The sequence below is a fragment of the Symphodus melops genome (assembly GCF_947650265.1).
Source record: "Symphodus melops genome assembly, chromosome: 2".
Lineage (NCBI taxonomy): Eukaryota > Metazoa > Chordata > Actinopteri > Labriformes > Labridae > Symphodus > Symphodus melops.
Genome location: NC_136692.1, coordinates 28,457,207 through 28,518,154, shown reverse-complemented (window position 1 = coordinate 28,518,154; position 60,948 = coordinate 28,457,207). Strand labels below are relative to the sequence as shown.

The following is a 60,948-nucleotide window of genomic DNA, read 5'->3' as shown; positions in this document are numbered from 1 at the left end:
ACTTTATGACAATAATCTCTGACATTTCCATAAAACAAAGAGACATTTAATGGGAAGGAGCCCAAACAATATTAGATGAACATAAACAAGTGTAAGTATTCAACGTTAAAAGATGGCGCTGTGAAATGTCTGCTCGTTGCACACTCTTTTGTTTACATAAACGGTTTTGTCAGTAGTTTTAAGGAAGCTGCAGCAATTGGACGCGAATTGGCTCTGTAGAAACACATTACACAGTTACATCACTGAAAACATTCAAGAGCTTCAAGCTGACCATATGTCACCTCTCAAGCAATTCCAGAGTCTCAGACATATTTCCAAATTTGGACGTGGGCAGATTCCTGCTTCGTTAGCTAGATTTAGCAAACACACCAGGGATTCTGAAAACCCTAAATGATTATTTTCTGTTTTTCCTTCTCCTCTGTCTTGCTGCTTATAAAGAAAACAGTGTTAGTGTTTGCTAACTTGTGTGCGAAGAGAGCTAATTGATTACCAAATTTCATTTTGCACAGCCTTTTAGCAAAGGAAGTTTGCATGTTTTTTATAATCTGTGATACTATGTGGGGTAAACGCAATTAACTAACATTGGATGTTATCTTCTGCGTTATGAGAATAAGATCTACTTCTAATACAATCCCGTTAACCGTCAATAGAGGGCGGTAGAAAGTATGGATGACTTGATGCACCTTGTATGGCTGTTGTTTTAGTGGTCAATTTTGGTATTGTATTCTGAGGGCAGGTCCTCCAGTTTTCCTCTAATTTTGCGCTTTAACGGTCTGGACTCACTCACCGGATTTATGTGTTTCCATATGACCGAGTTTTCATTCACAGCGGGGCTCACACACACTGCAGAGAGAGAGAGAGAGAGAGAGAGGGGGAGAGAGAGAGAGAGAGAGAGAGAGAGGAGAGAGAGAGAGAGGGAGAGAGAGAGAGAGAGAGAGAGAGAGAGAGAGAGAGAGGGGAGAGAGAGAGAGAGAGGAGAGAGAGAGAGAGAGAGAGAGAGAGAGAGTCCAGATGAAAGTGTGTGATCTGCAGCAGGAGAAGGAGAGGGGAGCGCGCGCACCGGGGAGGGTTTTTTAAAATTTGATGGTTCTCGGATCATAAACTCTCGCGGACTTTATAAACATGCACCTTCTGGGATTATCTCTCTCACTGGCTTATCTCCTATACTCAAACCTCGCCAGCGACTTCAAGCACAGAGACTATTATGATTACTACGAGCACGAGCAGATGGACGAGCCGGTGAGTGTTTTATGTCGGAACTGAACCTGGCTGCGTGTTCACCTGATTCTGTGAGTGAGAGGCTGCAGGGAGCAGCGCTTGATTTGAATGTTTGCAGGAGAAATGTAGGCCAGCTCTAGTTTATTTTAGTTGTTTTAGGGGGGCGGGGGGTATATCTCGACGGAAACCTTGAGGAATACCTGTTTAATATTTAATAGTTTACAGGTGATGGAGGGGGAATACCACGCGACTCTTGATGTGGTTACTATGATTTTGTCAGTTTGGTTGTTTGATTTCACATTTGTCTATCACTGCAAATTAAAGTGAAAAGATGAGGTAAATCAGGAGTGAATGAAGGACAGATTGTGCATGCGTAAATCCCTTTGAGCAATTGTGAGGAGTAATCTGATTTCACCCTGAGTTTCACAGTGATTCATCTTAAAACCGAGTTTAAAAGAAAAAAAAAACTACAAATCATCAGTATCTGAATAAAGCCAGTCAGAAGTTGAGAGTTGAGCTTTTGCAACTCATGAACTCAGGCTGAGGTTGGAATAAATCCCTTGATGTAAATTCATAGAGGAAAATGACGTCATTCAAAACGCATACGGGTATTTTTAACCTACTACAAAAATAACTTGAAGGACATTTAAAGACCATGACTAATCATTTTCTAATATTGAGGCCTATTTATCAGTATCAGCTCAAATGTTTTACAACAAGTGGGACATAAAGAGTTACTCAAATGTACAGAACATATCATGCAGAAAACAATGCTGAATTTAACTTGACACCATTATGTAGTTTATCCAGCAGAGGGCGCCCTAACTCCAATTTGATACCACACGATTTTTTTAGCGTTACGATCATCGATATTTTAACGAACAATAGCATCGAAAAGTACCGAAGTTTAAAAAAGTTCTTCAGTCATATTTTTCAACCAACAGCTGCTGCAAGCAAAAGAGAGAGAGAGCAATGTCAAAGTTGTTCAAAAACATTGGCAACGCTCCAGTACTGAAACTATGCAAATATTTATGCACTTTAAACAGTCTACAGGAATCTGCCTTCATTTCTGTTGCTTTGGTATCAACTATCGAATTAGGTCTCCATTTGATTTTTACTAAAATAGTTTTGATGTCTGAAATCTTAACAACCCTCACATGTGAGTAAAAACAAATCTGATTTCCTCTTGAGGCTTTTGCATTGTGTTTATTGAGCGTGTAGGTTTTAAAACTCATTATCCAATTTGACCTTTTTCTCTCTGATCACAAACTGGAAGCGTGTGTCAAGTAGGAAGGATGTGGTCATTGAGAGGGCCTTCATGGTCAAGTGGAAGCTTCTTTTTTTTTGGAACTGACTAACGAGGTGAAGAGTTTCACATCAGGACAGTTATAGTCTTTTATAAGGGAGTCACACACCTGCCATTCGTTGTGACCATTTCTCAGTGGCGATTCCACAGACATGAAATCTCACAGACACTTGTGATCAAACGTGACTTCAGAAGTTGCATCACAATGTGGACGTCAACGGTTGTTGCGTTCTGACGCTTCTTGTTGATTTTCCGGCTCGGGCTGGACGTCCACCATTAATTCATTTTTGTGAAGACATTTAGGGCCTGTAACGCTGGTTACCACCTCTGTCTCAGAGCACTTCTCAACGTCTCTTATTGTTGCTAGGTTACGTCAGTTAAACTCCACTTCCCTCAGTCACGACTGTTAGATTAGTTCTTATAACTCTGTGTGATTAATATCTGTTTTGGTTCAATGAAATATCACAAAGAAAACGTGAAAACAATGCAAATGAATCGTGTCCATCAACCACACAGACGAAATGTGCACCAATCATCTGCACAGTTCCCTTACTTGCGTGTGTTTGGTGCATTACAGTCAGAAAAAAGAAGATTTGTCTCTCTGTGTATTTTCCTAACAGATCATAATCATTTGTTTTATATATTCTTGATATCAGATTTTTCTGCTGACTTGGATGTTCGGAGAATACAGAAAAAGATTCACAAACTCGGATTCTGTGTTTCACATCATTAACTTTCCGTTTCACACACTGGAAGTTGCTTTTCTGAGCTGGTAATTATCCTACTGCCAAGTTTTATAACCAGATTTGGATTGATTCACCATTGAAAACACACTTTTCTTTCATGTCATGCCAGCAGAGCAGATTTAAATTGACCTGAACTGCTAAAGAAAGTGGGCGAGAGAGGAAGGAAAGCAGAGAGAGGGGGGGGGGGGGGGGGGGGGGAGAAAGAGAGGACTGACCATTTTCCAGGGGGGAGGATTAGGAGGGAGTGTTTTCAAATTAGCCAGAGAAAGAGCCAATGAAGGCAGGTGTCACCGGGGTCAAGTGTGTGTGTGTGTGTGTGTGTGTGTGTGTGTGTGTGTGTGTGTGTGTGTGTGTGTGAGAGAGAGAGGGAGGGAGGGGGGGATAAGTGCTAAGCAGTAACACGCAGCCATTTGATCTCGGTAAACTCTTAATTGGGATGATGAGTTTTTCTCACAGCTCCCGTCTTCCTCCTTTAAAACTCTCACAGTTTGTTTTTCAGAGGAATTTATCTGATAGTGCCTCATCTCTGCTGGCATGTGTCAAAGGATTAAAACCAAAAAAAAACAGAACGATTTATACCTCTGCATGTCGGAACTGGTGCCTACAGGGAGAGACTTAACACATTTGAATTGTTTAGATTCATTAAAAAAATAATGAAACGTTTTGTTTCATTTTACTAAGCAAACTGCAGAAAACAGAATCAGGAGCATCAATGTCCTGGTTGATCCATAGAAACACGCACACACACACACACACACACACACACACACACACACACACACACACATACAGAAGTGTGATCCACTTTCTCTCTTCAGTTCTCTTCACCTGGCTTTCTTTGTCTGGCTTAATCATCCGCTGCATGTAAACAGCTGATCCGCGTGGAGGTTCATTTCTGAGGAAGTACAACGCAATGATCCAAAACTCAAAGAGCAGCAGAGAAACGTGAACAAAAACCAAATCAATATATGAGACTTGGATGTCCCTCCCCCTCTGTCTGCAGAGCAGGTGTCAAACCAAGTCTCACACATTAGCGAAAAGGAGACGGTACATTAGTGTATCGATTGTTATCGGCAATCTTAGAGATGATTAGAAATGGTAAAATGGGCTCCAAATATTGTTCATGTGTTGGAAGCACGATATTTCCACCGGACATTTTGAATGTTGATATCTTAAAGCCTGACTCAGACCGTAGACAATATTAACGGGTGAAGCCCGAGTGATGTCACCCCGCTGTCACGGATGTACTCCTGTTTAATGTGAAACCAGGGCTTAAATCTGTGCAGAGTAGATATCAATAATGCATGTTGCATCATGTAAACACTTCTGACTCGACAGCGACAAAGTGTGTCAGGCCTCCTCCCTTCTCCACGTCCAGTCATCACTGAGGTGAACGGAGTTTCTGCACTACAGGGTCTCTTTGGATAAACGCAGGGGTGACCTTTGAACTCGGATCTAAGAAAAACAACATTTTAAATATCTGCAGAAATGATTCGTTTAAGTCAACGTAAACCTGAATGTGAGCTGTATTTTGTACCTGAGCGTGACAAGGTGATTCCACAGCTGCTACTGCTGGAGTGCAGGGCATTATAGGGGATGGCTGACTGCAACATATCATATACAGTGCATATTGCTTTATTAAAGGAAATGCTTTGTTGTATTCAAAGTGCTTCCTTCCCATGCCATTTCTGAATGTGTTGCACTTTATTGTGTCATTATCTTTACAAACTTCTGATCACTGGCTGTGGTTTCACGTGCCTTCGATCCCGTGATCGATCCCAAAGTATCCTCACTCTGATAACATGGTACAATCATGGCATTTTATTCCTTTTTACAGCATCTAGTAACTTATTCAAAAATAAATTCCCAGAAAAATGAATATTTAAGCACAACACAGAGTGGTAATAACTACGGCAACATCACAAAAGATTACTTGTAGGTGTATTTAGATTTTCTAATTTGGCCAGATTCTCTCCTGTGAACACAGAGGAGGCGTGATTTATGACCAATACTGCAACCAGTCAGCAGGAGGAGCTCTCTTCAGGAGAGGCATTGAGCTTTCTATTTTCTGTACAGTCTGGGCCTGATTTACTAAATGTTTGTGTGTATCAAAACGTGTGCAAACTTGAGACCACCAGCAAAAAATGTCCAACTGATGTACTAACAGCGTGCAGTGAGGATTGCGTCTTTCATATGAGCAAAACAACACGTATTGTCCAAATAGTACGTTTGCCTTGATGAATATGCAACACGAGGCGTTTCTGCCTCAGTGTGTAAAATACTGGGAGGAGAAAATGTAAAGAAGTTAAGTTTGTACACGCAGTGTGATTTACCAAGCCAGGTAAAGACTGCTGTGTTTGTGACGGTGTCTGAATTTAACACCTTTGAAAAGAACGTGCTAATCCAAGAGCCCAGTGTGACGCACTGCAGGCTGCAGTTAGGAGGAGACATAGGCACAATAAAAGACTTGTTAACATTTTTAAATGACAAAAAAATAAATTTAAAATTATTTTATATCTTGCTTCAATAATAGTTTAAAAGACACGCCATGATTAAACTATAACTGAACATTCACAGCGTCTGCATTCTAAAGAATTTCAACATTGACACTTATGTCATCCTATTTTTCTCTTCTCGCCAACATTACATTTTAAACTGGGTATTTCCTTTTCTCGGGTTGCGTGTCTCCGGAGCGCTTCTCCAGAGCGCGCTCGTCTCTTCACTCTACAGCCCCCTCCCCTGCTGCTGCGCTGTGGGACCCTTGAATGGGGGGCTCACCATGCTTGTACCCCCAACTTCAGTACCTGTTGCCAGACACAGCGCTGACCAGCTTCTGGTGCGCAACGATTGCACGAGTGGCACACACACTGAGCACCAGTGCCACAGTTCATTTGCCTCTCACTAACACCTATTTTGCGCCTGCAGTCGTCCAGCTTTCCGTCCAAACTCACCGTGACGTAAACGAGTAGAACACGTTAAAGCCTGACAGAAATACTACGGCCTCCACAAGGTTTGCACCTGACGTTATTCACGCAAATGTTCTTAGTAAATCACCCGCAAAACGCCCACAAGCCAAACGTGCAAACTTTTGCAATGAACACGCAATTTAGTACTCTTTAATTGAGATCTTTGTAAATCAGGCCTTCTGTGTTGTCACCATTGGGAGACATTTTGAACAGACTGCCTTGGTGTGAAGTCCGTGTTCTGGAGGCTCACGAGTCCTCTGAGTGAGCTTAGCATGTTTTAAGATCCACCTCGACCTGACGTGTGGAGCTTTGGATGTGTTTTTAGTTGAAGATGAGTCAGCTCTCCACAGGGGAGCAGAACCCAAACAAAAACATCCAAAGTGAAGAGAACAAAGACGTTTGAGTTCATAACTACAGACTGTACTGCATGTGGCTGAATCCACCACAGAGCTGCACATGGTTCAGTCTAGATCCTCACTGACTCATTTGACTTACTGCACTTGGCTTGATACGGGGAAAAATCCCCCGTCAGCCTGTCCAAGGAGGCCTGTTCAGTGCCATTTGTCTCCATGACTTTCTCGAGGTTCCTCTTTGTTTTCACCTCTCCTCCATGTTTTCATTGGCTGCTACATCCAGTTTTCATTTTGACCTGTGGGATCTGCTCCAGGACATTGTTTGCGTCATTAGGGTTATAAGTCCTATGTATCGGCCCTGCATTAAATGGTGTTTTGCAATAACAGTTTTGGTGGATATAATCTTCACTATTACCTAATGAAAGGGCTTTTACCACTTCATGCAACACAGTGAACGCCCGAGAGTTCAGACACCACGGGGTACTTGAATGAGTAATTTGGAAACGTGTTTTTATTGGCCACCTTTCAGATCCCAGTGCAGTTTTTGTTTTGAAAGCATTTTGAAACTTTCATCTGTCGTTTGAAAACTATTGACCTTCGGAGAGTAATTTCAGTCTTAAGTCCACAGACCCTGACACTGTAGTTGGCAATGTTGCAAAAGTTACAGCTACATTCACAAGTTTGATTTTAAACAGCTGATTTGTTGAATGTTGTTGCTGATTATTCGTCAAACTAAATACTTGAGTGCTTTCAAAAAAGATGGCAACAGGGTTCATCAATTTCACAGGAAAGTCTGTGTTTCGTTCAGTTTGAAAGAAGAGGCCTGAAATCTTCCAGCCTGTCATTTAATACTCAGGTGGGTTGGTCTTTTCACCAACCCAGATTAATGTCAAAGGTGTTATTAAATTAAAAATGTTATTAAAGGTCATTGATGCATTTATCACCTTCACACTGATTTATTCAAATGCACTGTACTCTGTAATCTGTCAGGGAAACTTTCACCATCTTCAACAATGCTGCTGCCCGGCTTTTAACGCGCTCCAGAAGATTTGAGCACATCCCTCCCATTCTTGCTGAACTCCCCAGGTTTCCACTTTGAGGATGGATTTAAAGATATTGATCATTTTTTAAGCCGTACCAACTTATATTTCTAAACATCCACCTGATCCTAGTCTGAGATACAATGAATCTGCTCATCTTACTTCTGTTTCCCGTCTACTCTCTCTTTCTCACACACACACACACACACACACACACACACACACACACACAGTCACAAAGGCAGTTTGTAAAAAAGCGCTTAAATAAGATTACTCCAGTATTTTCCAGTATTGTTATCCTTGTGAGTCGGATGTATTTGGGAGTGCGTACACACACATTTCAGCTGATTTATTAGCCCTGTTAGCCGCTTGTTAGCCAATCAGGTTGTAGAACTAATCAACAACAACAAACCCAGAGCCACGAAATGTGTCAGGAAGAGTAAAACAGTGAAGTGCTGCTTAGTGCTCTGTTCCACCCTCGGTACCTCCATCAGGCTTTGCCCTCCGTCCAGCTCTAAGGACAGGGCTTGTGTCAGATCTCTCGTACTGGCTGGACTAGCTAGAAATCTCCCAGCTCAGCGACTCAAAGTTTGACATTACTGCCTGGCTGTAAAACTAAGTCTCTCTCCTGTTTGAAAAAATAAAAATAGAAGATACAATTTAAAATAACTAAAAGCTAAATACGTTTAGAAATTGAATCCGAACTACGAGAAGCCCAAACGCAGGCTTCATGTGCTGTAAGCTGTCAATCAAAGCTGAATGTGTTTGGTTATGTCGGCTTGATGGTGTTGAAAGTGACCAATCATAAGAGGGTCATAACCAGCTTTGACCTCCGTCCCCAAAATGTCACTACTAAAGAAAACTAACCTCATGCATGCAGAGCCTCACCTGGACTGATGAGAGACAGGAAGAGATCAGCACCTTGTACAGTGCACTCGTTGTGCATCTTCAAAGTCAAGATATGGACCAGAAATCATCAACACTACTTAATGTCTATATTCATATACAGTGAAGTCTGTTGGTTTAGTTACTCTTTCATTAAACAGGATTTCTGTGGAGATGTGGAGTCAGAGAACACTTTGACAAAAACTACACATAAAAACCTTTAAAAGAAAATCTGCCTTATTTGAACTCGCCAAAGCTTTCTGTGTTATCCTGCCAGCTTTTACATAACAGAGGGGTGTTACTCAGGATCAGAATTGGGATGCATTTCTAAGTTCATAAAAATAAACCATCTTGGTGCTCTTATTTTTATTTTTACCTCTTCATGTTGAGTGTTAAACTTTCCATCTGAGCGTGAGTTGTGTTTCAGCGCTGTCCTTTTACTTTTCCCTCCAGGAAACCTTGAGAGAAAGTTTGGCTGTGGGATGAAAAACATTCCTCTGAGTGGAAGATGAGTGTTGCTTTTGAAATGCAATGATGGCTGGAGGTGATAATGGGTTTAAGGAGGACGGTGTATCTCGCCAAGAACTTTCCAACATGCATGTAATCTGCGGATGAACCAACGCCAGCATCTCTCTGTCTCGCCAAGTCGCTCTCCCGCTCTCGGTGGGGTAATGTTTCTCCATCATTCTTACTACATCATGATGAAGGCGACTAAGAATAGAACTGTATTAGTCCTCTTTCGTACACTTTCTTCAGCTTTCAGCATTACTCAATCACCGCACGATCTCTCATCTCTCGGTTTCTGTTTGTTCTGCAGCCTCACCCCTTCTTTCACTCTCTCCATGTGGATCTCTCGCCAATAGTTCACATCCCCCTGGAGTCTGCAGAAGAATGTGGTGTGTCATTAGCAATAATTTGGTTGGAATTTTTCTGTGATTTTTCCAAGGACTGTCCAGCTCAATAGCACTGCTCTGGCTGAGCAGCCATTGGCTCCAAATCCGATCGTGTAGATTCAAATTAAGACGGCACTAAGTGCTTCTGTTGAGCATCCGCTTTTTTATACCTTCAGGTTCAAAAGAATGTATTTACATCAGCAAGCTAACGAAAAAGCATTCACCAGCAGTGACAGTAACTCTGACACCTTGGAGAGAGAGAGCTGTCTTCCCTAATGCTCTTCAGTGCGTTCTAACCTCTCTCCATGTTTCAGAAGCATCTCCAACATTGATCCTAGTTTGAGCAGCTTTCTGCTGCTGGAGCTTATTAGAAACATGCAGAGGCTTTTTAGCTCGGGTACAATCACTTCTATCTGAAGCAGTTCCACTGCCCGCTTCCATCGCTGCAACACCTGTTGACCTGATAACTGCTCTCATATCTGGCAAACCCAGGGGCGTCCAAAACGACCGTGGGGGGAGGGGAGTCTTTAAGTGATTACATTGTCATTGTGATTGATGGACAAAAACGTTTTTGAAATCTTGAATCTCGAATGACTCTAGTTGTTACCTTGTAGGGAGCTAAGTTAGGGATGAACACGTTGAATTAACTTATTGGTTAAAGGTAATCACCCTTGCTCGTTGGCACCAGAATTACTGATCTGTTGAATCAATAGTTAATACTTTGGCCTTTGATGCTGGTTGGCCAGGTTTGTGACTCCAGCTAATGGCTCTCTCCACCCTACCTACTTGTTAACACGCACAGTGAACTGATAGCATCCTGTAGGAGCAGCGTGTCTGGCAGTATGCCGATCTAGAAAATGGAGAAGTTATTCATAGGCTGTCCGGTTAAGCTGACGTTTTGATCGGAGCAAAGCGTGATCACATTTAGCATGTCAATGTTTTCATGCAAGGAGGACAGAAGGCTGGCAGTGCTAGCGCTGCTAACGTTAGCCACACTAGGCAAGCCAGACTGCACTGACACGCTGACAAGTTAAGATACATTTGCTCAACTTCAATTATTTTTTGAGTGTTTTCTTTCATGAGGACTAGCGGGTTAAACGGACAAAGATTTTAGTTGACTGTGAACATCCTTTTGCTTAACAAGGATAGAATACTTTGACATCTGAAAGACCTTTGACTTTATGGATCTTGTACATTGGTTCCAACCATTTTCCCTTTCATTTGGAGCCAACCTCAAGTGGACACTGGAGGAACTGCATTTATTTGTATTTTTTGCTTTGGCTCAGTTTTTCAACACCTGAGGGTGCAGTTTGGTTGGACTGTGTGTTGTGGTAGTTTGTGATTATTAAGAGGCAATGTTGGGAAGCAAATCCTTTGAAATTCTCTGAAACAAATGAATCAGTCCGTAGGCTGTTAGAGTCAACCAGAAGAGACTGAGACACTTTGATTTTTGTCATTTCACATGTAACATTACTCCACATTGCCCCTTTTAAATGCCGGCGTGAGCACCAGCTAAACTCTTTGGCTATCACCTTCTCCTTCAACATTAATGTTTCTGTGGAAAGTAGAATAAAAGTGTCGTCAGGGCAACAACATGAGCCAGGTTTCTCTCAGAATAAAGAGTATCACGTTGGTTCTTCCCTCTTGGGTAATCCCAAAATAAATGTAATAATGTTCTTTTTAAATCTTAACATCTGTTGTAGGGCTGAGCATTGATTGGATCTAACTCAAACGTATGTAAGCCGACAGTCATCCTCCATTTTAATTCCTTCCATTCGATCCATCTCTGTGCGTCAGTTAAAGATTTTAGAAATCTGATCAGTGGAACATTTTCAGCCCTTTTGACAACCATAAATGACCCCACCTGAAATACATTTGCCAAAAGGACGAACATTGTCTCTTCGTTTTTACGCTACAACGCGTCACTTAGACAACCTTGAATTCTTTGAGTCAGATTCACTTCTCTGGGACCGGCACTGTGACGGAGCGGTTTTAATTCAGGACTTTCTGACTCCTAATGCTCTTTGAACTCTGCGTATGTGAGGCCTCATTCAGCCTGCGTTGACATCTGAAGGTTAAGCGGTTGGTGTCAGACCCTCCAGAGACTGACCCGCAGACCTCACCAGTTGACACACTGTGTTTTAGTCCGTGAGGGTCTGAATGGGAGGTGGGGGGAGCCGTTAATGGGAGTGAATGGAGGGTGAAAGAGGGTCAGTGAGGATAGAATGCATAATGAAGTTGCCGCTGAGAGGCCAAGAGGCTCCTTCTGCTGAGAACATGCAGTCTAGTAATCTGTTCAACTGAAAATAGGGGACATGGAGGAGCACTTGTATCTTTTGCACATACAAGTATTTAATAAGACTTGTCAGCTCCTGCAGCGTTACTATCTGCTGACCTCGGCATTTTGGATCTTATACAGTAGCAGTGTGTAATTTACTGTGAAGCTCAACATTTAACAAATCCCTTTTCAAAGCTGGTCTGTTTGTGTCTTTAGTTATGTACACAATGAGATTTAATCGAGATTTAAACTAAAGTGGAAACGTCCACTCATAAAAATCGAAGCCTGTATGACAAAAAAAAGATGCAGTTCCTCGAGAGTCCAAATCTCAGTTAAGGTGCCACAGTAAAATGCCTCTTTTTAAATAAGCAACAAACATGTTTACAACCTAGCAAAAAACAGCAGCTTTGATTTCTATATCTAATTTCTTTAGCACATGTGTTTCTCTAAAACTCATCAGTCTTGATCATAGGTTTGAACTCAGAGTTATTCATACATTTGCACAAAGAAGGGTGTGAGGGTTCAGGACAAATGGGCCTAGTGTGAGTCTCTATCCGATCATGTGACGGCATGACTCAGGCCTAAGCGTAACGAACAGCGAGACTGATGAGCTGAAGCAAACCTGCACCTGCAGGAGAAGGAGAAGGCTGCACAGCTTCCTCACAGTCACCAGCCCATGTACAAGCCTCCTCCAGGCAGAAGCAGAATAATAGCTTAGCCTGCTTCAGCATCGAGCCTACTGCCCCCACTGCTGTGTCAAAGAACCTTAGAAACAAGTTAGACAACATTAGGCCTGTTTCAGATTTGAATCTTAAGACAAGCCAATGCATACGAGTCAAACATACAAGCTGAGGTGGCCGCCGAGCACCTGCGCAGTAGCTCAGTCCGTAGAGACTTGGGTTTGGAACCAGAGGGTCAAGTCCTGATGCGGACCAAAATATGGAAGTTGGTCTGGTAGCTGGAGAGGGGCCAGACTACTTCTCGAGCACTGCCTAGGTACCCTTGAGCAAGGCACCAAACTCCCTCCGATGGGGGCAACTGCTGCACTCTCTCCATTAATGCATGTCCAGAGGTCCTGCTTGTGCATGTGTGTGATTCAGGCCTGTGTGTGTGAGAAGCACGTCTCTGCAATAACAGTGGGAACCACAATTCATAAAGTAAATGAAATAGACTAAATAAATATGTGCTGCTGTAGCTCGTCAGTTTTTATGACAAGAGTCGGTTAGTAGGTTGCTGCAGCTTCTCGTCTCTCTTATATTATCTATGCCTCTATATGTCGTTGTGAGGCGACGTGAGCTCATTGTATTAAAAAGCCTTTCTTTGGTCTCATGTCACCACATGCCTCTCTGCTCCCGGCTGTTTCAGAGCTTTGACTTTCACAGCGCTATCCATGGTTCTGATAGCTTTTTCTTTGACCTCTATACTTTGCAAATACAACAGCCTCAGTTACACACTCAACTGTCAAATTCAACTCATGGTTGGTGCTTTATATATTAGACCTACTAATCGTGTGGAAGGCCCGTCGTTGATGTGTCTCTGGCTCTTTTGGTCCTACTGTGGGCGAGTCTTTGACACATGCACACTGACACACTCAACGTCTCAGACACAGCGGCAGGATATTAACTTTGGCTGAGCCTGAAGAAGTTCAAGCAGTTTCCTTCTCTTATCTGTGCGTTTCGTTCATACTTGCAGTGTAGAGCACTAAATGATATCTTCATTGTCCCAGAAGTATCTGCTGGACTCTTTGCTAACAAACTCTATGAAGTTACACGACCCTTCATAACCGTCTGGATTTAAACTAACTTTTCTTCAAAGTAAGAAATACTCATATTTTATTTAACTCAATTTACTTACTGAGATTGTTTGGACTACTTATTTAATCTTATCTAATCCAATTTTAACTCATCTAATTCAATCTAAAGCGATCTAATACGATACAAATCTAATAAACAATAATTAAATAATTCCTCTCTGATCTCTGAAATTCTCCGTCGTCTGATTTAGAGTTTCTAAAAGTGCACCACGCTCTCTGACACTTTATAAAATGACATAAATACAAGAACATTTCTCAGATTTCTTTAAGGATTTGCAGATGTTTCTCTCTCTCTCTATCTCTATACCTCTAACTGTGTGTGTGTGTGTGTGTGTGTGTGTGTGTGTGTGTGTGTGTGTGTGTGTGTGTGTGTGTGAACAGCTGGTTTAACAGTCAGTTCTGAAACACAGAAAAAGGTTTGAATCAATAGGCAGTTAAAATTTAAACGTGATTGAAACTGACAGCGTTGCCATGGTGTGTGTGTGTGTGTGTGTGTGTAGGTGTGTGTGTGTGTGTGTGTGTGTGTGTGTGTGTGTGTGTGTGTGTCTACCAAAGTCCCCTCTTTATTTCAAACTGTCTGTGGGTGTAAATCCAAATGTTTGACCTGCCAGGTGGCAACATGTCTGGATATACTTTGCAAATTAGGCCACAGTTCATGTTGGCAGTTTATTCAGATTATTATTATTTCGTCTAAAAACATTTATTTTGATGACATTTGAGTCATTTTACCCATTCTCCTTTTGGTCTGTTTTTGGTCGGCTGAACGTGAACTCATTCATTCATACAGGTGACAGGAAACATGTCTGCAGTCGATTGAATAAAACCTTTTATTAATACTGATACTTTATGAATCTGAGTGTTTTAAGATGTGCTTTCTTTCTCTCGGCCTCACACACACACACACACTCTCTCCTAATGTCTGCAGCACTCACACCTCTCCTCTTTCATGCACTTGTTTTTTGAAGAACAGATTAACACATTCAGTACAATATCATGGATATCAAATCAGTCATCAATCATATTTCAGTCCTGCTTTTCATGCAGGAAAGGAGCCACAGGTTGGATCTTAACCTGGACTATCTGCTTGTTGGACTCTGCACAAAGAGCATGAAAACCCTAAACAGGAAGGTGTAGACTTCCAGAAGCAGCACAGCTATGTCCCTGCACGCCACTGAAGAAGGCGTGCAGCATACAGAGCTTTGAGCCGGTTCATCCTGACTGAAGAGAGTTTAAAGAGAAACAAGCTCCTGTCAAGTGAGTTATATCAGATCAGTGTCTTTAAAGTACATCGGATAAAATGCCAATCAAACAGGTTTTATTATTTGAGACGTTAAAGGTGCGCTGTTCAGATTCTGTACTTTAAACTGTCCTCAGAGGAAAATCTGGTCCCATGAAAACTGTTTGAAGATGAACTGCTCCACGAGATGTTTTGATGGTGGACCCGCTAACTCTCCAGGTTTTATCTCTACGGTGTCCAGGGACCCATTTTTATAAATAAAGGTTGTTTATTTAGTTTAGGAAATATAGCATACAATTATTTCTCCAAATTTTAAATTTCAGGACCAAACCTCCATCGAGCATCTTTAAAGTTTGAAATCTAAACCTCCTCCTGCTTTCATCACACAGCGTCCAGCCCTCTGACAGCAGGAGGAGCGACACGTTTCATCCTAATCTTCAAATACATTTGTGCTTCTCAGTTACCTAAATGTCATCAACCATATCAAACGATGTTCGACCCTACGTGCAGTCGACATGAGCAGCTCTGTGATTGTAACCTCTAATTAGTGTTGAGCCGCCTGGGACTCACACAACGCTTCACATTGCACAAGTGTAGCTGCCACACTTCTGCTCAATAAACAGAGTTTAACCAGCAAATAGAAACTTATTTTTCTTTGACCGTCTGCTTCGTGCGCCTGCTGACTGAAAAACTCGTCCGCTGCACGCACACTCACAGTGTTCTCCCACGACTGATGGCGATGGCAGACTTTTATTGAAGCTTAGTCCTGGAAATGAGAAAACTGGCATGACTCACGTCGCAGGACATTTAGTGTGTATATATACACACACATCGAAATGTCGATTTTAAAATGGTACATCATTCATCCCTAATGAATTGAAGACTTATGTCAAACCTTTGTAAGTCAGACTTCACCAGCGGCTGTACAGTCTGGACTTTTCCTGCATTTCCATAAAAGAGTTCATGCAACATTTTGTCCAGGAGCCAAATGAGCTCAGATCCACTTCTGTTCCTCCGGCAAAATGTTGACGTCCATATCTGCTCGTTCACCCACTTGAAGCGTGGATTACAACATGTCCACTGGATGTTTGAGCTTGTTTATCAATTAGAAAACGTCCTGGTCTGAAGCACGCTTAATCAGTGTTTCATTATCTCAGGACCATCTTTATCCACACACAAGTGCTGTAAATGTAACTTTGACATACCCAGTATGAGAAGAGATAAAGAGTGAATGATTAACTGTGGCTCGTGTCCTCATGAGTCCCACTGTTTACTGTTTTAGGTTGTAAACACGTCCAGCAGCTCTCATGACATCAGCGCTTCTGCTTGTTCGACAAAGTATGCTGGAGCTACACGTTGGCCGTCCTGGAGTAAACTGTGTGTGTGTGTTTGGTGTCAGGGAAGACACACACACATTCAACCACTGCACGGTAAAACGAATACTCTGTCATGATGCATTTTTAACTCTTACACGAAAAGGAAAGAAAACACAAAGTGCTGACTCTCAGGGAGACCACCAAGCTCGTGGTTTGTTTGGTGTAAAAAGGCTTTCTTTCAAAGCACCCACAAAATAAACACACACACAACATAATATCCACGAGCGCCACGTTGTTTTGCTGTCTCTGAAAAGAGAGAATGTGTTTTTACTTGTTCGGAGTAAAAATGAGAAAGTCGAGAGAACAAAGGAAGAGAGCGTCTCTGCTGCTCTTAGAGATGAATCCACGTGTGATTACATCTTTGGGGACTCATGGTTTAATGCTCCTGTGTTTCATGAACATGAACACATGACACAGTGCATTGTGGGAAAGAAGTGGACCTGCTGCCTGCGGCCTTCATGATGTCAGAGTTGTCAGGATGTGATCAGTAGAGTGTTTTCTTTCATCTGCATCAATTAAACTGAATTCATACTTTTTGTCATATTTGGATCTTTGAGTCATTTTCTGCTTCACCAAACTCCTCCTACTTTTTATTCGTACTGTGACGTAGACCCCAGGCGGGGGGGGGGGGATCAGGTGGAGTGCCAGACCGTGCTTTTCATGTCCTCATTATCAATAATATCTAAATCAGTCAGTTCCTAGAGTTACACTGAATAACACCACAGATGCGGTGAGCTTCATTCAGAATGACTGTTCTTTGTTCCAGCGTCCAAGTAAACTGAGCTGGTTTCTTTTCTTTGATGGTGTCTGTTTGATTGAGGCTCTGACAGCGTGTTCTCGAGTGTTTCACCATCTGTGCTCACTGATCTTCTCAGTGTCCGACTCTTTCGAACATAGATCTGTCCATTTTGGCTGCATCGGACGATTTTATTTTTTAATCATTTTGATTGTCTGTGTGGACAGAGTAGACCCTGACCCCAATCAGGAAGCCTTTTCTAGTCGAGTACAGAAATGTAACTTTTTTCAGTTTATTGTTGTTTGCCTTGCTTACAGCACTCTCAGTGTGAACTCATGGTACAGTGCACACTTCTGATTTAAGCTTTCACAACAACAGGAGGAAGTAATGTGACTCGTCCAGGTCCAGGCTTCAGGTAGAGTCAGATAATAAAGGGGGAGAGAGACAGTGACATGGAGGACAGATGTCCAGCCGCCTGCCAGAAGGAGCACAGCCTCCGTCTCCTCACGCAGTACTCAGTACTTCTTTCTCTCAGCCAGCTCAACAGTTTATTGGTATTATTGTTTTCAGTCAGTCTCACTGTAGTACATGACAGGTAATCAGTTGTGTTGGCTTTACTGTTGGACTATTGGCTATTAGTTTAAAACAAAGGGTGTCCACAGTAAACCTTCAAGGAAACAGGAGGATTTTTACAATTTGCTGCAACTTATTCTTTTTTCTGTTATCGCTGACGGTAGTGTCTCCTAAATAAGTGCTGTTTTCTTTCTTCTAAGAGCAGGTCGATGGGGCGCATCGTTTCCTGCATGTCATTCCCTTCAGTCTCTGTCCCTCATATCTGACTCTTTCCACTGTCCTGCCTCTACAATAAAGAGAGACTTGTTTTCTTCATACAATTAATGTTGAAACTACTGTCTTTGTATGTGCACATCCCGTTGCAGATTTTATAACTGTTGAAATGATATCCTCTCATCTTTAATGGTACAGCTGCAGCACCAACAGTCTGGATGTAACATCCGTTTAAACCAGCTACACCCACAGAGACAAAATACAGAGTGGGGTGTCGGTGTCTCCCACCAGCACTGCAGCCATGTCGAGCCGACTGGTTTGGATATTTAAAGTAATCTGAGCCTGTTTAAAACACTTGGTACTTGTGCGGTATGATTTATGACAGTTTGACAGGTGAATAAAGATTCATGAGCTGCAACAAATCTCCTGCAGCTTGACAGAACTCCTGGGATTCGGCTCTCGGCTCTTTTCACAGCGAGATAAAGTCACACATCTCGAGACAAACTTCAGATATGGATCCCTTCGACACAGAGGCTGAGTGTCAGCTGTATGGAAGACGCTCTCTGGTTTCAAGCTTCACCTGAGCCGTCTGACAGGTGTGCAGCCGCCTGACTGATCGCTCACTTTCTGTCTGCTGTAGTTTCCACTTCGTCACGTTCAGCCTCTTACTGCTCCAGCTCCAGCATTTTAAAATCGATAAGTGCTTTCACATTTAACTTGTTGTTGTGAGTCAGTTGACGGGATCTGGGCTGTTCTGAAGAACTGTAACACATTTTCCTGCACTCTTGTTCCCCCGTGTGCGTCTGCAAATTAACTGTTAAAACAGTGTGAGGAACACTTTCTCTCATGAGATAAATCACATTAATGTAATCATTCGATCGCCTCAGAAAGACTAACCCTAAAACAAAAAGTACAGATATGTTGACCTGGTCCAAAATGTGACTGCTCGCCTCCTAACAGGCCCAAAAACAGAGGGAGGACAACATGAGCCTCACGCTGCTCTCTGAGGGATTTTAAAATGTTGTAAAAGACAGCGAATAGACTGCCACTGCCTTATTTGAATGAACTGATAAGTGTCTGCCAGAGCGCTGAGGTCCATCAACCAGCTGTGCCAAGGACCAGGCTCAGGACCAGGACCAGGGGCGATCCAGCTTTTGTTCACCTCTTCACATAAAGTCTGCCCCGACGCCTGAGTGTTAGAAATCACGTCTCTCTTGTTTTTAGCTTTCCTTGTCATTGATCATGTTGCAACTCGATAGACTTTAATATTATCTGATGATAAATGTTTTCCATTTTTACTGTGTACAGCACTTTGGCCAGCCTTGGTTATTTTAAGTATGCTATATAAATAAAATGGACTTCTTCAGGTAAACATGAAGGATCATGGTCGAAATGTTATGATCCAAAGCATATCTTCTTCTTCTTCTTTCCTCATGGTGATATATCACAGTAAGACATTGCTGTCAGCTCAGATGTTTGACTGGAGATTCAAATCTTTAGGAAGCTGATTTTACATCAGATTGAGTCTGAGTTTGGAAACCTTAAAAACTGAAAAGCAATGCTTGAGAAAATAACAGCTATTACAGTTTTACAGCCTGTGGCGTTAAAACATTTCCATGTGAAAACAACCAGTGCTTGTGTTTCTATTCAGCTTCAAACAATAAAACCTTGAAACATCCAGGAAACTTCAGAATAGAAATAAGATTCAGGTGACCTCCGCTCCTTTTTACAGCTGCTTTATTCTCGATTGTTTGTTTCTGCTTCTTTGAATCGGTGATGACGGCATGAAAAAGTATTTTTCCCACGTGAAGGGACAACAGTGTGTGTGTGTGTGTGTGTGTGTGTGTGTGTGTGTGTGTGTGTGTGTGTGTGAAAAACACTTCCAAACACAACCAGAAACCCAGAATCAGGGGAAACTGAGACAGAAATACACACAGTAAAATCACACACACACACACGAGACAGAGGAAACTCAGACAGGACATATAACACATACACCAAACATGCAAATGCATATAGAAAGAGACGTAAATAAACACATTGTTTCTGGTGGGAAATGGTGTGTGTGTGTGTGTGTGTGTGTCTTTTAACTATTACAGGCAGCAAAATACAATGGAGAGCGACAGTCTGTGTGTTTTAATACAAAGGCCAGAGTGTGTGTGTGTGTGTGTGTGTGTGTGTGTTCCTGTCACAGTATGTGTGTGGATGTTAAATTAATGTTTATCATAAATAGCACAATGGCATCTATCCATCTATGTGGTGCTGAAGGACAGGAAGTGAGATAACATTCATTCTGAATAAATCCGTCAGAGCAGAAGAATTTGGAGGGTCGTGATCCTGACACGGGACTGAAGTTTCTCTGTCGGCCATATTTAGAGTATATTTGGAGTATTTGATGCTTATTAACATGGTACAATGTCTCTTGGTGTCAGGTGGGGAAGTACCTGAAACTTGAACCCACGTTCAAGCCTCTGCACCTCAGGGTTCGACCTCGCCGCTAGTACACCGGCGCCGCATGCTGGCTTTTCATTTATCTGATGAATATAATGTTTACTTCTGTGTTCCACTCTTTGACTCCTGCAGTATCACACCTACCTACCTACCTACTAACGTTCATTTATGAAATCAGCGTGTCGAGGCGCGGGGCGTCCTGCAGCGCGTGGACAGCAAGGCTGCTGTTGTGACTGTCAGTTGGGTTGAACTGTTACGTCTGCGTCATTTAACGTAGATGTTGATACACATGGAGAGCTCTGCTTGGCTTTTGACGAACTGCAGGATTCATTCACTGACAACACACACACACACACACACACACACACACACACTGCTGGAGTGTTCACTAAGGACACCTTCTCGTGTATTTTTCTCAAAGTTTAAAAATCAGTATGAACTTGTTTTTTTGATTGACTGAAACCATAGATTCCCTGAACACCATGTTTCCTCTCATCTCATCATTAGAGTCATTTTTCTTCATGGTCGATCAGTCCAGCAGCGTGTTTACCTTCTCATCACAGAAATCATTTCTTTTATAGACTTTATATAGGTGTTTTTTTGTAAGACATTCATCTCACACACATATGGGCTCATTATATTCACATGCACAAACAGGACCTGTGTACATTCATTAATGGAGAGATGTCAGAGTGGGGCTGTTGGGGGTTCATGGGCACCTTGGCAGCACTTGGGAAGTGAACTGGCACCTCTCCAGCCACCAGACCAATTTCTATGCTTTATTCTGCAACAGGACTTGAACTGACAACCCAAGACCCTACAAACTGAGCTACGCCCCGATACTTAGCAACAATAGTTCACATGATTTAATGATCCGCTTGTTTCTGTTGGTTTGTGTTTTTGTCATTATAGTCAGGAAGCAGGTCGCAGCGTCTTGATGCAAAATAATGAGCTTATACTGAAATATCGGGGTGTTCCAGATTCAAATCTCCATATCTGTGAAAAAGCAGACGTGATAATTTGGTGTCTCTGGTCTCTTTCAGGACTCTCCACCGAAACCAGACATGGAGCAGAAGCTGCGCTCAGCCTCCAGCGTGGATGAACTCATGACTCTCATTTATCCTTCGTACTGGACGTCTCTGAAGTGCAGATCCAAACTTTCTGCCGCTGCCTCATCAGCCTCCAAATTCTCGCCGCGGCCTCAGCCTCGCAGACAGAGACCGCCGGCTGAAACAGAGGAGCCCACGTTCGCCGCTAGCTACCTCAACCTGGATCTCCTCAAAAGTGGGTTTTTCTTTGTTTTCATTGTGCAATGAAAGTGAGCTCAGATCGAGTTTTCTGATTGGATATGATTAGTCGATTTCTAATCTACTGTACATTCAAGCTTCCTATTACAACCAGTGGACTCTCTCCTGTTACTGGCTTCAGCTTTCAAATCTTTGATGACTATTAGATGTATCATTTTGCATTTTTGTACAGCAGTGACGGTTTGCAGCAGCTGTAGAAACATTATTATTGTAAGACTTATTGCATGTCCATGTTCTTAGTCATCTTTGTGTGTGTGTGTGTGTGTGTGTGTGTGTGCAGGTATAGAGTTGGAGTGGAGGAAGACTCAGTGCATGCCCAGGGAAGTGTGTGTCGACGTGGGCAGGGAGTTCGGGGCTCCCACCAACATCTTCTATAAACCGCCGTGTGTGTCCGTCTACAGATGTGGAGGCTGCTGCCACTCTGAGGACAAACAGTGTCGGAATATCTCCACCGGATACCTGAGCAAAACGGTAAGAACAAGGGCCCAACTCTCCTCTTATAACGCTGACATGTCTAAATATTGATCCTACGTATAGTGGATCTTTGACATGGAAACGATTGGTCTGTGGTTCTTCGTAGCTTTGTCCATAAAGTGTGTAATTGTGCTGCATAAATCATTTCATAAGGTAGAAAGTATGACTGTTAGTAATGGTCTCCAGAGTACAGAGTGCAGCTACAGAGTTGTAGCGTGCATGATTTACTATTGGCTCATGTGTGTGTGTGTGTGTGTGTGTGGCGTCTCAGTCGGGGGTTCTTCCTGCGTCTACCCCGTTCGCTGTGGTCTCGTACATCGCTGCAGAAAAAAAAGAATTCGACAGAGTTTGTTTTAGCTGGCCATAAAAGGAGCTTTATATGTCGCTGTGAGATAATAAATCAATTAAAAGTTCATTTGAAGGATTAATGATAGAGCCAATAAACCAAGTGGACCTTTAGTTAGAACCAAAACAGGAGATTTAATGACGATCGGACAGATTGTTCAGCTTCAGGGTTGCCAAAAAGCAACAATGCACTAATAAGTGGATTTATTTTTAGCAGAGTTTTCCTGGTGAAACATCACCTGTCGTGTAATGTCATTCTAATGTGTTATTTGGACACGTGAATATAAAATGAATCTACACTTTAACGCTCCCCAGTCGATCATCATTTACCAAACTATAAGAACTTAGCTCTTCAACTTGTGATGAATGTTTGCAGTTGTGGCGTGTTAGCATCATTAGCATTAGCTGCAGTATCAATTCCTGATATCGTTTTTGCCTTTTGAATGAACAAAATGCCTCTTTTATAAACTCAGATTTTCTTTTGACCGACAAACAAAATCAGAAAACCAAACCTAAGAGGTCACAGCTGCTTTTTGTTTAATGTGAAAATAACCAGGTTAACATTATCGCCATGACAACATAAACACGTCAACATGTTCAACAGGTAGTGTTTTGATAACTAAAGCCCTTTTTGCATTGGCTAAGTATTACACATTAAAGTACATTATTAGGGAGGTCTAATAATTTATGAATTACCCAACGTCAGTGTTTGCTGCAGCGCGCTCTCTCTGGATACGACACGTCTGCAGTTCAATCTTCATGTCTGATTGAAGAAATGTTGAGGGCTGCATGACAGCAAGAAAGTCAGAGTCGTGCACTTTGTGTTTTGCAGCCTTGTTCTGCACATACAGTAAGTCAGTGTTTCCCTGATATACATAAATGTTTGGGGGTTTTTTTTGTTGTCGCGTGGCACTTTTCTTCATGCAGCTGGTTTTAGAGTCCGATCAAGACGAGGGAAAGGCTCCAGCAGGACTTGTAGTAGGAAGATCAAATTTATTAACAAGTTAGACCGACATGTTTCAGCTTGTGGCCTTCATCAGGGTCATTTTGGTTATACACATTTTTCAGTCTCCGCGATGCAATTTAATTTTGTGTCATTTGATTTGTGTCTTCCTTGTGTTGATGTTTAAATGTACCTTGAGGTATCCTTAAATCTCTATTCCTGTGATGAATAGAATTGATTTATTGTTCTACATGACAAACATACGATTTCTATTCTTCATTTCAAATGTTGGAATATAAAGGTGTCGGGGTATTAAATCACTTCCTTCCACTCAAAGGGACATCCTATGTGGCCTGGAAAAGTTTGAGGGGTTTTATGTGATCCACATGTGCTCATGTTTGGATCACATCCAAACCACTAAATGATTTCTACTGAAATTCAGCGAGGACGCTTAATGACGAGGCACGTACTCAGACAGGCACAGATGTAATATAAACCCGGGGGTGCTGCTCGGCCAGCAAACCTTAAATAGAGGCTGCACTGTTCAATGGATACTGGGTGGATTCCCAGTTTAAATGCTTTGCAGCGTAAGATCTTCTGACACGTGTGTAAACACTGAGGATATCCATTTCACATAATCCTCATATAAACAAACATTTGTGGGCATTAAAATAAACCAAGGAATGAAAAATTAGGTTTTCAAATTGGTTTACTTTTAAGCTTCATATAAAGGACAGAAATTGGCCACAGGATCGAACTTTATCATCCATATTTTTTTTTACTGCCAAGAGAATCAGTTTACAGGAAGCCAGGGAGATAATGCTCGGTTAGGAAAGATTGACTGCATACACGTTAAAGAAATGTGTAAAGATAGAAATTGTTTGGGGAGAAATAAACTGGGAGAGTTGCCACAGTGCACATAAAGGACGATCTGCTTCATGATTCAGCTGCTCTGTTGTGCAGCAGAGGGCCGATGACGTGCTGCATGAAGCAGCTGAGGTATGTGAGCAGCAGGTTGCTGTTGAGCTCGGGGATGAGCTGTAGTGTTTACTCTGGTTTATGGTAAGTGCTGCTGCTTTCTGTTGACTCTGAGCTCTGGCTTGAAGGTTCTTGGAAGCTCTGGATGCAAGAGCACGTGTGTATCTGTCATCTTTTTCAAAAGCAGAAGGTCACTCAGTGGGACGTCTTCCTGCAGCCTGACGAGGAGCTCAGAGCGAAGCATGGGGCGCTCAGAGCGAAGACAGAAGAGTTCAAGCTTGACAAAGTGTCTGGATTAAAGTGACAGGACACCTTTGAAATGGTCACTAAGTGTGTTTTACATATTGTGATGTGATGAGCTGATATATATATATATATTTGTTTGCGTTCTGTTGAAAAAGCTTAACATTGTGATAATTAAGTAAAGATATTTAAGATTGTTTACTTTACTTTTTTTTATCCTTAATTATAATAGTTATTATGGGCTTCTGTTGTCTCAGATTTTTGGTGTACGATGGCATTTTCAATTGGCTAAAAAAGTAGAAAAAATACTCCGGCCAACTTTCATATTTTTTGCAGTTAAATTTGTGATCTTTGGGTCATCGAGCGGCCGAGCGGTATATACACTGCCTATAGTATCTCACTTTCTACTCCCAACATGTCCTGTCTATCTTCAACTATCATATCTATAAAATAAAATAAATAAAGTCCAAACAAGGCCCCAAGAAGAGATGGTGGTCACCATTTGTTTTATACTTAAATGGGAGGTGGTGCTCCACAGGGTGTGAACCAGCAGATCCAGCAGCATTCAGAGGCTTCAGTTGTTTATAGATCACTTTGTAATTCAGTTTTTAACAATCAGCAACAAGAACAAATGAAGCCAATGGTGGAAGTGCAGTTAGTCATAGTCCGCTTGAGGCCGGCTGCAAGCGAACCCCAACAATCACATCCAAACTACAGCCTGTTCGGACAGCATGAAGTGACATGTTTACAGCCTGATACATGGTGTGGGTGATGCTGACCTGGCACATGGTTTGAATTATTTCTTTTCCCTTCTTGGGAAAAGTCTGATATCTTGAGTAATATTTCCATGCAAATAGATTCACTTGTTCCTCAGAATGAATTATTAGTGATCTTCAGGGAACTGACACAACCCTGTTGACGGGAGTCACTGTAAGGAAAGCAGCTCTGTGAAAACAAGAACAGTTTGAACCACATCTTTATGTGGTCAGTCCTGAGTTCATTCAGCTCATCTCTTTACATTCAGTCTCAATACACACAGCTGCTTTTGATTATAACTTAGGTTTCATGAATGTCCTTTTATGGCTTAATGTAACGTTGTGGTACCTTTAATCTCAGTCAGATAGCTGATGTTTTTATTTGTTACTGATGACGTTTATGGTTGCAGACCAGAGGTCAGTCCTAATTCAAGATGGCTGCCCTCTTAAACAAACTGTTCACCTGATGAAGGACCAGTCCTGAAACATTGTCAAACTATGTTCTTTGCAATTGTGAAACTGCTAAAACCCAACAAGAAACCCTCAAAGGCAGAATGTTTCCTGTGTTTACGTTTGCCACACTTTAAATGATTCTTGTTGTAAAACAAAGGACTGATAACTTTTCAGGATGTGCCAAAGCTCGGGCTCGAGCGATTGGTGATACCGATTCAGAATATGGGCCGATAATTTTCTAAGCTCTATGCTTGATCTGTAAAGTAGAAATAGCTAAAGAAATACACATGTATTTCATTGATCCCTCAAATCATCACCGCTACTTTTTTCTCACACTTCGAGCACTGCGGCTTCTACTCCGGTGCGGCTAATGCATGGATTTTTTATGGGGGACAATGAGCTTCTGCCGCAAAAACATTTGACTTCGTCACGTCGGATCTTAATATCAGTCATTTTGCGCTTCATGCACGCACCCTCATGATGGAAAACACACGGAGAAATACATATGATGCAGCTTTCAAGTTAACGGCGATCGACCTGGCTGTCAAAGAAGCTAACAGAGCTGCTGCACGTTAAGATGACACTGACAGCGACAACAGAGACTGAGGAAGTGAGTAATGAAGTCATTCTGAGGCAGTGAATGGATGGACTTTTTCCTGTGAAATATATTATGGTCATCTTTTTCATCAGCCGTGTTACAGACACCGTCGGCTAGGCTTCGTATTGTAACGGTTCATGTTGTAAAGTCAGTAGTTGATAATGTGTTCATAATTCCGATTATGTGGAGAGTCAGTGAATGCACCAGCGAGAACGTGTTGTTCTAATAAAAGTTATTATTTGAACGCTCTCGTCGTCCTTTAACGTCCGTACGGACGCTACAGTATTTGCGGATGTTACCGGTAGCCTACGTCTGTGTAAATAGCTCTTGTTATAGCGTGGACACCTGCGGCTTATAATCAAGTGCGGCTTATATATGTACAAATACATTTATTTACTTATTTTTAGCCGGTGCGGCTTATATCCAGGTGCGCTCAATAGTGCGGAATTTACGGTATATATCATGAAGACAAGATGGTCATGTACGAGCATCCCAGCTTCACACTCACAGAGTGAGAATGCTTATCGTAATCTATATAGCACCCTCTACTGGTGAAAGGGAACTTCTCGTGTAATACAGTGTTATTTAAATTAAATGCTGGTGGTTAAATCTTGTAATATCGATGTATATCTATAATAAAATGACCTAGCTATAAATAAATCCTTGGATGGGTATAACCAAAGCCGACCTTTAACCAAACGCTCTCCAGAAACATCCTGAAGTACAGGAACAGTCTGGCTTGTTTGCTTGCAGCAAAGCGAGTGCAAAAGACTCCTTTGGACATGATTAGAATGACATCATGAGTACCTTTACAGCCTAAAAGGAAACCGAGTCAGTGAAACTCATTGTTGTGAAATCTATTATTGAGCGACTCACTGGAATCCGTCGTCACTTGTCTGCTGCGCGCTGACACACGGGGTGAATACTCGGCACTGTAGATCATTTCCAGCTCGTTGTTGTTAATGGACTGGCTCGAGGCCGGTGTGATAACTTATTGTTTGAGCTCAGCTGCTTGATTCATTTCCTCTAAGAGTTCACTTAATGAACTGGAGTGCGGTCAGCTCTTTTGTTTGATTATCTGTACGAGTTGATTTTAACCCGAGCAGGAAGTCCGCCGTGGCCTCCAAGTCTGCCTGTGTGTTTGTCCAACTACATCTGCAAATGTATTCTGGTGCTTAAACTTGTGTGTGTGTGTGTGTGTGTGTGTGTGAGAGAGAGAGTGAGTGTGTGTTTGTACTTGCGTCATCAATGCGTGAGCAGCAGAATAGAGAAATGCTCACTGACCCTGAGTGACTGTTTTTAAACTCTGAGATGGAAAACAACAGATGGGAGAAATAAAATCAACAAATCTAACTTTTTTTTTTTTGTATCTCCAAAACTCTGAGGAGCGAGCTTTCAGATCTTGATCATTTTATTTTTTTGCTTAATGGTATTCATTTCAGTTGTCACAGTTGCACTGGTACTGCAGCTTAAACAGGGATATACACATAAATAAAATAAGCGATAAAGTGTAAAGACTGCAGAGTATTTGAAGAGTATTCAAGAAATAAGATACCTTCTAATAAATTGCTGATTAAACAGATGGCCAGAGATCACACGACGACTGAGCTGCATGTCGTTTAGTACAAAGGTCAGAAATCTGTTTTATATTTGGTTCATTTGTGTATTAATTATTTCTTTATTTTTATTGTAAAGCACTTTGTCAGCATCTCCTCAGAGAGTTGAAGCAGCTCAGGCCAACAGTGAAAACACAAACTAGTGCTGGAATCAAAATGTGTGTCTAGACTGATTCCTCTTTGAAGTGTAAACACGGATTTAGTTTGTTTGTTGATGTTTACACAATGCACCTAACAGCCAAATTCAATACTATCAATTAATGACTTTTAATGAAGGCAGTAAGTCCTGGCTGTGTTCTTGTCTAAGCTGTTATTACATCATGTTTACGTGATGCCTACTCACTGCTCATTAGGATGTCACATGAATGTTTTTTTGATCACGCTCATTTTGTGTCAATTAACATGCAAAGTGAGGCTAACATTAGCCTGCTAGCACAACAACACAGGCCACAGGCTATTGCAGCTCAAGGAAAAGACACGTTTTTCCGCTGCTTGTGTTTCATGGCGCTTCATGAGGTTGCCTGCCAAACGATCACTCCTTCATGTGAACGTGAGGAGAGGGGGATCGGAGGTGTGTCGCTGGAGGAGAGCGGTGGCTTCATATAGCGGAGGTTTGTTGTGGTGTCATGCTGGTGCTCAAGGATGACATCTACTGGATCAAAAAGTCGTGCATTCTTCTTCCCTGAAATTTACATGAAGAAATTTGAGGAGTGGTGGGATGACATCTTAACCCCCCTCCCAGTAAGAGCGTCGGGCTGCATGCTGGCGTGGTGGTGGCGGGGCTGCGTGAGGGCGCAGTAATGATGCAGGTCAGAGCTGGCAATGAATGAGCAGAGGGATGGAGATCTTGCAGCTGAAACAGACAGCTAATTGGAAGGAGGTGCTGTCAGGTGTTTGTTGAGAACGAAGCATGCCAAGTGTGAAGTCAGTGCAGCTTGAGTTGACTTCCTGAACAGGCTTGCAAGCGTCGCCTCATTAATGGCGTCCACTGTGCTTAAAGGTCTATGTGCCAAGTGCTAAAACAGTATACCAAGTCCTGAATAATACTCCAAGGGTGCGTGCATATGTGGATATTTTCACATGTCCACGAGTGTTTGGTAAATCAAAGTGTTCCACTGTGGAGGTTTGGACATATCACTGTGGAGGTTTGGACATATCGCCGCCCTGCGTTGGTCAGGTTGTTTGTTGACGGACGCGGTGGTGTTTGAACATGTTTTTGTTTATCTGTTGTGTTTTGCTTCACAGAGGGGACATAACACTGAGCAGAGAAACAAACATTGTTCAAAAAGCCAGTAAAAAAAAAAAAGAGACTAAACAGGCAGCGGTAATGTGTATTTTGAATCTGGGACAATGGTGTTGGGTTGGTTTGTTGGACCACAGAATCATGAATCTTCATGCAGCATGTCCTCTTCAGTCGAGGTCAGAAGAAAAGAGGCCAAGGTTGAAGCTGTGAGGCTTCAGTCTGGTTACACAGTATGCTGAGCTGCAGTCTTTTTGAGGTTTCACAAGCTGTTCTTTCCCTCTGATAGTTTTTTCCTAACTGCTGTTTTTGGCTGAGACGTCTGACCACCAGCCAGTGTTTGAAGATTTACATTCACTACACAGTAAATCATTTAAATTAGAGCGCAGCAGACAGAAACTTTACAGCCCAACTGAATTCTAATGGCTCTCTAAAAGTGATTGGAAATCATTTGTCTGCTAATAGAAGTATGGAAAGGTGAGAGGTCAAACGTGGCTCTTTCTGCGGTTTGTTTGCTCACCCTGAGTGTCTCACTGAGCTGATTTATTTTGGCAGCGCCTTAAAGCAGCTGGCAGCCGTTGAGAGGTTTGGTAATTTAGCAGGTAATAGAAGTTGTGCTAAACTGTATAATTTACAGTTTGACAGACTGTAAGTATCTTTAAGTGTTTATATCTGTCTGCTGGTTCTCTCGGTCAGTCTACCACCTGCACTGTCGTGGGGTTTAAACTCTGCAGATGGTACCGTGCCGGTCTCTTTCACTCTTTATCTTAATGCTTTTTGTTTCTGCATGTGAGGGTTGATTCTTGTCAAACTTCACATATGTTAAATCAAATGGATTTGGAGGAGATATAATTATTAATTCGCTGAATAGACCTTTTTGAAAACACCCTTGTGCACCACCAGCAGGATGAAATGCCCATTTGTGCCCAAGATTATAAGGCAGAATTGAAGTGAAAAACAATGATGATCCTGATCGGACTGATGGGAAGATGGCTGAGAGAAGGCCTCCGAGAGGAAAGACACCAAATACCACAGGGCAGGAAAAAAGGGTGACAGTCCTGGCTATTCCCAGTGTAAGTTGGAGTTTCCCCGCAAGGAGGAACACAAGGAATATTAATAAGGAAGCAAAGCACAGCTGCTCACAGGTCGGGGACGGCAGCAGGGAGAGGCTCTTGCTGGCTTTGGTTCAGGCTGGAGAAGGTGAGCTGGAAACCAGGAGAAGATGGGCAGTGACTGGCCACCACTGCACACCCGCCAACTGGAGGATGTTGAGGTTCAGGTTTGACACATGCGATAAAAGTTGGTCACCAGCTGATGACGTCTTCTATGTGTCCTCAAAGAGCGTCCAATTAATGAGCAATCAACATCTTACTGTCTGGTCTGAAGGTGTCCTGCTTTGGACTTTTGGCTCTTTCTATGTTAAGTTATGTGTTCCTTTAACATTATGTCCCCTCCAGGAAGACGTAAACTTTCTGACATTTGTATGAAGTCAACAATCTGTTGTCTCATCTCCACTCAACTCACAATATGATACTATCACAAGATTTGGTTGATGGTAAAATGTAATCATGATTTTCCTCGTTTTTATGAAGGCATGAGATTGAAGTCTGCTGGTAAAAAAAAATACTACAACTACTTTGTTTTAGCATCTTCAGTACTGCAGTTTGGAAATGCACAATGAAGGACAAGTGAACCAGCAGATGTTGAAAATGTGACGAAAGATGAGTTAAGCAGTTTGGTTCTTAAATTGTCTCAAAAAGCAACAATATGACTTAAACTGCACTCTGAACACTAAAAGATTCATTAACCTGAGTCTAGACTCAAAGAACTGGAAATCTCACAAAACAGGACTTCAGAGAAAACAAACTTATCAGACAACAAGCAGGAAGAATAGTTTTTGGATTACTTTTTACTAAAGATTCATGAAGAAAAGTAAAGAAACTTTGATATTGATAAAGTGCAGATTCATGCGATGGTCATGCAGACGGCGTGAACATCGGCTGTACATGTTGTAGAGCGAGCTGGAGGGCAGTAAAAGCTGGAGCAGGATCTGGATCTTACTTCACACACCTCTCACAATCTGACTCCATCATTTTAGAACTATAAACAAATGTGAATATTGCTCAGGATTGTAGGAAGGGTGAATTTCCTTTTGTGTTTCCTCTGCTTCAGACATGTGTGCATGGGGACTTTTGAACCTACTGGCGGTCACTGTGATCTGAAAGCGCTTAATTTGTGCGTCTAAGTATGTGTGTGTTTGTGTTACCATAGTGAGCCCTCAGCAGGTCAGAGCGACTGAGGTCAGCTTTCATGATGTCCTCATTAGGATGAGAGGAGGAGAGACCGTTTCAGAGTCTGAATGAAGTCATTGAGACTAATTAGTTTCTCTTCATGTTGTTAAACTGTGATTGAATGAAGTGTCTTTCAGACTTTCTCGTCTTTTCTCTACAGCGGTCTTGTGTAAGACTCTTCATCAGGGCCGTGTGAAAACTAAAGCCCAGCTCGTCATTCCTCTTTTTGTTGGATCCTTCACATTCTCAGCATTCAGTGTAAAATGTGCTGATTTCCCAGTGATTTAAGCTGCAGGTTGAAGTCCAAGCTGAGGGTCCTTGATGAGGGGCCTTTGTTAACAGAGTGTGTGAAATAGCAGCTTCTTGTGATGGAGTATTTCTTTATTGACTGAATTTAAAGCCTAGACAAGTCGAAGTAAAGTCCAGGACTTTACCAAAATCAATCTTCTATATATTCAGTTGGGATAAATCAGTGTACAAACAAATAAAAAATAGGAAGCAGACCCACAGCTAGCGTGGGCACAAGTGTTGTTTTTAAGTGATCACGTGTGCACTCTATAGCCCCGTTTCCACACAGCAGTCTGCGACGGATCGGTTCAGTTTGGTTCGATTAAGCCCGATCCTGTTTGCGTTTCCACAGCCACCCGTGCCCTATTTGGTAGGCGCCGTGTAAGCCGGATGACGATAGCCGCTATGTAAATAGCACCACATGATAGCAGCTAACCGCTAACAGCTAACTAATAAATTCAACAAAAGAGAAAAATGCTACACAAACAAAACCAACGCTGGAAGACATCCAGCAGTTCATCTCCTCTGTCATGTGACTCTTTATTACAAGAACTCAATCCAGCTTTGTTTCAGAGAAGGCTGTGAGCGGCGAGGACAAATACACACGTAAACAATCAGCTGTGTTACAATCAATGGTTTAAACACGGCAGAGTTTTTTTTGCCGACGTAACACAGGAAGTGACGATTCTTTCAACCAATCAATGGACTGCAGTGTTTAGCTCCACCTTTTCGGGTCAGCTCAACATTCTTGGCACCCCAACGGAAGGGTCGCAAAAAGTAAGATGGTACGGATCGGTTATTTGGGAATCTTTCCCGGGATTAGTGTATGGAAACGTCGCAAAATGCGCGCCGTACTAAAAAGATGAACCCGAGCTGGACCGCTCGGTGGAAACGGGGCTCTTTTCTCATAACAAAAACATGAACACTGTCTTCATCAGTAAACAAGTGGGAGTCCTCCTCTCCATCAGTTCAAATGCACTTAATGCTCGAGTCCAAGTCTGAGTCATAGGCGCTCCAAGTCCAAGTCTGATGTAGGCGGGTGTGGACTTGTGTTTGAGCTTGTCTTAAACAACGCTCTGCCCTGGTTGTCCCTGCTCCTGTTTTGATCCTGTCAGATCCCGCCTGTCTCTACACTCCCATACTGCATCTTGTCTCCAATCTTGTCTGCATTCATTCTTGAAGAGGTGCACATCTTCAACATGCCAGACAGGGGACACGGGACATAGGACAACCCTCATGCGTACATGTCTCCACATCTGCAGACAATTTAATTCACTCTTTACAATAACAGCAGATCAGAGTTTGTCTTCTTCTGTCCAATAAGAATGAATCAGCAGTCAGGTGCTCTTGCTTGCCAGCATTAATCACAGAAACACATCAGCTACAGTTCTGACACCGGTTCATGGTGGCCGATGTTTGTCAACAGGTCTGATGCATCGCTGCGGTTTCATATTAAGAGCACAGTTCTGAGGCCGTGTGCTCAGCATGTTGTTGCCCCTGATGTCCACCAGCACGACTTCTCACACTGTCCTTCTTCTGCCCGTTACTCTGCTTTTGTGAGGCTGCTGTTGTGACTCCTCTCTGTTTCGTTCTCTCTGCAGCTTTTTGAGATCACAGTGCCGATCACCCAGGGCACCAAACCAGTGACCATCAGCGTGGCAAATCACACCCAGTGCAGCTGTCTGTCCAAACTGGACGTCTACAAACAGGTCCACAGCATCATCAGGAGAGCCCTGCCTGAGTAAGACACACTCTCTCACACACACACACACACACACACACACACACACACACACACACACACACATACTAACAGGGAGTGTTTGACTGTATTGTTTTGCATTGGTTGCTTCCTGTGCTGGGTGTGTGTACAGGGGTGTTACTTGAGGAAACACTTCAGATGATCTCTCGATTAACTTTGCATAGCTTTTAAATGTGTTTGTTCCTGAGTGCATGCCTGTGATTTATGACCTCACCACAGCAACCTCTGGCTGTGTCCGTAATCACACTCGAGCATTACAGCAGTTTGTAGTGAATACACCAGTTTGCAGTCGTGTCTGAATTCTGCGTGAGCATGATCGTACCCTGTATACTGGACTCACTGTATAATGCAAAGTGAAAAGTAGAGTACAATCGGTGGTCACTATCCAGGCACTATACCATCAAGCAGAGTGGCGTTGGACTGCTCTCAGACAGACAAGAGGAGCGCTCGGCGTGAACACAGAAGACAGAAATCCATAAAAAAACAATTCAATCAATTTTGTTATTTTTGGTTATTTTATTTCATTCTCGGTAGGCGTCACTGTCGACGTGATTATCGGCAGCCAGCGATGTGTCCGAAATGTTTAGAGATTAACAAGCGTGCAAAGTCGGACTCAATAGTTTGTGCTGAAAGTGTTTTTGTATTTGTAATATCGTGACTCACACACACACACACCCTCTACAACATTAACATCAGTTGATTCTGTGTGTGTGTGTGTGTGTGTGTGTGTGTGTGTGTGTGTGTGTGTGTGTGTGTGTGTGGCACAAAGAAAAGAAGCATTTGCAACATTAACGTAATGAGGATGTGTGCTGGTATTTAGCAACACACACTTGAACACACACACACAGACACGCAGCAGTGATGTCAGCATGTGGAGGTATGGCTGGAAAATGAAACGCATTGTAGAGATCTGCACACACACTAATCATTCGGCCAGTAAAAGTAACACACACACACACACACACACACACACACACACGCACACACACACTTGTAACTTGTAAGCATGAAGCTCACGCATGTTTCACATCAAGTGAAAGGAGGGAAACACTCCGACCCAAATGATCTCTCTCTGTCTTGTCCTCACTCCATCTTCTTCTTTTAATTTCCTCTTTCCCTCTGAGCCTCGTCTTGTCACCGTGTGTGTCGGTTTGTGGGTCTGTGCCACAGCAGCCGTAATTGAAAACACACTTTGGCTCTTTCACAACCTGAAACAATTTGTCTGTCTGCACACACACTCGCTCGCTGTCTGTGTCCGAGCCAGTGCTTCTCTAAATGTTGTCTTTTAGACAGACGGTTTTCACATCATGCTGTGTTATATGCGTGTGTGTGTGTGTGTGTGTGTGTGTATGCAGTATTTTGTGTGTGTGTGTGTGTGTGTGTGTGTGTGTGTGTGTGTGTGTGTGTGTGTGCGTGCAGTATTTTAGTGGCAGTTTATTAGTCTTGGCGGTTTGTGGAAATCCAAACATGGTCTCTGGTTTCTGGAGTAATTCAGCATCAGGCTGTAATTTGTTTTTAATAACATCCATAATCAGAATTTATTGATTGAATTATTTCTACGTTGACATTAATGAACAGTGTCAACATTTCATGACTGAGGAGGTTTATTCAATAGAAAGTCTTTTGGCCTATTTAAGGCTCATGTAACTTTGTACTTCGGCAGCAGACAAGACGTTCAGCTGTGAGGAGCGGACTTTTAAAACTTTTAATACTTTGGTACTTTTTGATGTGACATGTTTAAAAGTACTGACTCTTTAAAAATAAATAAATAAACTTTTGTGGCGTTTCCATAGACTAAAGCCAGGAAAGATCCTTCTGGTGAGGTGTCAAGAATATCGATGTGACACTAAAAGGTGGAGCTCAACGCTGCAGTCTGTTGACTGGTCCTCAAACTCAACCCTGCTGTGATTAAATACCCAGTACATTGTGTTTTCATCTGTATTTCTACTCGCGGCCTTCCTCTCCTTTCCTCTCTCTAAGGATGAGCCTCCATTTGAAGTTTTCCATTTTCTGTCAAAAACGTTATTAATCAACAGAGTGACAGCTCCTTATTTCGGATATGCTGATAAAACCATTCAAGAGTTGGACTGGAGTTGAAAGATGGCCTGAAAAAAGTGAATGGATAAAAAATGATGATAAAGCACCAGTGGGGAAACAAATGTCGAGGTCACGTGGTCTTACCAAAGCAAACAGAGAGATATCAGAACGTCTCCTCCACCTCTGTGAAGTCGACCCCAGAGGACTCTCTTTGATGATTGGAGAGGTTTGTTTGTCCACAGTCGCTTTCCTTTCAGCTTCTTCATCAACTGAAGGAGTCTGAACCACGTTATATTTGTGTAAGAGCTAAACTTCTGTCTATAACCAATAACCAATCAAACAATGTTGATTAATCTACAAACAATGGCAAACAAAAGAGTGACCTAAAGGATAAAGACTGATTTAATAACTTCAGATAAAAATGATACTGAGCTCATTTATTGTGGTACTATTGTTGTTGTTGCATTGGCTTTGTGACGTTCCTCCTTCGATCTGAACGTTGGTGGACGGAGTGACGTCCCCTTTGTACCGTCTTCTGAGGCGGTAACTGAGTCGAAACAGTTTCAGTGGAAGCAGCAGGAGAGCAGCGCTGTGTGTGTGTGTGTGTGTGTGTGTGTGTGTGTGTGTGTGTGCTTGTTTGACTTTCTGTATGTGAAGCTCACGCTGTGCCATGCTTGTAAATGTGCACTCATGTGAACTCACGGACTGTGACGCCAATATTAAGCCATCGAATGTACAAAGCTGTGATGACGTCCTTCTCACTTTTATGATAACATACAGTCACTGCAACGGTCTGTTTGACTGAATGTTCCTGTAAGTTGAGTCAGACCCTCGGCAACTTTTTCATCGTGTCTTTGATAAATATTTTAGTTCATTCTTTTAAGCATGCTCGTTTGAATGTGAATCAGCATTAAACACAACGTATATGTCTTATCATCATGTTCCTGAAGTGTGTGAGGCTGGTAAACTTGGTTTGTATACCTGACATCATCTTTTTCCTGACAGCATCAGAATACCTGCTGTTGTGTGTCAGCATTTCTGGATCTAAACACAGTGAGCAGAAATCCCAGAGATAACTTCTTTTTGCTTGAAACCTCATTAAAAGATAATCTTGTGATTCCTCCCTCTCCCTCCTGACCATCCGTTTGAAGCTTACCCAAGAAATCCTGATTTGATCAAGGCGTTTATTTCTCTACAATCCCTGAAGAGTCGTGTTTGGACAATAAGAGTTACATTCACATGCACAAAGATTTGAGGAATCACATTTCTTTAACAGGTTAAAAGACAATTTTCTGACCCAAGGCCGCTTTGGAGGTCGAGAAAGAAACCAATGAGGCATTTCATTGTTGGCCGTGGTTTTAATGTGTTCTATGCTTCTTCTTGGTGACATTGTTGAACTGGAGTTGTTGATAATATGTCGGGCTTTAAGAGGACATATTATACCTCTTTTCAGACATTTTCAAACAGTCGTCTGTGGTCTAAATTAAACATATGTGCTGTGCTTTGGTCCAAATATAACATGAATGAAGCACCAGAGGAGGTTTGTGACCCTGGGACTTGAATTTCCCTCGGGATCAATAAAGTATCTATCTATCTATCTATCTATCTATCTATCTATCTATCTATCTATCTATCTATCCATCTATCCATCTATCCATCTATCCATCCATCCATCCATCCATCCATCCATCTGTAGAAACCAGCTCTCTCAGAACGCTCCGTTTTGGTGTGTGTCTCTTTAAATATGAAGTAAATAAAATAAAGTGGCTGACAAAGAAATTTCCATTGCAGGTGTCCAATCAGCAACAGGACGTGTTCTCCTGGTCAGACGTGGAGCAGCGGGCAGTGTCGGTGTGTCAGCGTGACAGGCACAAACCTTTACCACCACAACCCGCCTCCCCCACCACTGCCCCCTCCAAGGCCCTCACAGCAGCAGCAGCAGCTCGGTAAGTGCCCTCTTTGTCTGCATATTTGCACAAGCAAAGAAATCTTTTCATTGAGTGTTAAATTTCTGGAATGATCTAGAAAATTACGATCATTTCCGTGACACGACATCTTGATCACCAGCCATTTTACTAAAGGACTGTTTTTTTTGTGATACCTGTCTGTCGCACTGACAGCATGTCACAGACGACTTCGGGTTAAAGGTTATCATGTGACATAAAGTAGCAGTCAGCTTCTTCTTTTATTAATCTGAAGCCAAATGACTTTCTTTGTTATTATTTGTGTCTTGATAAAGGCAGCGATCAGACATTCTTACCTGCCACCTTAGAAATATAAAAAAAGGACTGAACAAGGGGCACCTTGGATGACGGGGCAAATGGGCAGGTGCTCGAGCGCTCTTAGTTCTCCCTCCACATGAGCCTGTTAAATACACCCTTCCTGTTGAACCGGTGTCATCCGTCTACACAGTCTATGGTCTACACATGGGTATAATGTTTTATTTCGGAAAACAAAAATGCATTTAATCGAGTTTTTGGAGATCGAATTGAAGCGAACAGTAAGACGATTTCTCGACTGATCTGCTAACACATACGCCTGTGTTATATTGTGTCCTTTAAGGGTGCACACACACACACACACACACACACACACACACACACTGTTGGTAAAGCTTCCTCTGTGTTAGTCTTTGTGACAGGAGAATGTTCTTGTATTTACTGAGAAGTATTTATGGCTGAAATGTGTTTGGTGAGAGTCCGAATGAGAGTGTGTGTGTGTGTGTGTGTGTGTGTGTGTGTGTGTGTGTGTGTGTGTGTGTGTGTGTGTGTGTGTGTGTGTATGTTTGGCTATGATAACGCTCCGCACTGAAGTGTAAACAAATGAGTCACAGAAGAATGCGGAGACCCCAGAGTAGCAGATTCCACAGATACTGACACACACGGACACACAACGAACGAATCAACGGCGAGATGGAAGGAGACGCTTACAGCGAGGGCTTTGGTTGAGAAAACAAACCGAGAAACGCAAGTGTGCTTGAGGAAACGTGCGTGTTTCATTTAAAATGTCACAAAGACGTATTATATAAGAGGCCTGAATAATGGCGGTCCAGCTGTCTTGGGGCCCAGTTGGGGTCTGCCTAAAAGAACTTCCTGGAGCTGTAGTGGACCCCCCACCCACAGGCAAAGGACTCAGGGTTCAGCTAAAGCTGATAGGCTAACAAAGGTACCCAGGTCTTGGAATCATGGACTGGGTAAGTCATTAATAAGTTGGAAAAAGAACAAGCGCTTGCTTATAAACACCAATCCAGTGACTCATGGGCGATGGGTGCTGCCATCTTGTGGTTGTGTCAGAAATACTTGCAGGATTTGTCGTCTATTCAAAATAAATACATGGCGAAGCTCAAAAACAGCCTAAATGTTACTTTTGTTTTGCATGCAGTGGGTAAAAAGTATGTTCGAACACTGTTTCCCAGCAGAAGCTTTGAGCAAGAGCTCTAAAAACAATAACGAGGTTTAAGCTCGTGTTTTTTTTCTTGGCTTTTATTTCAGGTTTAGACGGGAAGATGAAATCCAGTCCAGTTATTACTGCTGTTTTTTTTGTTTGTTTGTTTTGGTGCATGTGTCTGTATGTCCTCTGCCAGTGAATGTCACACTGAATCAAGCACAAAATTTTCAGAAAACCCACAATGCATCAGCACTATGTGAACCTTTATTATTAAATTTATTGGTATTGGGGTTTTTTTAAATCAGGACTTCACAAACTCAGTTACCAATAAGTCATGCCATTTTAGTCTGTATCGTTACATTTCCACAAAGTTTGGTTTAGATAATAACGATAACTTTCATTGTACTTAAATATTAGAGGCATACTAAAATGTGACCAGTCATTAAAGACATCATCTGTGTTTCTTCATCTCTGCAGACATTTTCTCAGCAGATGTGTGTGGTCCTGACAAGGAGCTGGACGTGGAAACCTGTCAGTGTGTGTGTCAGCACGGGGATCAAACCCAAGACTGCGGCCCTCACCGACACCTCGACCGCAACACCTGCAAGTGTGTTTGCAACATCTCACCGTCGCCCTCCTGCCCGCTGAACCACGTGTTTAACAAGGAGACATGTCAGTGCGCGTGCAGCAAGACGTGTCCGAGGCACCAGCCGCTCAATAAAGCAAAATGTTCCTGCGAATGTAACGAGTCACCCAACAAGTGTTTCCTAAAAGGACGAAGGTTTCATCCAGCCACATGCAGGTAAGTGATCTGTCATTGTCATTGTTTTTCAAACCCATAATAGAAAATGAACAGGAGAGTAAGCATTTACATTAGTGCAATATGAACCCCCAAATTCTCTTCCAAATTTTTCATGTTTGCCAAAAATCAACCGTCCCTCAATCAAATTTCCCTTCCCTTGTTTACTCCGCTGTCTTTTCTCAGCTCTTGGAGAAAGCCTTGGTTTGTGAGTGAGGGGGAATTCCTGCAGAGAACTGACACATTTTCAGATAATTTCATGAGACATGGCTAAGTATTTGATAAAACAAAGGAGGGGTGTTTGGCTGCTTTAACAGTGTACAGCACCAAAAGCAAAACCACGCCAACCCATTTAACCGCCCATCATTCAATTTGTGTATGTCCATTCAGTTATACATCTGGCAATGAATCTTTCTCCACTTATTCATCGCTTGCATCCATCAAGCTGCCAAAACGCTCTTTTTTCTCTATCTGCTCATCCATCCATATTAACTGTGTCTTGATTTTGTGAAACATCTGGCCATCCAACAATTCACCCATCCATCTTTTTTTTTTTACCTGTTAATCAGCAAATGTACATCTACAGTCAATAATTACAGACTTTTTCCATTGTTGTATTTCATCCTTCGTTGTAATATTGATAAAGTTTTGTCATTTTCATCTGTCTGTCATATCAAGACAGTTTGTTTTTCCATCCATCCATTTCTCCATTAAGCTATTTATTTTAACTGGACTGTTAAAATCAGCTGCAGGTGATTATCACCGAGAGTCGGGGTCTTTTATGTCTTCCATTAGAACTATATGTTATTGATCATCACATTAAAACTAATTCACAGACCCAATTCATTACTGAAGGAAATTATCCTGAGTTCTGACATGAATATAAAAAAGAAATCAACTTTTCTTCTACGAGGTGACTTTGACATAGGATTACTTTTTCAGTCAAGATTAACGTGTTCCTCTGATTTCCTGTGTTGTGTGTTTTAGCGTTCATTGATTTAAGCACACGTTTGTTTAATTGCTCACTAACTGAATGATATCTTGTGGCTAAGGTTCAGGGTTATGTGGTTGCATCATCAGAGAGAAGTCCACTCTAACACACACACACTGACACACTGGTGGTGTTGGTGGGAGTGTTTAGCGAGCGGTGTGGCAGCGGTAGCTGCTTATTGCAGTGAACCTGGTTTGTAATACAAGACCATGTGCTAATGACTTCTCCTAGCTGTCACTTAACCATTTCCTCTCCCGACGCGGGAGGAAGCACACACACATACACACTCCTCCATCCATCCCGTCCAGCGTTGACCCTTCGTGACCTTGTTCAAGAGTGATTTATGAGTATAAGGTAGCAGTAGGAATCTAGTGTCTGGGTTCTGGCACTGCTGTGTTTAAAAGAGAGTGTGTGTGTGTGTCTCTTTGAACTCGTCTGTGTATTTCATCGTGAGTTCATGGGTCACTTTAAGTAGCCATGACGAAATAGTCTGTCACTCACCAATTGACACCCCGTGCAGCCAGAAAAGCTGAAGCAATTACACGGCAGTCCCAGAATCTGTGTGATGTTGATGAAGTGTGTAAGTGCTACGTAAAACAACAGCCAATCCCTTCGAAGCCTTGTGTTCTTTGGAATACTATGGATATGAAGGTTGAATAATCAGTCTTTACTCTGAGCTGGGGTTTAACAGATATCATGTTTAAAGTTAATGCTAATGTTTACGGCCTTCAAGTTTTTTATGTTGTTGGCATAACGGCTGAGATAGCAAAACTCATGTCCAAACTAAACTCTATTCTTCTCAGGGGAGAAAATCCTTCATTATGATTCCAAAGAACAACATTCAATTCACACTGGATTATGGTTCCTTAACTTTGACGTCCTGTTCTGGTGGGAGTAGAGCTGGTTCAGCAGTTGGCAGTAAATCACAGTTGTTCTGAAGGTTGTAGTTTTTACTGGGAAGAAACCAAACCCTTGGTTGAAACCTTTGACCTTCAGAAGCAGTTAGTGGTTCTCAATTATTTTCTGCAGTTTTTGGCAGCACTGAGAACCTGCTCGCTGGAAACAGTAGACCTCATCCAACAGTCATGGCTGTACTCTTAAAGCGATCATTTGATACTGAGCTCATTTTTTTATTGGTATAAACTTTAAGGGCTCCTCGTACTTTTTATAGGTCATCCATTGTGAATCTATTAAGGCTAAGAGTCATTCATAAATGAGGTGACACCTGCGAGCTAGTTCAGGCTGTCAACTCAAGCTGCACTGGTTTCACGACAGTCCCCCAACTTGTGCCTGGCTTTGGACTGGAAGTGTCCTGCCCATGTGCAAAATGTCTTCAGATTAAGAGGAACTGCATGTCGTCGGTTTACATGATGACTGAGACGATGCCGTTTGGACGAACGTTTGGACTCTGGAACCTGTTTTCAAAACTTAGCCTTTCCAGGCACCCACTTCACTGTTGCCATGGAAACCGACAAGCAAACCAAAGGTCACTGGGCCTGAGATTACGTCTGTTTTATACACAGTCTTGATAAATAGACCAAATACTGCTAAACCTTCAAATTTTCAAGAGCCGAACACAGCTGTCTCTAGACGTGTTTTTATTCTTCGTTTTCTGAAATTGAAGCTGAATCCTGATTTTTCTTTTTCATCACAGTTGTCTCCGGCCTCCCTGTGAAGTAAGGAGGCGAAGGTGTGAGCCAGGTTTCTCCTTCAGTGAGGAAGTGTGTCGCTGCGTACCGTCCCACTGGAGGCGGCTGGACTAAAAGACACAAACGAGCCGATGAAACAAACTGAACAAGTAGATCTGATCACCCGGCCCCTGTAGACCCAAACCAGCTGTGAGGCAGCTGAACGAGCGGACCCTGGTGGACATGGGGAGACATTGATGATTGGCGAGCAGATTTGGGAACTCTGATGATTTGAAGGTGGGATATGCACTGAAGCGGCTATGAAGACATTTAAATGGGAGAGCGGCTGACCGGAGCCCGGAAATGGAAGAACAGACTGAAAGAGAGTAGACACTTGTTCTAAATATGTGTTTTAAAATATTCGGGGGGTTTTCTATTAATTATGTCTCATTATTCTTATGTCAAATATTGATTATATAATTTATTAAATGTTATTGTTCAAGCTCTGTTTATTGAAGTTTCAATCCTTTTCCATGAAAATACACTGTGATCAATATTTTTGTATCATGTAAAGTATATGTGTAAAATAAAGTATACTGAATGTTTTATACTGTTAACTAAGTTTATCTGTTCTGGTGATATTTTTCTCTCTTCATCCACCTCAGTAACACACTCTGCACTACGCTGCACAGATGTATTGATTTCTCATTGCGAACGTTTCATGATAAAAAGGCAGGATGGATATATATCATGCTTTATTGTCGTCATATAAGAGCTGTTAATGAGTGTTTTATGGGAACCTCGTTGTCTGCACTCTCAGGATGCATCTGCATCGTGCAGTTTGGACCGTTTGAAACGAACTCCTGTGTGCTTTGAAGGACAGTTTGTTTAGTTTGTGATGGGATGAACGTGCTCACAAATTCTGGAGCTGACTAAAGTGACTACACTCTGGGTTCGCTAGAGGTGAGACGTGAGACGTGTTCCGGTCCAAACAAGGAACGAGAACCATAAACGTGTACATTGTGCCAATGTAAGCATTGCTAACAACATGAGTCCCCCTTGCAGGTTAACACCCACATGCCTGTGCTCAGTGTAGTTACACACCTCTTCTGTCAATATGCCAGCCTAATCAGAAACAGGCTACATACGTATAACTTTATCTCCATTTCATAGATCAAAATACCGCCAAACTGCGCCGAGCTATGGGATGCCATTCTTCCACTGTCCTGTTTACTTTCAGGTCATAGAGCAGCATTAAGCCAGATGGAGGTAGCCACTGACCAGAGCTGCAGCCCAGCTATTTTGACAGGCTGTTAGCATTTGACATTTGATTAAAAACACTACAACGTCTTCATGTGTTATCTGACTCTTCTGAAGTCAAACGCCGAAGAGAAAGAAAGGTAACAGTTTCTCCTTTCTTGTTCTACAATCTGTCTCTGCCTGTCTGCTGGTGCTGACTCACTCAGACTTAAAGACACAAGACGGATGGACTTCCCTCAGAGACAGCGCTGTACAGCACACGAAGGCATCACACGTGAGCGTCTGTGAGTGTTTGCATTCTTACTCCTGCGTATACTGCAGCAGTGCAGAGGGAGGTAAGAGTGTGTGTGTGTGTGTGTGTGTGTGTGTGCACAGAGGACACAGTGCTCCAAAGGTTGATATACTTGATAATTCACTCCAGATGTAGAACGTTAGTTGTTGAACCACCGTCACCTCCCATGTCAACCAAGCCAATGTGTGTGTGTGTGTGTGTGTGTGTGTGTGTATGAATGTGTGTATTTATCCTTGTCTGCGGTTTTTGCGTCTCACCGGCAAAGTCAGACATCAAAATAAACCACGCTTCAGTTAAAGTGTTATGAAACACACAGTGATGTTAAATGGAATATAAGTGGAAAGAGGATTATTTCCAAAGTTATTCATGCTAAAAAGAAAAATGTTAGTTATACATCAATAAGACCCGGGACGAGCTTTCAACACCGGGTGCTGTTTATAGTTCAGTTGTAAATGGAGTGTGCGGTCCGTTATAAAAATCCACACAACTCTCTTGTTCTTTTTCATAACAAAACAGTTTTGTCCTGAATGCAGACGAACTGGACAGAAAATCGGGACAATTTGGACGTAGAGAAGCGTTACTCTGTGGAGGAAGCCAGAGCTCCGGTTATGGAGTCACCCAGGAGGGACGAGGAGCAGGAGGAGAGGGATGAAACAGCAGAGGAAGACAGCGAGTAGGCTGAGGAGGAAGACAGCGAGTAGGCTGAGGTGGAAGACAACGAGTAGGCTGAGGAGGAAGACAACGAGTAGGCTGAGGAGGAAGACAGCGAGTAGGCTGAGGAGGAAGACAACGAGTAGGCTGAGGAGGAAGACAGCGAGTAGGCTGAGGAGGAAGACAACGAGTAGGCTGAGGAGGAAGACAGCGAGTAGGCTGAGGAGGAAGGAAGACAGCGAGTAGGCTGAGGAGGAAGACAACGAGTAGGCTGAGGAGGAAGACAGCGAGTAGGCTGAGGAGGAAGGAAGACAGCGAGTAGGCTGAGGAGGAAGACAACGAGTAGGCTGAGGAGGAAGGAAGACAGCGAGTAGGCTGAGGAGGAAGACAGCGAGTAGGCTGAGGAGGAAGACAACGAGTAGGCTGAGGAGGAAGACAGCGAGTAGGCTGAGGAGGAAGGAAGACAACGAGGAGGCTGAGGAGGAAGACAGCAAGTAGGTTGAGGAGGAACACAGCGAGTAGGCTGAGGAGGAAGGAAGACAGCGAGTAGGCTGAGGAGGAACACAGCGAGTAGGCTGAGGAGGAAGACAGCGAGTAGGCTGAGGAGGATATATGACAGTGAGGATGAAGATTATGAGATTTCTTTGGAGCCCTCCTCCTCAGATGAGAGCGAGGAGACAGAGGAGATGAAGGAGTTTGTAGGCTGGAGGTCGAAGAGTGGACTACTGTCCCCTCTAAATGATGAGACACTTCAGTTCATCCCTGCCCAGACAGGTCTGACGAAATATGATCAGCAACATCATGTCAACCTCTCGACCTTTCCTTACTGAAGAAATCCTCCAGCTCATTGTCAACACAAACCTGCAGGGGAGACGTTCAGTAAACAATTGGACGCATACAGAGGCCTGCTGATTATCTATGGTGGACACCGCGTCCCACAGCCTGTGGGACGAGGAAACTGGGAGGACAATCTTCAGGTCCACAATGTCATAAAAGAAATTCAGCCTCATCTCATCAGACATCATGTTGACGATAGGCTGACTCAGCCGAGGAGGAAGGAGGACAAATCTGCTCCTTTTCGTCTCTTGGGTCCTTTACCTGCTTTTGTAAAGTGTCTCGAGATAACGCCTGTTATGAATTGACGCTATATAAATAAAGATTGATTGATTGATTGATTGATTGTGGGAAAAAGTGGACACATCACCTCCTGATGGTTTTCAACTCTGTCCTTGAAATTTGCATTGATGAGCAACCTGTGCCTTTCAAAGGTGCATCTTCCTGCAACATATGCCAAACAAACTATGGAATAAAAATTATCCTTGAAATGACCGAAGGGCTACAAGGCCACACGGTGACCTGGGATTATTTTATTCACATCGCAAGATCTATCTGAGGAGCTGCTGTGGCGGAGGAAAATCATCCGTACAATCCGTGGAAACAAGCTGGAAATTCTTGCAAAACTACTCCAGACACATCAACATGCAGTATACTCCAACATTTTGAGTTTCTCCAGCACACACACATTTGTTTCCTACATCCCGACAAAGACATTACACACATCGTCTTCGTAGCATCCACACCGTTATTTTAGGGGTTTTTTTGTTACGTCATTCCAACATTTCAAACTGAAAACACGTGAATACACTGAAGTTGGATGTTGACTTCCCAACTCGGAAACTGTGACCATCCGAGGAGCACCTGAATGCAACATGCAGCTCCGGTCCAGCGCCTGTGATCCAGCCTGCACTACGACCTCAAAGTCAACAAGACAGTGGAAGAAGCAGCCTCCCGTAGCACGCCACAGTTTGACTGTAGCCTATTTTCATTTATAACATGGAGATAAAGTTCTATGTAGTCTGTGTCAGGTTAAAGTGGCGTATCTGCCGGAGCCGTGTGTAACCACACACGCAGGTTAACCTGCAGGGAGGACTGAAGGCTCGGAGGACAAAGACTCCAGAGTTCGGTTCTTTGGTCGGCACCAGAGTTTGTTTGAGCGTTCACGCCAGCCCAAACCAAACAAACAGTCAGTGCCATAAAACTCGCAGAAAGTCTGATTATTTAAACCAGTTTTTGGATGATTAATCTCACCAACAACTCAAACACAGCCAAAGGGTTAAGTTCAGTCAAATCAGTGTGATCAGGAAGGACTTTGACTGTATGAGAGAAGTGGACGCTGCTTATTGATTTTAAAAGTACAGCCAATGCAGGGCCGTCAGAGAGGGACTCCACTTGTGAAATAAAGCTGGACTGTGAAAAAGAAAAAAAAGGACAAGTAGCGGCTGCACTGTATCCTGTGATCAGGGTGGACGGGCTCAGATTGATATTCTCAGTACTTACACAAAGGATCCCTGATATTTAAAGGCTCTCCCGACAACATCAGAAATGTTACCTAGTCGTTGTTGATCTACTGTAGCGTTGAATCAGCTTGTTATATATTTGTGTGTTAATCAAATATTGTCATACACAAAAAGAAGTGCCAGCAAAGGTGCTTCTATAGAAGACCCCATCTTTTATATATGGGGTCTTATAAAATCTCTTTCTTCTCTTGTTTCTCTTATTTCCTCTAATTATGAAGGAATGTATTTGTAAAACAGTCAAAAAACAGATTGCTGCATTGCACACACACACACACACACACACACACACACACACACACACACACACACAAAGTACACGCTTTAAGTCCCTCCGTAATCGGGAAGGAAGGTAACAGAGCTACCCAGGTCTGCTGATGAGAAGATAAGATGTTGGCATAAATGGTGTGTGTGTGTGTGTGTGTGTGTGTGTGTGTGTGTGTGTGTATGTGTGTGTGTGTGTGTGTGTGTGTGTGTATGTGTGTGTATGTGTGTGTGTGTGTGCGCGCGCTTGAAAGACAGATTGTGAAGATAAAGCCCAATGGCACAGCGAGCAGTTCACACCATATATTACAGTGAAGTCCAGTATTAACAATCCCACTCCCTTCCTGCCATTCAAACCCTGTTTGACTTATGACCTGTTTGTGTGTGTGTGTGTGTGTGTGTGTGTGTGTGTGTGTGTGTGTGTGTGTGTGTGTGAGAGAGAGAGGGAGAGATGGAGGGAAACAGGGGTTCTGAGTGTTTCAGCTGCACAGATAACACAACTGAACGGCTCTAAAGCTGATTTCACGTTAGCTGCTGAAAAACGTCGAGAGGAATTCAAGGGAAGTCGTCCTGGATGTTCACACATGGAGGTGGTACACGATGTGTAGTAATAGAGTGCAATAGAATAAGAACATGGAGAGAGTCAGAGAAGAATGTGTATGTAAGTATTCACATAATGAAGCTCACCTCAAAGACTTAATCCTAATGGACTTTAACAAACCTGCTTCAAGGAAAAAGTGAAACCAATTCGTTATGGACAAAATTGCAGATTAAATTGACATATACAACATTAAATAATCAGCAAAAAAAAGTCAACAAATGTTGCTTCAGAATATTTAAAACTGCTCTGCATTTTTTGCTGGCAGTCTGTCATGTGTCAGTGGGTCAAAGGTCGCCACTGAAATCAAAACAAGCAGCCACTGTGGAGTGAATTATTGTGTTTTTGTCCTCTCAGCAGCCGGACGATGACGTCAGCTGATTGGTCCACACAGCGACACATTAAAGTGGACTTTTCAACCTGCACGTTTTCCTCCCTTAAATGTGGCGATTCGGACGGGGCGTCCCGTCAGCTGTGCAGGCACCAGCTCTGTCAGACTCGTCCTAAATACTTCAGCAAAAAAAATAATGCCAGCTCAAAAGTGCTTCCAAAACTGACATGCAGATGAGAAACAGTCCTGGCTGAATTCATTGCAGGTATTTGTCTTGTGAATTTACACCATGTTAATGTAGTTAAGTCTGCACTTCATGTATTCTCAACCTGTATTCCTCTTGCCTTTATTTTACATTGATTGACATTGTGGTTTCACGTGCACGTTTGGTTGATATCAAAGAAAATCAGTCATCAATTACAAACAGTTTTGGCACTAACACTTCATTTAGCAACATGTTACTCCTCACACTTCAGCCCCTTTTCCACCAAGCGGTCCGGTTCAGTTCGATTCCTACATCACATGTTTATTGGTGTTTCCATTGTCAAAATTTGTGAATGGTACCAACATAATCGATCCATACTGTCTTACTTTTGTCTGATTGATAGCCGAGAGTACCGATCCAACCCAGTAGGGTGGAGCTAGACACACTGCAGTCCGTTGATTGGTTGAAAGAATGTTGCCTAGCGACAGCTTTAATAAAGGACAACAAGAGGACGCACAGTGTTTAAATATTCTTTGGATTTGGAGAGACTATTTAAAGGCTTTTTTTTAACGTTCTATTTTTTTTTAGAACTGTTATAACATCCTAGCATAGACATTCCTACAGTAGAAATGATTTTTTTCTGTTTACTGTCTTACGTTCTTCTTCTTTGTTGGATATACTGGCTGTGATGTCATGAGGTCTAAGGGTACGAGTGGCTTTGGAAACACAAACAAGATCAGGGTTTACTGGATCAAACTGACTGAAACAAACTGAGCTTTCGATGTTCTAACCCCAGTACTACTTTTTTACTACCTATTGGTGGTAATTTGTAGTTTATTGAGCTAATCTTTAAAGTCAAAAACACTAATGGCTGACGTATAAAAGAACTACTTGCTCGTAACGTTAAGTGAAATAGGACCACACAGAAGCATTCTGGGAGAAATATAATGTCTACATTATTAAACGTTTAAACGTATAAACGTTATTTGACAACTGATTTGCCTCAGTCACAACTCTGAGGCCTGATCTCAGTTACGAAGGCAATAAATTAATTTTTAATTGGATTTAATTTGATTCAGTTGATTAATCACAGGGGGGGAATTCAACCTATTTTAATAGTAGGTTGAATTTACTTGTTGTGTGTAATTGCTACACACAAACACAGGAGCTATAAACGTGAATTATGAGGAGATATGTCCGAGTTAGAGGGCTGCACTGGGACTGGAAACATGAGCATCTGTGGCTCCTGCTCAAGGGCACATTGGCAGTGTTCAAGATGTTCTCTATGGTAACAGTTCCAGCTTCATACTTTGTTCATGCCAGGAGTCAAATCGGCGACCCTCCAATTCCCAATTTAAGACACTACAGACTCAGTCATTTCTTCCGATTTTTATTGTTCTATTTTCAGAGCGGCGTGCAGAGTTTCAATCCTGCCTCAGTCTGACTTCAAAAGCTGCTGATAGCGCCTGAAATATCTCATCACTGTTGATCTATATCCTGAGTTATTCTCCACTGGTGTGGAGTTTGTTGTTGTATAAAGAGGTTAAATGTATAACAGATTGTACCGATTGTAATAACAAATTGTACACAGACACACATCATCCTACACATCAGGTTTTTATTTAGCTCCTGAGAGTGTGTCTCCTGTGGGTCAATACCATTCAAACTGTCGACTGTAGCTGTGAGTAATTGTGAATGAAAGCAGCAAAGATTGAAAACACCTGGACATTTTGTGTCTGTGTGTGTGTGTGTGTGTGTGTGTGTGTGCGTGCGTGCGTGCGTGTGCACGTGTGCACTTCTGAGTCCTGATCCCAACTTCCATAAAACGTTTCTAAATGTGTAACAGATTGTGTTACACAAATCAGACGCAGATTTGTGATATTGAAACAAACAGCCGAACCAAACACGTCTTTGTGCCCAGCAGGGACCTCGGATGTAAATGAGTTAAAGAAAGTTAACTGTGGCTCAACAGTTGTGTTGTTCAAAGCCTCTGACAAAAAAATAAATAAAATAAAAATCAACAAAACAAGGTAAGAAAGAAATGTTATATAAAGATTTAACCCCTTTACCCTTTACCCTGCATATCTGCTTCACTTACTCTGATGTGCATATTTTCATAACCTGCAGTAGGCCTTTTTATGCATTATTCATTTCACATCATTCTGCCTAAATGACAGAAAAGGGTTCATATTACTCTAATAAATTGGGTATATTGGCTGCAACACAATACTTGGGGCAATAGCTGCATATTGAAGTAATAAAGGTATGCGTGCTCGTCACTGTGTGTTGTTGTGTGACTCTGTTGTGTTTTCGTCAGAGGAGTTTGTTGGACCTCAAGAGAGCGATATATATCGTCTGATCGTAGCCATAAGAAGCCTCTTCTTCTTCTTCTTGAACAAAAACGTCTCTGTCTGCAGGTTTCTGTAAAGATGTCAGACAATCTGATCCTGTCGGGGGGGAAATAAAGATCATGTCTTTCCCCAGGTGGACGTTGCAGTCGTTACAGCCTGAGTCAAAGCTGCCAGTTAAAGATATTTACTGAACATATCTGAGCCAGACTCCACCAAGACTTTAAAAAACCACAACAGTTAGACTTCATGCAGCTGCTCAGCAATTCAGCTCTTCAGCATCTTATTGTATAAATGTATAGATGCAATATCCATCCAACCATCATCCATACTGCCTGTTCAAGGTTTCAGGAAAATTGGAGCTGATCCCTGCGGTCATTGTGCAAGAACAGTTTAGCACCACCATGAGCATCTCTTTGGACTAGGGGAGATGTAATGCATGCACAGGGAGAATATGCAAGCCCACAAAGAAAGGTGCCAAGCTGTCTGACACGGACTTCTTTCTGTTACACTGCACCACCGCTCAGTCTTCTTCCTGATCGGGTCGTTCACACATGCAGCTCAGGAGGAAGAGACAGGAAGTGGCAGATGAAACAACAGTGTCCCACACTAGATTGGGGATTTTGTTTTGCCTTTATATCAATGCTCGTCGTTGGAGACATTAACAACATCAACTAATGAGCAGAGAACCTCCAGGCAGAAAAGATGATGAAGCACTTTTATTACAGTGTGCATGTTATCTATTGAGAGGCACTTTCAGGACGTAGATGTTACCACCCCCTCCTGCTGGCTCTTTATGAATTTGTCTGAATGTTACCTGCTGCATTCACACATCAGCTCGCCCAGACTGCAGGCTGAACATTAACTACATGGAGGAGGCTGGCAGGAAAAAGTTAGCGGCAATTTGTGTTCACACATGCAGCTAATCCAAAATAATATTGTATTTCTATAAATATAAAACACTATATTATGAAGCATCGTCATTACAGGCCTGGAGACTGCATTCATTACAGCATTCATTCATCCATTAGAAATACGATGTGTTTACTTTTTGTTGGGCTGAAAGAGTTTTTTTGCGCTTGAAATAAAAACAAAATGAAGAATCTTGAGAGTAAATTGTGGACGACCGCGTGTCAGCGACAGAGTGTGAACAGAGTTAGGGAGGGTTGAATGAGCGTTAGGCCGCTAAAGGTTAAAATGAGATGACGGTACAGGTACCTCTACGACTCTCCACCATCTGACCTTCTACTAACCCTGAACATGCCTGTCTGCCAAAATAGGTTTTTTTATGTAACATTAATGAAGCAGTCACTGGCTGCTTGCTGTGTGTGTGTGTGTGTGTGTGTGTGTGTGTGTGTGTGTGTGTATTAGAGACAGAGAGGCAGAGTTACTTCTCGTCTCCTCTGGTTATGAAAACAAAGCGACCGCCAGCTCTGGCAGACACTTGGTCTCGCTAATATTAAATCCCTGAAAACACACATTATTCTATATAAGGTGGTTCGCTCTGACTTCTAAACATGGAAATGAAACAGTCAATCACATGGGACATAAAGTATGTAACGACATGAAGCTGTATTTATGGCCGAGTGGCTCTCACATCGTTTGCAGGAGGATCTGTTGGAGTCCAGGTTCAGGGAGGTTGTCATATCAAATATTTGACATCTTGATTTACTTTATTAAAATGCTGCGTGCTTATTGGAGCATCAGAGCGTACAGGAGAGTAATGAAAATATACATAAGCCCACATGCAGACGATGAAGACACGTATGACGCACTAACTCGTGTATTTATTGATGCTTTCTGGAAGGCTGAATGTCTGACCTGACAAGAACCAGAGAGCTAAATGGGACAGAATCTCTGCAGGCGTTCTGCCTCAGGTACAAGTTTGACTAACACACAATTTAAAGATGTCGCCTGCATAAACTGAAGACATGATTTCAAACAGTGCTGAATGTCAGAGTAGGATGGCTGACTGATGTCATTAACCGAGGTTTGTGAAGGTTTGTAAAGTCAACTTGTGATTGATCGGTGTTAATTAGCAAATCTAAGAACATTGTTTAGGATATCTTTGAACAGCAGACCACAAGACTGGTCGTCTTTGATCCTTTCTCACAGTGCGACGTTTTAGAGCCACAACCACAGATACTGCCACGATTGGTCCTCTTTCGTCAGTCGGCCATGCATTTAACATGACTCTGCATGGGCTCAGGAAAACATGTTATGATTACATTCATAAGTGAACAGCTGTGCAAAGGGGGAAGTGTACGTAAAGTAAACGGCTCCGTCTGTAATGACGGATGAGATGGTCTGAAGAAAAGTGGAAAACTGTTTCATATTGGCTCGGCCTGACTGAGGAAGTGAGTGGAAAAGGTCTGGGTGTAAAATGTTCACACATGCAGCTCACTCTGAAAGAAAACACCACAAGTCAACAACGACTCATCACTTTTAGCATTTCATCAACCAGGGCTGAGAGAAAATGTTCCAAGTAACATTTTTTCAAAAGTTGGAAGTGGAAAGACATTTTTTTATCCATTTGTCAGGATTCAGCAACCAACATATTAGAAAAGTTGTTTCTCAAAAGTACAGAAAATAAAAATGCTGTCATATCCTAAAACACTGTGTTTTCATTGACCAGAGTTCAGCTTCAATAGCTCCACGGTCTCAACATTTCCTGAGGCGAGGGTCGATCACATTCTGTGCCTGACAGGAAGTTGTACAACAAGATTTTTGCCGCAGGATACAAAGACTGAAGTGCTCAAAGTCTAAAGTGCTTCCAGACATGTTAATGTCACAACTGCTGCTCACACAGAACTGTGTCCAACACGGTTTGACTTGACCTTCAAAGAACGCCCTCCTTCTCTGACCCGGTGAGACGCAAACCAGTCAAATGTCAAAGTAAAAGCCTCCGCTGAGCTCCATGTTGTAGCATCACTCACATCGAAGTGCAACAGTTCAACCACACTGTTTCATTTCAAACATCCTGACTGTTGTCGCCCTGCAGAATATGGATCAATAGCACCACCTGCTGGTCAGATAAGCGCTCTCACGTGCACATGGTATTTAAATGTCAGCGTTTTTAATCGATGTATCTTTGGATAATAAAGCTGTTTTACTCGAACCCTGTGACAACGAGTCAACGGAAAAACTGTGCTGTAATCATGAGGTTAATAAAGATAAATACGTTTATACTTTTTACTACTCCTTTTCAGAAATGTTACTTTATATATATATATACATATATACATATATATATATATATATACTATTGATTATTATTATTATTTTGTTGTCTTCACATGTATAAAACAATAAATAAATTGAAATTAAAACAGGTAAATAAAAACAATAATAGGAAAAAAAGAAATAAAATATGTAAAAGCCATTAAAGCAATACAAATAAATTAAGGATATTAGAGAAAAGAAAAGCAGCTCGAAGAATAGAAAGGAAGAAAAAGAGGATGAAACAGACTTTAAACAAGCAGGAGGCTCCGACATCAGGATCTAAAGCAGCAGAGGCAAACATGCTTTAAAATTGAGCAGTGAAATCTCACAATCTGCGTTTAGGGAAACCAGAATCAGGTCGATGTGTCAGAAAGAAGCCGAGCTGCTGAACTAGCAGGAGGCCAGAAAACGCTTCAGAGGTGATTCTTGAAAATGAGTCCACGGCATCAATGACATCTCAAAAACAGCCAAATGCTGCCATCTTGTGGTCGTACCGCATACTTACAATCTACAAATGATCTGTGTTATTTATGAGAATCCAGGTTTGTTGCTGAAGAGATTCTGAAAGAAATTATAAAATAAACCTGAGCTTTCTTTTGAATTAAACTAAAATTAAATCAAATGGAGAGAGAAACACTCGTCCAATAGGAGACATTTGTGCTCATTCAAAAATGTGTATGATTGCATGCCCTTTATTCTGCTCCTCGGTCCCTTTCTCTGAACATGAGGGGATAATTTGTGTCTGCTGCAAAGAATCCTGATAGTGCAGAGAAAACCACCATAAACAACTGGAGGCACCTGCTGTTTGTTATATTGTCTGTAGAACTCGGTGCTACACGGTTTTAAAGCCATAAAAACTTTTTCTACAGTTTGGAACGTGTGTTAGTTCTCCCTAATATCGAACTCTGTCGTTCCCTCAACCATCGCCGTCCTCAATCATGCACGGCCTGCTCCGACCTCAGCGCTGAGGAAGTGTGGACAACAGGAACGAGAGCAATACAAAGGAGAAATCCTTCCTGCATCTTATCCCACACGGTCTTTTGTAAAGCACCTGAGGATAACACTTGTGAATATGCACTACACAAATAATGATTGATTGCTGTATAAAAATGATGCTACATGCTTTTTTTCCTGTTAGATGTTTCTGCATTAATATTCCGAGACAAATTCCTAAATGTACTTGGCAATGAAACACGATTCTGATTGATTTATGTCCATTTAGCTCCAGTGGAGTAATGGCAGTGGGATTCTTCCTAATCATTTTGGTTTTGGATGCCTTAAAGTTCATACTAAAGATGAGTTTAAACTGCAAGCAATCATAGGGGCCGCTGTGGCTCAGCTGCAGGGTCGTCTCGACCTGAAGGCCGCACACTCTTAACTTTAAATTGCTCCTTCTGCTTCAGTGAAGTGTGAATGTGTACAAATGGAATTAGTTAATTCTGATTTTTAAAAAAACAGTGAAGGTGTGACGTGAAATCACTTTAAGTAGACAGAAGACTGAAGAGCGCAATATAATGTGTGTATTTATAATCATAATGTCTGTTACACACATTTAAATGATTCAAATCCTCACCACGTGCAGTCATTGTTGCATAAAAAATGAAGGGTCAGATACCTGCTCTGCTTGGCTGCTAATCTTTTTTATTTTTTTTTTAGTGTTATCCATAACTTTCTGCTGCACGACTTCCTGAAAACACTTTTGTTTTGCAGCCAGTGACACGAAAACACAAAGAAATGTTGGAGACGTTCCCTGGCGCTCTGACTAACAGCCTGTAGATTAAGACCAGTGTGTGCTTTGTCTCACCCTCATCATTAACCTCTTCTACAGTAGATTGATGGGAGTTAACGCGCTGTGGGGGGGCCGCGCCTTCTGGGACTGAATGTGCTGTTAAACAGCAGGTGGTATCCCAGCATGCACTTCTGTGGCCAACACTTTTTCAGCTGACCTGCCGGGTTAATTAGCAGCTGCAAATCATTTTTGGTGTTTGTTTTAAGCTGCAGGGAGTAAGAGCCAAATAAGAGGAGTTTAGTGAAGCAGCTAAATCCACATCATTTCAGCTACACTGGCCCTCACACACAAACACTGAAGTCACAGCCAGACGAGGTCTAAACAGCATCTGCTCCAGTCTGCGTCTCCTCAACATCACATCGACACGACAGCCCAGAGCGCTGTCAACGGGTCAGCACAAATAATCCTCTCCTGCAGGCAGCGCTGTGTTTTTCTGAGGACAGTGTTCAGTGATGGGAGGCGTCACAGAAAAGGAAGGTCAGGTCAGAGTACACTGATCTTTAAACAGTCACTTTGCATTCACTGATAAACGGGAAACTGTCGCTTAGAATCATTTAAGGGTGACTCTTAGTGTCTGGGATGTTTTTTTCCACTATTAATGTGTTTAATATAATGTGCAGGCTTCCAAACGGGGACGACTACAATATTTTACCGTGTAATGAGGATCCTTCATGTCCTTCAAACGTATGAATACAAACTTTCTGACTTTCTCCTGCCAGCCTCCTGGTCCATTTAGGTTGAGCTGACGAGTGAACACAGCAGGAAATATTCCAAGGCAGCCAAGCATGTACGTAGCAAATCTGCTTCATGAGGTTTTCTGTTTAGCGAGTTTGTTGTTGCTTCGATCGCCATCTTGGATTTCTTGTAAACGTTGAGACCACAGCTTCCTTTCAACGTCATGTCCTGCCTCGTGAGACTGAGACTCCTCCGTACTCACGATGACTTTGATTTGTACTCCAGCTTGTGTTTTCAATGAGCAGAGATCATTTCAGATGTCAATAAGTTAAATGACTTCAAGTTGTAGTTCACGATTTAACGACACGACGTGAGCTGCTTCAACAAGACTCACATCTATCTGTTGTTTCTTTTTTTCATTAAAGAAACAATCAACTGCAAATTGAAAGTAATCCTGACTTTTCCGTGTGTGATATGCGGGAACACTTTCAGAGCTGTTATGAATGCAGTAAACTTTAGTTTTAGCAGAGTTACGCTTCATTTGGAGCCTGTTTGACATTCAGCACTGAGCAGTTGTTGGTGTCATTTTAAAGCAGCCCCGGAGTCGGAGCCGTGCATCGATCTGTCTGTCTGACTCTGTGTAAAACCAGGGAAGCGCGTCATGTTTTCCTGCTTCCTCAACATTCCCATCCCGGATGTTTTTGATTGATCCCAAACTCTTGTCGGATCGGGAGCTCAGCCTGCAGATGGGAGTGAGAGGCACCTCGTCACGGCCTGTCAATCACACCCACCTCCCACACACACACTCTGAGCAGCTTACACACTTCATAGACCTGCGTTTTCCCTACGGGAGAATAACCACAAGAATATTTAGTTCCCCCGCATTACCAACCACACACACACATCCCGAACACACTCATACAGAGAATAGCAGTCATCTGGTCTCTCTTTCCCGCCCTCCTCGTCTCTCTCTTCTCTCCTGGGGTAAATCTTTGAGCTTTTTGACAACAGCACCAGTGGTTTTTTTCTTCTTTTGTTTTTATGGTTTCATCACCGTCCTCCTGATTACGCTTTGAAAACATGACGGCGCACTGATGTAAGATGTCTCCAGCTAACCAAACGGATGGAAAAACTGCTTGTCTGAAACTAAAACAAGAGAAAGAAAAAAACATCTGACAGGCCTTTTAAATGTAGTCCTCTGAGGCAGCTCGAACTATTCAAAAGTCTCCCTGTTATCAGGTCCTATCAGTCAGGAGGGAATTGATCGTGAAATGAAGGAGAACTTTAAGGAGGATTTTTGAAACCTGCAGTAGTTTTAACAAAGGAAATCTTCATACGTTTCATCCTGGAACCAAGACAAGCAGCTATCGTTTTTTTGTCCCAAAAGTCATATAAATGAACACATTTATTATTTCAATTCAGAGAGGCCTCGACCTCGACCTCGGCCTCGACCTCGATAGGACTCAGAAGTGCCCGAGCACCGCTTCGGGAATCAAACTACCTTCCACATTGTGGCTCAAAAAATAACAAAAAGCCAAGATATTGAAAAATACTCCGAACAAGAAATCACATTTAAAATAAAAGACACTTATGTCTCCCTCTCTGTCAGCATTATTTTTCCAAAAATAATCCAAAATAATGATTAATTTTCATAAAACACAACATCAAGAACAATAAGAATATAAAATATCTGTGCACATATTTAAAGCATAAAATGTGACTTTGTGTGACAGGAACAAGTGAAAAAAGAAACCATATTTTAATGAAAGCAGGTTTTTGGCTTCCTTCCTCGGCTGCAAGAAGAGATGAACTGTGGGAACTCTCCGTCTGAATGTTTGCTTCAGCGAGAGACAATGTGTGAGGTTCTGTTCATCTTCATCACACTGTGCTTCCTAACAGGCAGAGTGTTGGAGCAGCGAGTGGCAGAGTTTCAGAGAAGAGCAGCAAAAGACTCCTTTAGCAGGGCTATTTTAAAGGTGCTGCAGCGGGTAGATTTTATTTTTATTTTTCTTTAATATATATTTTATTTAGGTTTTCAAAATTACAGAAAAGAAAAGTCCCAACAGTGCAAAACACACAAAGACAGCCACCCGCAACAAGACAAAACAACAAAAATCACAAAGCAAGACAAAACTAAAACTATGTATACTCAACAAAAATATAAACGCAACACTTTTGTTTTTGCTCCCATTTGTCATGAGATGGACTCAAAGATCTAAAATTCATTCCAGATACACAATATTACCATTTCTCTCAAACATTGTTCATAAATCTGTCTAAATGTGTGATAGTGAGCACTTTTGCTTTGCTGAGACAATCCATCCCACCTCACAGGTGTGCCACATCAAGATGCTCATCAGACACCATGATTAGTGCATAGGTGTACCTTAGACTGTCCACAATAAAAGGCCACCCTGAAATGTGCAGTTTTTGCTTTATTGAGGGTCTGGGGACTCAGAACCAGTCAGTATCTGGTGTGACCACCATTTGCCTCATGCAGTGCAACACATCTTCTTCGCATAGAGTTTATCAGATTGTCAATTGTGGCCTGTGGAATGTTGGTCCACTCCTCTTCAATGGCTGTGCGAAGTTGCTGGATATTAGTGGGAACTGGTACGCGCTGTCGTATACGCCGGTCAAGCACATCCCAAACATGCTCAATGGGTGACATGTCCGGTGAGTATGCTGGCCATGCAAGAACTGGGACATTTTCAGCTTCCAAGAATTGTGTACAGATCCTTGCAACATGGGGCCGTGCATTATCTTGCTGAAACATGAGGTGATGTTCATGGATGTATGGCACAACAATGGGCCTCAGGATCTCATCACGGTATCTCTGTGCATTCAAAATGCCATCAATAAAATGCACCTGTGTTCTTCGTCCATAACAGATGCCTGCCCATACCATAACCCCACCACCACCATGGGCCACTCGATCCACAACATTGACATCAGCAAAGCGCTCACCCACACGACGCCACACACGCTGTCTGCCATCTGCCCTGAACAATGTAAACCGAGATTCATCCGTGAAGAGAACACCTCTCCAACGTGCCAGACGCCATCGAATGTGAGCATTTGCCCACTCAAGTCTGTTACGGCGACGATCTGGAGTCAGGTTAAGACCCCGATGAGGACGACGAGCATGCAGTTGAGCTTCCCTGAGACGGTTTCTGACAGTTTGTGCAGAAATTCTTTGGTTATGCAAACCAATTGTTTCAGCAGCTGTCTGAGTAGCTGGTCTCAGACGATCTTGGAGGTGAACCTGCTGGATGTGGAGGTCCTGGGCTGGTGTGGTTACACGTGGTCTGCGGTTGTGAGGCCGGTTGGATGTACTGCCATATTCTCTGAAACGCCTTTGGAGACGGCTTATGGTGGAGAAATGAACATTCAATGCCCGAGCAACAGATCTGGTTGACATTCCTGCTGTCAGCATGCCAATTGCACGCTCCCTCAATGCTTGCGCCATCTGTGGCATTTTGCTGTGAGACAAAACTGCACATTTCAGAGTGGCCTTTTATTGTGGGCAGTATAAGGTACACCTGTGCACTAATCATGGTGTCTGATGAGCATCTTGATGTGGCACACCTGTGAGGTGGGATGGATTATCTCAGCAAAGCAAAAGTGCTCACTATCACACATTTAGACAGATTTGTGAACAATGTTTGAGAGAAATGGTAATATTGTGTATCTGGAATGAATTTTAGATCTTTGAGTCCATCTCATGACAAATGGGAGCAAAAACAAAAGTGTTGCGTTTATATTTTTGTTGAGTGTATATATATATATATATACATACATCTCTAGATAGATAGATAGATAGATAGATAGATAGATAGATAGACAGACAGACAGACAGACAGACACACACCACATACATATAAAAATAAAATAAATAAAATAGATTTTTTAAATTGGTGGTCATGGACCTTTTTTATGTCATGTAAATTACATACTCATAACAGTTCGATAAACTACTTTGTTAATGCACTAAATGATGGTGCAGATGGAAACATGGTTGGTGTGGAGCCATGCAGCATTAATAAAAGGGACAGGATGCAGATCTTTACCAGACTCTTGTGTTCCTCTCATGGTGGAAACTTCACTTCCTTTTTGGACAACAGGAGGCGTTGCAGACTTCTGGTCCATCTTTTTAAACAGACACTGCAGATAACGTCACCTACTTTTAAAGCTTGGAAACTAAACTCAGACCAGAACACTTTCTGTACTGAATAAAGACCCCGACCCCCACAGGTTCAAGACGCTCACGTAACGAAGCGATAATGATGGTTGCCATGAAAGAGTTCTGGAGGTCTGAACAGAGTGTAACAGCTACTGGAGGCTTTAGCTGTAATATTTATAACTTGTCTACTTCTCCATCAGCCTTTCAAAGCAAACAGTGTCAATAAAGTTTGCTTTCTGCTTCATCTTTCTTGAGCCAAACCAAACAATCCTCATGTTGCGTTTGGATCATAATCGTTTAGAATAATCCATTTTCTTCAGCCTGATTGGAGCTCTGGATGGACAGATCGATGCACAGTCTGAGCCGACAAGGTCTGCTGGTGAGTAAAAAAAAAAAAAAAAGGTGACAGTGTGAGTGTTTTTCAGCCTCTGTCCGTGTGAGGATGAAGGCTGATGTGAGCAGACAAGCAGAGGTGGCACTTCTGTATGAAGACCATGAAAATGACCAGGGGTGTCGTTTATATTTCAGTGCATGGACACAGCAGTGTCTTCCTGGAG

At 42.4% G+C, this 60,948-nt stretch overlaps 1 protein-coding gene across 1 annotated transcript; it reads left to right on the top strand.

The window, feature by feature from the left end:
- Positions 1 to 869: 869 nt before the first annotated feature.
- Positions 870 to 42,827, top strand: vegfc (vascular endothelial growth factor c). The gene is made up of 7 exons (XM_079338426.1): positions 870 to 1,239; positions 21,128 to 21,368; positions 21,672 to 21,862; positions 33,217 to 33,356; positions 37,206 to 37,360; positions 39,279 to 39,603; positions 42,246 to 42,827. Exons 1-7 carry the CDS (start codon positions 1,123 to 1,125, stop codon positions 42,352 to 42,354), a joined length of 1,278 nt encoding a protein of 425 aa, XP_079194552.1. The 5' UTR covers positions 870 to 1,122; the 3' UTR covers positions 42,355 to 42,827.
- Positions 42,828 to 60,948: the final 18,121 nt, after the last annotated feature.

Bases quoted from the DNA above. Each gene is read 5' to 3' on its own strand.
- vegfc (XM_079338426.1), top strand. From the start codon at position 1,123: ATGCACCTTCTGGGATTATCTCTCTCACTGGCTTATCTCCTATACTCA. The intron at 21,863-33,216 runs GTAAGAACAAGG...TTCTCTCTGCAG, and splicing joins CCGGATACCTGAGCAAAACG to CTTTTTGAGATCACAGTGCC. The intron at 37,361-39,278 runs GTAAGTGCCCTC...TCATCTCTGCAG, and splicing joins ACAGCAGCAGCAGCAGCTCG to ACATTTTCTCAGCAGATGTG.